Genomic DNA, 72,089 nt, shown 5'->3' with positions numbered 1-72,089 from the left:
GCTGGAGCATCCTAAGGAGCAGAGCATTCAGACAGTTCTGTAGCAGCTGACAAGGCTGTCCTGCAAGCCAAATGCAGTTGCCACCGGGCAACGAGGTGCCGCCCCCAAGGCCCTGCACAGTGACACTGCTGACACAGTCCTAGTTATGGTCCTGGCCCTGACCCCCTGAAAATCACCTCCAACTGCAGGTTTACAGTACATGTCTCCGATATGGAGTTTGAAGAATTGGGTTTGTGAACAATAAAGTATCACACAGCTGAATATGTTTAGTATATTTTTGTGTATTGAATCCACTTTAACCCTGGCATATTTAACTTATGCTGCAACTTTGAGTACATTTTAAAATAAATATGGATCCCTAAATTGATCCTATGCATGAATCTAGAGTGTTACAGCGAATCCGATATCCCTGGAAATATCAGTTATATACAGTTATCCATTTCCACTTGTTTAAATAGTCTCATACAGTAAAGTTGTTGGATCAGAGTAATGATGACGTTTCATTAAGCCAGCAGAGGAAGAAGCCATGGAATAAACTTAAGTGCTGACTTGTGGCTCTGAAATATACTCTATTTGCAACTGTAGTAATATACTTCTTATTTTATCCCTACTAAAATGGATCTTCTGTAATTGGCAACACCTGTATTTCTAGCTCGAGCTGCTGCAAAGTCGAGCGTCTCCTGCTAAATGGATAATTATTGCAGAAGTAAAGTTGAATTGCTGTAAACCCTGGAATTAGTAGTCACAGTTACCTGAATGCCTGTCACTGATACCACTTTTATACCTAAATTCCGGGTCTGACCCGGAGGTTGCAACAGGGGGCCTGATCCAGACCCGCTCGCGAGCGCTGAGCTCTCGCAAGCGGGTCGATGTTGCCCTAGTGCGCATGCGCACGATGGAGGCTGCTCCATCGTGCGCATGCGCGAGACCCGAATAACGACGGCCAAGCCGTCGTTATGGGTCTCGCACCAAAGGGAGCGTGCTGTCGATGGTGATTGACAGCACGCCCCCTTTGGTGGGCGTGCCGGGGGCATGGCTGCCCAGACGGAGGCGTTCCTGTGGGAACGCCTACCGTCTGGGGCCGGCCCCACTGACATCACTAGTGATGTCAGTGGGAGTGCTTTTGGCTCTGATAGAGCCAAAAGCACTCCTGGGCTTGCGCCAGCGAGACCCTACCAAAGGGTCTCGTTGCAAGCCCGATGGTCGCGATGGTCTTGACCATCGTGACCATCATTTTGGCTGCTCGCTATAGCTGTGGGTGGTCACCCACAGCTATGCAAGCGGCCAGGAGCCCGTTCCAAAATGAGGGAGGGACGGCCCTGATTCAGAGCGAGCACTCTGTCAGAGCGTCTAGCTCTGAATCAGGGCCAGGGTTCCAAACCGGATCAGACCTGGAATTTAGCCGGCGGCGACCCAGGATATTCCCGAGTCAGCGCCGTTCACACCGGATCTGTGTCTGCAGAGACCCGGCTTTTCCGGCATTGAAGTGGATGTTTGGAGATGACGCTCAATCGGCAGGCATCGTGACCCGGATTGCACCGTTTACACTGCAGGGTTTCACTGGTCATTCCCGTGTTAAACCCTGCAAGTTACCTGGGTTGGATTGCTGGGTCACTCGACCCGACTTTTACACCAAGGAGTTACAAGCCCTGCAATAACCCGGGTTTTAGCTCTGGTCTAAAAGGGGTATGAATTACCTCAAATAAACTTGTTACAAAGATGATAACCTGAGTGAGGGGAGGATATACTGATCAGTATATGTAATCCTCTGGCCCGGTTAATACACCTAATATGCTCCCCCCAGCTCTCCCCTCAAGCTGAAGATTTCTTAGAAGTGCTGAGTGTAATTATTATGTGTTCCGTTCACTCACTGCATGCTCTCCTATCTAGCTGACAGCTATAGTGAGAATATACAGTCAGGTGCATAAATATTGGGACATTGACAGAATTTTCATATTTTGGCCTCTATTCACCACTACAATGGCTTTGAAATGAAGCAAACAAGATGTGCTTTAACTGCAGACTTTCAGATTTAATTTGAGGGTAATTACATCCAAATCAGGTGAACGGTGTAGGAATTACAACGGTTTCTATATGTGCCTCCCACTTTTTAAGGGGCCAAAAGTAATGGGACTATCAACTCAAAAGCTATTTCATGGACAGGTGTGGACTATTCCCTCGTTATTTCATTATCAATTAAGCAGGTAAAAGGTCTGGAGTTGATTCTAGGTGTGACATTTGCATTTGGAATCAGTTGCTGTCGACTCTCAATATGAGATCCAAAGAGCTGTCACTATCAGTGAAGCAAGCCATCATTAGGCTGAAAAATCAAAACAAACCCATCAGAGAGATAGCAAAAACATTAGGTGTGGCCAAATCAACTGTTTGGAACATTCTTAAAAAGAATGAACGCACCGGAGAGCTCAGCAACACCAAAAGACCCGGAAGACCACGGAAAACAACTGTGGTGGATGACAGAATAATTATTTCCCTGTGAAGAATAACCCCTTCACAACAGTTGGCGAAATCAAGAACACTCTCCAGGAGGTAGGTGTATATGTGTCAAAGTCAACAATCAAGAGAAGACTTCACAAGAGTGAATATAGAGGGTTCACCACAAGATGTAAACCATTGGTGAGCCTCAAAAACAGGAAGACCAGATTAGAGTTTGCCAAACAACATCTAAAAAGCCATTACAGTTCTGGAACAACATCCTATGGACAGATGAGACAAAGATCAACTTGTACCAGAGTGATGGGAAGAGAAGAGTATGGAGAAGGAAAGGAACTGCTCATGATCCAAAACATACCACCTCATCAGTGAAGCATGGTGGTGGTAGTGTCATGGCGTGGGCATGTATGGCTGCCAATGGAACTGGTTCCCTTGTATTTATTGATGATGTGACTGCTGACAAAAGGCCTGATTCAGAGCCGGACGCTATTTGCGGACGGTCGTTCAGGAAAAGGGGGTGGCTATTCAAATGAACCGTTCGCTCTTTGCGGTCTGTTCACGCCTCCATGTCTGAACGAGCGAACAAATCTTGCGGTCGTTTTTTGGATAACTACGCCCCCTGGCCGTTCGCATCCTACGTCATGTCCGCTATTTATTAGATTAATCGAGTACATCGACCAGCGTATGAACTGCTCGCTATTCTTGTGGTTGGTTTTTCCTACCACAATCTTGCAAGCAGTTCTGACTATAAAATAACCCAGTGACGTGGTCAATGACGCTGCTGTATTAATTATGCACACCCATAAAACGCCCGTTTTGACCTTTAAGCACGCCTGCGCCCTGATCTCCACTCCCCGTTTTCAAGCACCTTCCCCTGTTACCACCCACATACACCTCCTCCTGTCACTCAAAATAGCAGGCATTCGCTATTTAGCGAACAAACGATTTTCGGCCGCACTGACTGGTTCGCGCATGCGTATTATGATCCGTACGCATGCGCAGTTGGGCAAACATCGCTCGGAACGAACGAGCGGCCCTGAATCAGGCCCAAAAGCAGTAGAATGAATTCTGAAGTGTTTCGGGCAATATTATATGCTCATATTCAGTCAAATGCTTCAGAACTCATTGGACGGCGCTTCACAGAGCAGATGGACAATGACCCAAAGCATACTGCAAAAGCAACCAAAGAGTTTTTTAAGGCTAAAAAGTGGAATGTTATGCAATGGCCAAGTCAATCCCCTGACCTGAATCCGATTTGAGCATGCATTTCACTTGATGAAGACAAAACTGAAGGGAAAATGCCCCAAGTACAAGCAGGAACTGAAGACATTTGCAGGAGAGGCCTGGCAGAGCATCACCAGGAATGAAACCCAGCGTCTGGTGATGTCTATGCGTTCCAGACTTCAGGCTGTAATTGCCTGCAAAGGATTTGCAACAAAGTATTAAAAAGTGAAAGTTAGATTTAGGATTGTTTAGTTTGTCCCATAACTTTTGGCCCCTTAAAAAGTGGGAGGCACATATAGAAACCGTTGTAATTCCTACACCGTTCACCTGATTTGGATGTAATTACCCTCAAATTAAATCTGAAAGTCTGCAGTTAAAGCACATCTTGTTTGTTTCATTTCAAAGCCATTGTGGTGGTGAATAGAGGCCAAAAAATTTAAATTCTGTCAATGTCCCAATATTTATGCACCTGACTGTATACAGTAAAGCTGGGTACACACTGGCCGATATATTGGCCGATCAATTGATCGGTCAATATATCGTGCCACCGTCGGCCAGTGTGTACAGACGATATGTCTGTGAACAACGCTGTGCTGTACAGCCAATGAACAGACATGTCTGCAGAGTGCAGACATATCTGTCCATCGGCGAGTGTGTATGGGCAATCAGCCAATCGTCCATACACAGAGGTGCAGAGAGGGGGAGGAGCCGTGCGCGGGTACTACTTACCCGGTCCGGTACAGCTCCCCATTCACAGCAGCCCACGCTGCTGTGTGCTGGGCTTCACTGGGAGACTGCCCGAGGCTGCTAAAGTAGCAGCCCGAGCAGTCTCCTATGCAACAGGGGGGGAGCGATCACACTGATCGCACCCCCATTGGCTGTGCGCCAGGCTGAGCGCCCCCTTCCCCAGTGCCGCAAATGGGTTGTTTTTTTCCAGATGGGGTGTGGCCACGCCTCCCACGATTAGGCCACGCCCCTTGGAAGCCGAGACCCGCTGCAGCATGCAGATGATGGTCGTTTAGTGTGTATGAACGACCATCATCTGCAGATATATCTGTCAGGTGTGTACCCACCTTAAGTGAATGATATATCTCCTTGGGAGATTAAGGACTGATATTTTGTCTACATTTTTTTTAATCAACATATGTATATTGTGGACTTGTATATTATTATGTCTATATATTTGAGTAAACTAGTGTGTATATTTACTAAAGTGCAGGTTTTTAAAAGTGGAGATGTTGCCCATAGCAACCAATCACATTCTACTTAACATTTATCTAGCACCTTTTAGAAGATAATAGCTATAATATGATTGGTTGCTATGGGCAACATCTCCACTACTAAAAACCTGCACTGCAGTAAATATACCCCTAGGTGTCCCTCTTTTTGTGTATTTCTTTGGTCTTTTTAGTCCTAGTATCTGAGGGTCAGCTCCATCTTTGGGGCAGAAATGTAGGTCATACTAACAAGTGACTATCTAGTATTGGGTCAACAGTACCGGCCATCTCGGTTTTCTGAACTCTTGGAGAATTTACCTTCATAACTTTAAATATATTAATATATATTTTTTTATCTCAATTCATTTCCAGATTTGTCAGGAGTTTTATAAACAATTGGACATGTCTGTACAGTATCTTTAACATCAGCTCATAGCCTGCAAAGCAACAGCCACAAAGTTGTAATCAAGCGATTAAGCACCGGTTTTAGTTTTCCAAGTAGTGAAATGAATGGAGTAAATTACATCACATATTTTTTCAGTTGGATGTTTTGTTTCCTTTTAAGTACATATTCAATATTCAAACTCCAAACTCATTCTCCAAATATGCAGATGTTTTGATACTGTTGTTTACACCTTCCTCCAAACTACACTTTGGACTTTCCAAAAGATTCAGGGGCCTATTCATCAACACTAAAATAACGTTTTTAAGGACATTTTCCTTAAATAACGTTATTTTGGTATCCATGAACAGACTTAGCACAGGAGATATCACAGATATCTCCTTGCTAAGTTCCCCTGCGTTAATTTCCACACTCCCCATACATTAGTATGTGGATGTGGAAATTGTGGTATTCATCAAATTCCGAAAATTATGAATTTTCGGAATTTGATGCAGTTACTACTCGCCACTGTGAGGTGGCGAATAGCAGAATCGACTTACCTGTATCCGCGTGTGCAGGTCCCCCGACGAGTCCCTCCGGCGCTCTGCTCTGTCCTCAGGCTTCGGAGGCTGGTCGGACATGTGTGCTCCCCTGCAGAGCACAAGAAAATTTAGAAAAAAAAAAAAAAGTTTTTTTTTTTTCTAATCTGTCATGTGGTCTGCTGGGAAACCACATGACAGACCAGCAGGACGGAGCCGGAGGCTGCTGCGCGGACAGGTAAGTCGGGGGGGGGGGTAGGCGAGCGGAGGGGGTCGGGGGGTCGGGGGGGGGGTACACAAACTTAATGCACCTGTAGGCAGTGCTGCGCATGTGCTGGTTTTACAGATGTAACAGCGCATGAGCAGCACTGTTTCCAGATGCGATAAGGTAGTGTAGGCAGGGAAAATTATCTATTTCCCGAAAAGCTGTCATTGCAAAAATGACAGCTTTTCGGAATAGATACTTATGGAGAGGTGGAATGATGAATTCCACCTATAATTAGCTAGAACTCCACGCGAGTTCTAAACCTAATTATCTCTAGAGAATTTTTAGGTTTAATGAATAGGCCCCTCAGTACAACGTTCTTCATGCTAAAACACAATAAAAGAACCTCACTGATTGCAAGATTATGGTGTTAGGAGACAGAGTGAAAAGTGATAAGGTGCCAGACAATCAGCTTCTGTAATTTTTCAAACATAGCCTGTGAGATGGCAGTGAGGACCTGATTGGCTGGCACCTTATCTCCTTTCACTTTGTCTCCTAACACTGTTTAGTAAATAAACCTCTATATCTCCTCCACATTTCTCTGCTGTGTGATTCGGAGACGGACGCAATGGCGATTACGGACGCAGATCGAGCTATTGTTTGCCATTGCACATGGGTATAAGCTGCACTGCACGTGTGCAGTGATCACATTGCGATTACGAGTGCACAGAGAAATCCATGGTAAAGTGAGTAACAGGTTGTCAATGTGTGGGGGTGTCATGCCTGGCACCACTGGCAATCTGGGAGCGGCACAGTTTGTGAATATGGTGCCGATGGAGTTTGTATATTCTGCCACACAGAGCCCATTCACGTTATGCCACACAGTAGTAGTGCCCCTTATAATACACTATGCCAGGCAGTGATGCTCCTTATAGATTATGCCACAAAATAGTGGCCCTTACACATTATTGCACAGTGCCCCTTACACATTATGCCACACACAATAATTCCCCTTACACATTATGCCACACACAGTAATGCTTCTTACACATTATACCACACACAGTAATGCCCCTTACATATTATGCCACACACAGTAAGGTTCCTTACACATTATGCCACACACAGTAATGCCCCTTACACATTATGCCACACACAATAATGCCCCTTACACATTATGCCACACACAGTAATGCTCCTTACACATTATGCCACACACAGTGATATTACTTACACATAATGTGAACCAGATGCTGCGCACTTGCTTTTTGGACACAAATGTTTTAGGAGTGGACCAGATACTGCGCACTTGCTATATCAACACAACACATTTTTAAGACGTGATCAGCCCCACTTGCTACCTGGACGCAGGTGCCCACACTGCCCCACTTAATATCTGGACACAGATGCAGGGCCACCATCAGGGGGGAACTGCCGGGACTGGAGTCCCGGAGTCTGGCAAAACTTGGAGGGGGGGCCCGGGGCGGGGGCCCGGGGGGGGGCTTGCCAACTCTTACCGCTGCTGCACAGCCTGCATCCCCACACTACCCCTTGAACAAAAGCAGGAGGCCCGGCCGCTGCCACCGCCCGCCGCCACCAACCCGGTTTCTGTTAAGTAAATGGAGGCTGGAGCGCTACACCAACCTACATCTACAGGACACACCATGGCCCGCTGTTATAAAGTTTGTTTTGGACTGGAGTTGGCGCGTGTGACATTATGACATCACGTCGCATGCGCCGCTGGAAGGAGAGGTCGGAGGAGCCACGACAAGTGAGGAGCAGCGTCAGCCAGGGGAGAAGAAGGGACTCGGAGCCTTCTTTAAGGAAATAAGGTAAGTTGGGAAAAAGCTGGGGAGGGCAGTCTGAGCACTGGTCTGGGCTGATCTGGTCCAGTCATATATTTATTAAATCAGAGGGGGGGGGATGAGTAAAAAGCCGGGGAGGGCGTCTGCGCAAAGGTCTGGTCTGGTCTGGTCCAATCATATATTTAATAAATCAGGGGAGGAGTGGTAAAAAGCTGGAGAGGGCAGTCTGAGCACAGGTCTGGTCTGGGCCAGTCATATATTTAATCAGGAGGGGGGGGAGAGAGAATATGGAAAAAGCTGGGGAGGCAGTCTGAGCACTGGTCTGGTCTGGGCAAGTCATATATTTAATCAGGAGGGGGGGGAGAGAGAATTTGGAAAAAGCTGGGGAGGCAGTCTGAGAACTGGTCTGGTCTGGCTTAATAATTTTTGGCCAAAATATTTGAAAATATTTGTTTATTGTGTATGAATAAGGTAGCAGGAGAAGGGGTGTTTTGGGGGTGTAGTGGTTGAGGGGTGCCTTCATATTTTGTCAGACCTGGGCCTCAGAATTTCTGATGGCAGCCCTGTACAGATGGCAGCGTTGCCCATACTGCCTCACTTGCTGGCTGGGCTGATAGCCAGCTCAGATACTGCCCCACTTCCTGGCTACACAGAAGGCCCCCCATGAACAAGCACATGGCCGCTTGTTAATGGCAGAGGTGAATGCAAGCAGTCCACTATCTTCACTGTTAACCAGTGACTGTTTCCGCTGGCAACCATGCTCCCTTCCTTTAATACTGGGAAAGGGATCTGCTCTGCCCTCCAGTCTGAGGCCGAATGGCACTGTGACGTGGCTGGCAAACAGCACTGCACCATTGTTTGTTTATGAAACGTCTGTGCAGCGTGACTTTCAACCTCATCACACTCTCAGTGGCGGGCAGCAGGGGAATTTTGCGGACGGACTGCCCGAGAAATAAATGTGGGGAGAATACTGTACATATGTTCAAGGTCTTGAAAAAAGCGTTGGTAAGCAGGAAGTGAGCCAATACACCTCCTGCTTACCTTCAATACCATCTAGAAGGACTGTCTTTGCACCTCTTTGATGTCCGGATGTCTGTAACAACCGGTGATATGTTTTATCCTTCAGCCCTGGTACGGGTAACCACTTAAGTTATTTTAAAACTGCTTTGTTGTTTTATTGGGATGGGTACAGGATCCCAGCGGTCAGAATCCCAACAGGGTTAGGATACCGACACCTGCCGGTAGGAATCCTAACCCTCCCTACCCGGTGCCTAAACCTAACCTCCCCCCCCTAGTGCTTAAACCTAATCCTCTCTCTTCTCGCAGCCTGAACCTAACCCTCCCCCCTTAGTGCCTAACCCTAACCCACCACCCTAGTGCCTAACTATAAACCCTAACGCTAACCCTCCTCTTACCCCGCTACTCTACTTACCTTCGGGATTCCGGCGGACGGGATGCAGGCGCCAGGATTCTGACAGGAGTCGAGATTCTGGCGCCGGCATTCTGAGCGCCGGAGTCCCAGCGGTCGGGATATTGACTGCATCCCATTTTATTCATTAAATATTTTTACTGTGCTGCACAATGGAGTTTTTATATGTTTTTTTGTATATGGAGTCGGTTCCACTTTTGGAATTATATTGATTTTCAATATAAAGAAACCTTCATATGCAGGAATAAAGAGTTTTGCAAGTAAGCTTTGTGTGAGCATCTTTTGAAGTATGGAACTTTTATGATTTACGAGAGGAATCACTGGGGGTGACAGTGTTGAGATATAAAAGAACCTTTATAGACCTTATCTGGTTTTATTTATGTATCCTCTGATGTGGGTATTTATCAGGGAAACACTCTTGTGGTGACAACACCACGGTTTTAAAAGATACCTTTATGGGAATACACTGCACCGGTTACATGTAAGCATACATGTGAGCTACAGTAAAAGGATATCTTTGTAATTTATGTACAGTGAAGGAGTATACTCTGTATACCACTTTGGAGCACACTCAGGGCTGCCATCAGAAATTGTGGGGCCCAGATCTAACAAAATAGGCAGCCCCCTCCTCAACCCCTCGTTTCCCTGTCCCCCCCCCCAGAAACCCCCCCTCTCCCATTACCTTACTCATACACAATAAATAAAAATTGACAAATATTTTGGCCCAAAATTATTAAGTCAGACCAGACCAGTGCTCAGACTGCCCTCCCCAGCCTTTTCTCACTCCCCCCTGGTTTATTACATATGACTGTATCAGACCAGTGCTCAGACTGCCCTCCCCAGCTTTTTTAAATTCTCACCCCCCCCTGATTAGATATATGACTGGACCAGACCAGACCAGTGCTCAGACTGCCCTCCCCAGCTTTTTCCAAATCCCCCCCCCCCCCCTGATTTAATAATGCATAACGGTGGGTTTCGTTCTGATCGAAGTTAAATAGTACACGTGACCAATATGAGTGAGTACAAATGAACACACTCTATTTACAAGTAACAAACAATTAACAAACAACATACAAAGTATACAGTATACTCAACTTTTGTCTATGTATTCAGATGACACCGGTAATTCATCATCTCCAACATAAGATGTACTTCATCTTATCTTCCGGTGAGCCCTCGTTTCACAACGCCCAGGTAGTTCAATTTACATTGCAGGCATCATATTCTGCAGTCTTAGGTCCATGCATGAGCTAAGAGCCTTTGTCTACCTCTGATTTATATACCCTAAAATGGCGTGGTTGTTTTCTGGATACTAAGCCCATATTAGTTACATACTAGGTATCCACTGATTGGTAGAACATAGCATTGACCAAACTTATCTCTCTTGCACATGCTCCGTAAGCACTAACATATTACCAGACAAAGACATACAGTAATGACGTGTCTTAATGTCTGGAGATAAACTCTATTTCAAAGCTCCTTTGTGTAGAATATGGACATCACTAACGGTTACCCACAATGCTTAGCATCTCTACACATCTTACAATGGAATGTGGCTAACTGTCTGCTGATAACACCATGTAAGCTATGAATGGCTCATTATACATCTAGTAATAGTAATGGCAGGTACAAGCTAGGCCTCTCAAATTATGGCTTGTTTGACACCAATGGTGAATCTTAGCAGTCTATGGAAAGACTACAACTGTATGAATACAATCTCTTTGCAAACCTTCAATGGGGCCTAGCAAGGGTTGTGTGTTACAAACGTATATGCCGATGTAGAAATTAATTATTTAACACACTGGTTACAAATAAATATATGACTGGACCAGACCAGACCAGTGCTCAGACTGCCCTCCCCAGCTTTTTCCTACTTACTTACCTTACTTCCTTAAAGAAGGCTCCAAGTCCCTTCTTCTCTTCTTCTCCCCCGGCAGACGCTGCTCTTCACTCGTCGTGGCTCCTCCGACCTCTCCCTCCAGCGGTGCAGCGCGGCATGATGTCATGCGCCCTGACTCCAATCCAAAACAAACTTTATTTATCAGCGGGCTGCAGCATGTCCTGTAGCTGTAAGTTGGTGGAGCAGCCGGGCCTAGTGCTTTTGTTCAAGGGGTAGTGTGGGGCTGCAGGCTGTGCAGCAGCGGTAGGAGCAGGGCAGCTATGTCCGCCGCAGCTGGATTTTATGCTTCTGAGATATAGGCCTTAGGCCAATGGAAATCGGACAGTTATAAACGTTTTATTCAGCCTGATCACTTATTTACTGGTTCTTCGTGGTTTGTTTGTCTGTACAGACTAGGGGCGGGATGTACTAAGCATCATATCCGCAATGCGGTACATCCTGCCTCTGATCGGGTACATACTGGGCTTAATTACCCCGGGATGCACTTAGAAATGGAATTAAAATCACAAAGGACAGCTCTCCCGATAAGAACTGTCCTTTGCGATAGCCTCAGATAGAGGGACTTCTGGGTTTAACACCCAGATATCTCTCTGGCATCCTTCTGCACATGCGCAGAAGGACGCCTGAGCCACGGGGGTAGCTACTGTAGGAGGGATCCAATTGGGGGCATCCCCAGCTTCTATTGGGTAACGCCACCTGAAGATGGCGTTATGTGGTAAAACCGGTTTTATTGCATTTTTCAGTTTAGTACATCCTGCTCTAGTACTGTACTTGGGGAAAGTATACCTAGTCCTGAGCAAGGACACGTGTACTGTGCTGTTTAAGGAGTGTTTTGTCTCTCCTTTCCTTGCATGCCTGCTGTTAGTTGAATCATTGGGGGTGTTTCAGTTTAGGAGCAAGCACCTTTGCATTTCCGCCCTTGCAATTATGGTAATGCAGCAGGAGGCTTCGTGCCTCAGCATGCATTAATGATCCCACCTGCGTGGACGCAGTATCGGAAAATCTGCGTACTCCCTGGCTGTCTGAGTGACCATGGGGTCATGCAGATCGACCATCACAGATAAAGGAAAGAGGCCAGGAATTTTCTGTCAGCCGACAGAGTTCCTGGCCTCTCACATCCCCCCCCCACCTCCAACGGCGGCGTCACACCTCCGTTTTGGAAAATGGAGGTCGTCACGCCCCCCCCCCTCACCCAGCTGAATAATTGATAGTTCCCATTACACATTTGATAAATCTCCCCCATAGAGAGTTGGCTCTTGGAGAATAAGTATCGTGACTAAAATTAATTTAGGTAGAAAAAAGGGAACAATCATGGGAAAGACAAGACGCATTGGTAATCCCAGTTTGGTCTAAATTGAAACCAGCCTGTTTTTTAAATTCAGCAGTTTCCAGTGCTGATGTCATGTTTGCCAGCAACATTTCAGCCTAAGCAGAACTTATTTGAAAAAACCCTAAGGGAAACTCAAATGCTCAAAAGGTTACACAAGAATATGTTGGGACTTCTGCAAAGCAAGGCTATTGATGTAAGTACTCGGGTTATCAAAAAATCACTGGGAGACTATATAATTTTAGTTCTAGATCAGATTAGATTCATGTTTAGGAAAACTAAACAATACTTTTTTGTTTGCAGAGGATTAGAAAAGAAACAAGCAAGTAACTTTGCACCTGGGCAAATCCATGCTGTAGGGCAGATTTATAGTGTGCAGAGAGATTTAGATTTGAGAGGGACATGTCTTAGCTGAATTGTAAATTACAGTGTAAAAATAAGGCTGTCCACTCATTGGTCAAAATTTACTAAGCGGCGGATTCTAACACCCAGCGGTTTGGCAGCGGTTTTGTTATCTTCAGATTTACTAAGGCCAAAACTGCAGCAAAACCACTGTCAATACACATTTTAGAATAGAATAGAACAGGGCTAGGGCTAAAATGACTAGTCAGTGATTTTGGTGTCATTTAGAAACCGCCGTAAAAACCGCCACTAAACCGCCGCTTAGTAAATTTTGCCCCTTGTGTGCTATAGCAGTCAGTATCTACCCTGCATGCTTTGGAGTATAGTTTGTTAAATTAAGTAAAGTGACAACATATGCAATCACTTTACTTCCTGCTCCTGCCCCCCGCGCCAGTACAGATGTCGTCGCATTTACATTACAAGCGATCCAGCATTGAAGCACCCTATGGGACAGACAAGGGCTTTAATGTTGCCTCAATATCCCCTTTTCTCGTGCGCACGCAGTATGCATGGAAAATGGGCACGCACATGGAAAGGTGGCATGACCACACATCATTGGGGTGTGGCCACCCATCGCAGGGGCGTGTCATGAATCACAAGTGAATAGCCTCGCGGCATGCCCTAATCTAATCATGCCGGCTGAGCAGAGCGCCGGGAGGTGGGGCGGCTCGGCCAGGTCTTCTCATGACCTGAGCGGCCCATCTGGCTATTGGCACTTTTGATATTTGCCAGATGACCAGACTGGAGGTGGATATATTCAGGGGATACATCACTTTATCTCTCTCTAAGGGGCCTATTCATGATAATTAACATTGTGACTCGCCGCTGCTACCGGAGCAATTCATAATTGCTCCGGCACGGTGAGTGCTTTTATACAGTAGCAGTCAGCTGTTTCAGAAGATCCAAAATTCACAATTAGGTGAAAATACAATTAATTAAAAAAAATTATATTCTTGGAATTTCCAGTTTTTGCTAAATCAGCAAATTAACTAGCAATCAGCACATAGGGCCTGATTCAGAGGTGTGCGCCAATCCCATTGTAGCTGCTGTGCAATAATATGCAAATGTCGCAGGCGCCAGGGAGACGCCCACCTGCGGCTTTGCAAATCTAAGCATCTGCGTACACAGATGCAGCATTGGTCGCAGTTACAGAAGCATTAGCGGACTTAAGAAGACACTCAGGGGTTTACTTACTAATCCTTGGATGGAGATGAAGTGATCGCAGACAATCAGCTCCTAACTGTCATGTCACAGGCCGTATTTTAAAAAAATGACAGTTTGGAGCTGGCTGGCTGGTACTTTATCTCCGTTCACTCTATCTCCTTCCAAGGCTTAGTAAATAGACCCCTCAGACGAGCACTGACAGAGTCTTCTACCTGCTGTTATAAAACAACAGTGCAGACGATGGCGCCCCCCCCCACACCCCCGTCTGTCTGTATGCCGGCCGAGCAGAGCACCTGAAGGCGATGGGTATGGGCAACTTTTGTCTACAGGCTCTAAAGCATGATACTCGAGGAAGCACATACAATAGTGTATGAGAAGTAATATAATTAAATCACTTTTGACAGGAGCCTTTTTTATTTTTGAAAAGTAGGTCATCAACTGGAACACATATACAAGTTCCGGATGTGTCAGGAATAACACAAACCACGAAAGGAAACAACCTCTGCGTTGCGCTCACAAGATGTCACATAAATGACTCACTAGTGTCACGTGCTAGACGTGGCATACTGTTTATAAGGGCAGAAATGAGAACGAATGATCACATGTTTCTGAATCAAAAGTCATTTCTCCGAGCTGGAAGTACAGTACAGTCTAGACTTAACTGTAACCTAAAATAGTTTATAGCAGTGACGTATGTCTCACCCGCAAATTGTTTATAGCAGATCTATTAATAGTGTAGATTCCACATTTGTATATGAAGAGCATCAAACAGTTAGGGCAAGGTAAGATGTATGTGAATACATAAAGCAGCCTATTTATTAAAGTTGTGATAAATGCCTTACATTCCTTTTCACCGCTATTCGTTGTGATTCCAGAATGCGGTCCAGGGCTATTTATCATTGTCCCCAAGCTAGGTCAGCTGCTTCAATAAGTATCTGTCTTGGTGAATCCTAAAAGTGCACTGTGGACCTTAATCAGAGTGCTGAATTGGCCGCTGAAATGCAACCAATTTTGCATAAGTAAATAGGAATACAATAGGATGCATGCAGGGGCGTAACTAGATATTTAAAGGCCCCATGGCAAAAGTTTGTAAGGGCCGCTATGTCATACTTGCCTACTTTTAAAAACGAATTTCAGGGAGATTATAGTCAGCAGTAGCATGTGCCATGCGAAGGGTTGTGTAATGCTACGCCCAAAGGGCATGTCTAGCTTCACCCACCATGTCACTATTGCCACTCAGGTTTTTTTTTTTAAAGTATATCCCACACACACACACATATTCCATGTATGCTTAAACGCTGTAAATTTATTTGAAATCAATAATAATATAGCTAACTTAGGAAAAACATCCGGAGACCTGATTTAAAAAAACAGAATTTGCAGCATGAATTATATTACATCAATATGTTACAAGAGCAGCCAGCAATTGTGAAATACAGGCTGTCATAGACTTAATAGGTCCCATGAATGGATATCATTATGTTTAGCATCTGCCTCCTACAGTGGGTACAAGCACCAGTGTAATGGGCAGGGCATCCCCTCCTGCTATCAAGACTATGGGGGAGTTCAACTAAGCAAGCATGGCACCATATGAGCACGCCTACCTACATGAGAAGGAAGTTACAGTAAGTAACCCTGCTGCTGGATACATTAATCACCACCTCATGACACAGCATGATCAGCAAAAGTCACTCACCTCTCCTATTAATGCTGCAGGGAGATTGGTCTTTCCGGAGAACCATGCACATAGGCAAACGCAGGGGAGGTTTCCGTCTGCCTGGAAACCCCCCTCCTCAGCACACACCATGACCACAATAGAAATAGTAATATAATAGAATGTTACTAGTGCTGCATGTTCTTCTCAGTATCACAAATTAAATGATTAGCACCACCTGTGGATCTTTTAAAATGTGTCATCCAGTAATATATCCACCTGTGCACCAACTAGGAGATGTGGAAAACATTTCACTGTTAGGGATGCACTGCTATAGACCATCAATAGGGTTAATTATTAATACTGTATAATAATACACTATCCAATACACTATCCAGTACATAAGGTGGAGACCGATATGTACATATATGCCAGGGCAGTGCTAAGTTCTGCAGCTCCCCCAGACTCCCGGACTTGCTCCAATGCTCTGGAATGGTGCCCACATCTGAAAGAAAACATTCTGCTCAGACAGGATGGCCCTACTGCCGCATCTAATGGCTTACTGTGATCTCTGGTCCTGTATATGCTAGGATTATGACAAACAATACACTTTGTATGACGCATATTAAAGATGGATAAGTGCTAATTATGCCCTCTTCATGGACCGGCCACTCTCACTCTAAAATCAAGCATTTGGAAACCCCCCTCTAGAAATCCTGCGTTTGCCACTGATGCACAGGCAGTGCGCTGGTGGTGGGCAGGCAGTGCGCTGGTGTGCAGAGCCGCTGACTCAGTGCTATGTACACAGAGCAGCACTCACATGAGAGGCGGCAGCAGCACCCAGCGGGCGGATCACTAGGAGCAGCGCGCACACACAGGAGGCGGCAGCAGCAGCACCTTCAGGGTTAGACATCACCAGGGCCGCCATCAGGGGGGGACTGTGGGGACTCCAGTCCCGGGCCCGGAGAGAGAGGGGGCCCGGGTAGCGGAGATGTGAAATGCAGTGATGTGCGATACCGCACATCACTGCTGGAATGCATCGGGGGCAGCCAAAGAACTAAAGAGACTTGATGGCCGCAAGCCAATCACAGCAGCGGCGGCTGCTGATTGGCCGGCTGCCGTTCAGCGAGCTGTGATTGGCTTGCGACCTGCTCCATGTATTAAATGCCACCGAGACTCTTCTTCTCTTCTCTGGCAGCTGCCGGTGCATTACACCAGTGACACGCGGTACCTCACATCACTCTGCGCTGGCTGTCCAGGTAAGTGTCCAGGTAAGTTTGGGCTCTTTTGTAGGGAGGGAGTGCCTAATGTATGTATTATATACAGTGTATATATATATATATATATATATATATATACACAGTATATATACAGAGTGTGTGTGTGTATATATATATATATATATATGTATGCATATATACAGTGTGTGTACATATACAGTATATATACAGTGTGTGTGTATGTATGTATATATATATATATATATTATATATATATATATATATATATATATTAGGGATGTGCAGGCTCGGATAGGTTCGAGTTTGCACGTGGAGTTCGGATTTTTCCCTCCAAAAAAACGGAACTCAGAACGAGGCAAAACGTCATCTTACATGGACGAACATCATCATTCCTGGACAAAAGACCAGGAATGATGATGTTCGTCCATGTAAGATGACGTTTTGCCTCGTTCTGAGTTCCGTTTTTTTGGAGGGAAAAATCCGAACTCCACGTGCAAACTCGAACCTATCCGAGCCTGCACATCCCTAATATATATATATATATATATATAATCACACACATACATGTGGGTAAGTGCTGTTATATCACTTGCTGTGCAGACACTTGCATGCTTTTAATTTAATATAGCTAAGCACCAGAGGCTTTTGTTTGTGTATGTTATATATATATGTGTATGTGTGTGTATATGTGTATATATATATATATATATATATATACACACACACCATCTTGTGCTTAGATATATTAAATTAAGAACATGCAAATAAAAATGTCAGCACAGCAAGTAATATAACAGAACTTACAAATGATTAATCTGTGCCCCCAATAGGCCCAGCCTTCCCTGTCTCTCACCCCCAAAGTAGCTCCATCCACAGCTCCGCCCACTTCTGTCCCATACCCCGGGGCGAGGGGGGCCCTGCCTAATTTGTCAGTACCGAGCCCCACCATTTCTGATGGCAGCCCTGGACATCACTAGTACTACACTGCTGCTGCTGCTGGTAACGCTAAGAAGAGCGCATTAATGAAAGCAGCATGTTGAGTGGCTGGAAGTTACTAGTACAGATTTGTATGCCTTGTTCTGATTGGTCGGGTAATCCGGGGGATTTTTTTTACTTTTCGGGGCAGCGGGAGACTCTACAGGGAATCGGGAGTCTCCCGCAGGATGCGGGAGGGTAGGCAACTATGCGCTATGTACTACTCAATGGTGACTTTGGCAAGTAAAATGCCCCCCTGCCTTTGATCTGGGCCCCATAGCTGCTGCACTCCTTGCTCCTATGGTAGTTAAGCCCATGGATGCGTCGTGGCTTGACTGTGAGTACAAAAGACGATAAATATCCCAGTACACAATGCATGCGCATTACAGTAAATGGACGTAGAGTGCAGACAATAAGCACCTAAATCTATGACCCTAAGAGGTCTATGTACTAATCCTTGGAAAGGGTTAACGTGGGCGGAGATAAAGTACCAACCAATCAGCTCCTAATGGTGCATACACACGGTCAGATTTCCCTGGTCGATTTGAACGATAGCGATATCGTTATCGTTCAAATTCACTAGTTTCTGGCCCCTTCAAATGACCAAACCATGGTCGATGCGCGGGCACAGATGATCGATATCGACCATCGCCCGTGCATACATGCCAGGCCAACCTGGTTGATATCGACCAGGTTAGCCCGTTTACTATAGGTACCCGCAATCATTTATTGCGGGTCGTTATAGACCATAAGGGTTTGATGCATGTGCTGGATGTTCGATATTGAACATCCAGCACATGCAGGACGAGCAGATAACGATCGTTATCTGATCGTCTCCGAGTCTGACCGTGTGTACCCTCCATAATTGTCACTTTACAGGCTGTGTTTGAAAAATGACAGTTAGGAACTGATTGGTTGGTACTTTACCTCCACTTTATCACTTAGGGGTAATTTACTAAGGTGACAGCTTTTAGAAGTGGAGATGTTGTCATAAAAATGACTCTGGCCTCTCAGTTTCACGCGGCTATTCTGCGCGACCGTAGGGGTAATCAGACGGTCGATCATCGAAGAATCCGCAAACTATGCTACGTCTCTGTATGCAGACGCTTGGATTTGCGAAGGCGCCAGCGGGTGTCTCAATACAAATCTAGGTGTCTGCATCACTTGCATATTTTCGCACAGCTTCCGAGCACAAATTGGCAGCTCCGTCGGCATTAGCGTACTTCTCTAAATCAGGCCCCAAGCTTTTGCAGGAGCTACAAGGCATTTGCATAGTTTATTTATAGGGGCCCCATTTACGGAACAACTAAAAGGACACAGTAGTGACAGGAAATTGCAGTCTGGCTTTAGCACTACACATTGTCACAGCTTTTATTCTGGAAAATTCCAAATTCCCCTTCCCTTGGCACCATGACTGAAATGGGGAGAATATCATAAATTGTCTCTAATTGACCAAATAGAAATCTCAGCCATCACCCTGGCATGTCCACTATGGGGTCTTGTCTCTGTTCTCAGCAAAGTTGGCATAGTGGTTAGTAATACTGAGTTCATGAGTTCCAATTCCTGACCAAGGGCCTGATTCAGACCTGCTCACTATCTACGTACGCTCGCTGGATGCGTATGCAAATTTGTCAAAGTGACGCCACAGGAAGCGAACGCTCGCCAGGGCATAAGCACGCCCACCATGACTTAGCGAGCGGCCACTTTGTCTGAGCATACGTCCAATCGCACAGGCAGAGCCGCCCACTAGCACACGTCAACTCCAGGAAGTGTATTAAAACATTGGTACATCGAGTACCATCAGATGCTAACGCAGTGCTTGCAGTTGCTTTACCCTACCGCAAGCATTGCGAGGAAATCAGTGTAAAAAAATGGCTGTTGACGTGTACTAAGACGCTGCCTGTTAATTATCCACGCCTCTAAAACGGCGTTGAAACACTCAGGCACGCCTGCGTTCGCATCTCCAACCCCCCGTTATTAGTGTCCTGCCACTGTTACTACCCACAAACGGCCTCTCCTGTCACTCATTACCCTGGGCTGCCTTTGCTGGACGAGCTAGAGGGTTGCGATCGCAGTGTAGTTTGCGCACGCGCAGAACGAAGCGTGTGCATGCGTGTACGCAGAACATCGGACCACTTGCGAATGCACAGTGCGAGCGAGCAGCTCTGAATCAGGCCCCAAGGCACTAACTACATGGGGTTTGTCTATTCAGTCACTCACATCAGTCCCTGGCCCGGTGGAGCTTAGACTATATTCCCTACCGCATGGTCACACATACACCATACTTGCCTACTTTTGATAAAGCATTTCAGGGAGATTGTGAAAGCAGCACCTATGAGCGTGTGTTACAGTGGGCGTGTACTGGTAAATCTGAGAGGCGTGTCATACATGTGATGGGCGTGTACTGATAAATCTGAGAGGCGTGTCCTAAACCTGACTTACATCCAAATGTAAACCAGCCCAAAAGCAGTTAGTAAGATCTGTTTGTTGATGAAAACACACTGATACTTTTCAGAAATTCATAGGGATCATTGTGCCTTATAATAACCAATGCAAGGAAATTACACTAATGATCCCATTTGAATGTATATATCTCTGTTTTTTAATATAACAGCTTCATAATATGGGTAAGGATGAAATGAGGGAGATTGCTAGACTCTTCAGGGAGACAGAGAGATTGCTACTATTTCAAGGAGTCTCCCTGACAAAGAGGGAGAGTTGGCAAGTATGACATACACACCAGGGTTAATTTTTTCCCTGTCAGCAGCCGTGTAACCTATAGAACCAGTGTGTTTTTGCAGTGTGAGAGGAAGACAGAGCACTCTGAGGAAACTCACACAAACACCCCTTCACTGAATTGTTCCTTAAAGTAATTTAGACTACTTCTGTATTTGTATGTGGAATGCGCCATAATGTGAACTGATCCCCTCTGTCCTTTCTGTACCTCATCACCATTTCAATAACAAAAAATAAAAATAAATGAATAAAAAAATATGCAGGCTGTCACTTCACTAGGAGCTGCACTGACAACACTAGTTTCTCCCAAATGGATGTCGCCTGCCTACACAGGGGGGATGAAGAGCTGAATGTAAGTCTACTACAAATACACTTACATTGCATGCACCAAACCTAAGGCCTGTACGCTGTGCTGATGTTTCGCAGTTGAGCGATTATCGGACGTCTGCGCATGCGTTGTGGTACATTACCGTAGTCGTTTGCAGTATGTATTTAAATTTTATTTGCAGTGTGATTGACAGTCAGGGAGCATTTAGGGGAGGTAACGGGGAGTGGCGACAAGGAACATAAGAGTGTTTAGACCTCTTTGGGGGCATGTCTCACCCTGCGACTGCGGAATATGGCTCCGTCGCCTCCATTCCCACGCCCAATCAGCCGGACCATAGGCTCTCTCAGGACTGGAGCAATCGAACGATCTGTGACCGATGCTGCATCTAATAAGCAGATGCCTGTATTTTGCAATGTCACAGGTGGGCGTCTCAGTACATCTCCTGGCAGCTGCGACATTTGCACATTTTCGCATGGCAGCAGTGTACAAGTTTGCAGTTGCGATAGCGGTAGCGTGCATCTCTGAATTAGGCCCCAACTGCGGATATTAGCCCTTATTGTGAGTCATATGCACCTATACAACAGCAATGCACCTTTCCGTATGCTCGGCTTCACAGTCGTCATCATAATCCTCCACACTTGCACCAACCCTAAACTAAGTGCTACTGATCCATCTGAAAACCGATGGATCTCTGCGTACGCACAAGTCAGTATAACCCAGTTTCGTTGAGATGCCCCTGACCACCTACACTACGGTTTCCCTACTTGCAGGTGCCCAGTTGCCAGCAAGTTACACCTGCAAGAGGAGATTCCTACAGCTCTTAGTGGTCTATTTACTAAGCCTTGGATGGAGATAAAGTGAATGGAGAAAAAGTACCAGCCAATCAGCTCCTAACTGTCATGTCATGGGCGGTGTTTGAAAAATGACAGTTAGGAGCTGATTGGTTGGTACTTTACCTCCGCCCACTTTATCTCTCGCCAAGGCTTAGTACATAGACCCCTTAGTCACCTGTAGATGCGTGCGTCTGCAGAACGGACGTTCAACTCTTCATCAGCCTGATAGTACACTATGGGGTCTATATACTAAACCTTGGAGAGAGATAAAGTGGATGGAGATAAAGTACCAACCAATCAGCTCCTAACTGTCATTTTTCAAACAGGGCCTGTAAAGTGACAGTTAGGAGCTGATTAGTTGGTACTTTATCTCCGTCCACTTTATCTATCTTCAAAGCTCAGTACATAAGCCCCTAGGTGCCAAGTAGATATAATTTTATTTTGTCATATTATATAATATTATGAAATAAAAGGTCTACAGAATAAAATTTTTATTGTCAATACATATATATATTTATATATATTTTTAAATACACACATTTTAATTTGTCAGTATGGTATATAGGAACTCATTCAGACCCGCTCGCTAGATGCGTACGCTCGCTCCCAGCATATGCAAATTCGTCGAAGTGACGGCAAGGCAAGGGATCGCACGGAAAAGAATAAGCACGCCCACTATGTCTTGGCGTGCGATCGCATTGTGTATGCAGACGCCCACCAGCCTGTCTTAAGACGCCCACTAGCGCACGTCATCTCCAGGAAGTGTATGCAAGCATCGGTACATCGGGTACCATCGGCAGCGAACGCAGCACTTATGGTTGCCTATACCCTGCCGCAAGCACTGCGATCACTTCAGAGTGAAATCCCATCAAGTGATGTGTACTATGAGACGCTGCCTTTTAATTATGCACGCCTCGGAAACGGCGTTGGAACACTCAAGCAAGCCTGCGTTCGTACCTCCACTCCCCCGTTTCCAGTGGTCAGCCCCTGTCACCACCCACAAACGGCTTTTCCTGTCACTCACTCTACTGGGCAGTCTATGCGAATGCATCCTGATCTCTCGCATTGGTTTGCGCACTTGCATTGCGATGCGTACGCATGCGCAGATAGCGACTATCGGCCTGCTACGAGCGTTTGCATCATAGCGAATGGGTCTGAATCAGCCCCATAGATCCTAGATACACTGTTTTTTTTTCCAAGTGTCAATCTTCTAAGCTAACATCTTAACATCTCTTTATTGTCTGAACACAATGGAATCCTAGATCTTTTTGTGCTCTCTGTTGATTCGCTGTTTCTTTCTTTGTTGATACAAAGCGTATCTTTTACCATTGTCCAGAAGTCATTTGAAATATAATAGTAGATAAAAGGGTCAATACAACTGTTAAATGACGTTAAAGACAGTGCCACAGTGTACCATATATAGAGTTGGTTATGGCAATCCCAGTCTGTCTCCAAGTAATGTAGGATAAGTAAAACGTTACTGGGTGTAAAGCAGAGGATGAACATGAGAAGCACCAGAATTATTATTCTTATCACGTTTCTATGAGATTCGTTTTTTTTCTTGGCCAGAGTCACCAAAATTGGCACATAACAAAACAAAATGGCAACCAAAGGAATGACAAATCCAATGATAAAAAGTACAATAAAATATTTGGTGTACCATTCATAGCCCTTGCAGAGTGGCCAGATTTCATGGCAGGTCGTAATGCCTGGGCTTATAAATGTTTTTGTCTGAGGCACAAATAGAAATATTGATACACCGGCTATTACCACCAACCAAATTCCAATGGAAATAGCCGTAGAGCTTTTCCAACTCCTGAGGCCTTTGGACAAAAAAGGATGAACCAAAGCAAAGTAACGGTCAACGCTGATGACTGTGAGGAAGAAGACCGAGCAATACATGTTTCCATAAAACACGGCAGTGACAATCCGGCACATAGCTTCACCAAAAATCCAGTTGTTCCCCCGGAAGTGGTAAGCGATCTTAAAGGGCAACGCCAACATAAATAACAAGTCAGCAGCTGCCAGGTTAATTAGCAAGAGAGTGGATGGGACCTTCTTGGCTTTGAAAATGAGCACCCACAAAGCAATACCATTTGCTGGAAAGCCCAAAATGAATATGATACTGTAGAATGATGGGACAATGGTGGTGGCCATGGTAGATGCTAGTTGTTCCTGAATGTCATCGTCTAGAAGTGAAGAGTTACAATTATCCAGGCGCCAGACTTTGCCTTTTTTTTTAGCAGCTGTAAGAAAAAAGCAACATTAATTAATTTTCATATACTTAAACATTTATTTGAAGATATGATTTTAAAATATGAGAGCTAATTTATTATTATTATTATTATTATTATTATTATCATTTAAGCAGCAGTTTTGGAATTGTTTCATATTCTACTTTTATCTAGTCTTTTCAGACAGTTGGGTAGATGTACTAAGCCTTGGCGGGAGATAAAGTGGAGAGAGATAATGTACCAACCAGTCAGCTCCTAACTCATACCTGCCAACTGTTCCTGATTTTCAGGAAGACATCCTGAAATAGTAGTGAAACCCCCCCCTTAACCAATAAAAGGAACTCCGGGTTACTTACAGTACTCCCTTGTGGTCTAATGTATCCACCTATCCTTCCAATAAGTGGGACACATACTGTTATCAATGCCTCCGCACAGTTATTAGTTGTACTGAGGGGCCTACTTGGGAAAACCCCTATTACACAATTTAGGCTTGCTGGGGTAAGGAGAGTTATATGGTGAAGAGTGTGTTGTCTTACACACTAGTTTAACACATTAAAATATTATACACAGATATTTATATTTACCAGGTTTTTTGGGATGCTTGTATACACCTCCATTTAAGAAAACACCATCACCTATGTATTTATCGTGACTTTATAGATGACATTCAAGTAACTAAGAACATATATTTATATTCCTACTTGCCACTAAAGTATTCAATCGTTACATATACAAATCTATAACTTTATCTGAGCAAAGTGTTACAATTGAACTCTACATGCGAATAAGAACTCCATGTTTTATATATATGCTGAAAGTCTATTTGCAATTCCTGTTAAAGGTAAATTGCTGGTATTATAATCCAAGTCTTTCTCGTTATCCAACCCCTCAGCACTGTAAAGGTTCCATGTTGTATAGGTAACCTGATTCAGGAAGGATGGCAGTTGCTAATACGCACGCAATCGGACGATTGTTGCATTCTGCGCATGTGTATGCATGGCATTACGCATGTGCGAACTAGCTATTGCGATCGGGACTGCGATTGCAGTGACTACGCAGACCCATCCCAGAGTGATTGACAGGAAGTGCCGTTTGTTGGTGGTGATGGGAAGGTGGTTGGGCAAATGCAGGCGTGCCAGTGCGTTTGAACGCCATTGCAGGGGCATGCATAAATTATCCACTGTGATGCCCTACGCAGCCTGAGGTCTCATAGCGTAAATGGTTGTTAGCAATTTCTGAGTAAGGTCAGGGCTTGTGCAAGTGTGCGTGAGGCTGCGATGGTACTCGTGTGTACCGATGGTTTTGCAGTCTTGCTAAACATTATGGATGTGTGCGTTCTTGTGTAGTGCTGCGTAGGGAATTGTGTAATAAAGTGGGCATCCTTGTGTAGTGCTGCGAGGGAATAGCGATTGCAATTAATTAGCATACTATCACAGTTGAACTTTGTGTGTAATCGCTATTGCATATGCTGTTGCGATCAGTAGTGTTAACCTCGTGAACCATATTGAGTTGTAAACTTGTAGCAATTCAAATATAACTAGAACCCAATTAGAGTGATTCATAGTATCTACCTCTGTTTAAATTACTTAATAAAATGACAGTCACATTGCAGCTAGTGATGACCTGTGATAGCCTCCTGCAGTTTATCTGTAGCTAGCCGACTTATCTAGCAATCCTGATACCACTGAAAGTACTTAAATTTAAACATTTGTTTCATTTCGGTGTTTCATTTCGGTGCAATCACTACAGGCAATATATGCCTTATTCCTTTGGTGATGCTCCAATTCATATATTGTATAAAATCTCTGCTATAACTGTCTAATTCAGAGTAAAAACTCTGATTCACTCCCCCGAATTCCTGCTGCAGTGCAGAATACTGTATCTAGTGGTTAGATCAGTTCCCTTTATGGAGCCGTGTCTATATAATATAATGCTTATTAAGTTATGCAGCCTAACTGGGTGCAAAGTTACTCACTGCTGCTGGTGGGCACTACTGCCACTACCAGCCTTGCATCAGCTGTAGCTTTTAGCGGTTCTCAGCCTATAAAGGACCGTTGCCGTTTTTGACAGAGCAGCTCGTGCTATGGTTTCCTCTTCAGCCAATTAGGTATACAGCAGCTGGCCCTGCCTAATTGGCCAGCAACCACTCCGCCCACTCATGTGGCTGCTGCTCCATCTAACCAGAGCCGGCGCTAACATTAGGCAGCTTTAGGCAGCTGCCTAGGGGCGCCGGCCACTAGAGGGCGCCACTGAATCAGCCTACCATAAACATGAAGGATGTCTCTGATCGAGACATCCTTCTACATCGTGCTGCCAGAAACGGTTGTTAGTAGGTGCAGTCACTGCTCTCCCCTGCTCTCTGTCTAGCTAGTCACATAGGCTCAGGCTGTGCTGTCACTCCACACAGACAGCTCAACATCAGGCAGCACAGATCCCATCCCCTGCTGTTTCTTCCCCTCCCCTCACTCCCAGCCAGGCACAGAGTAGCTCTGTCCCCTAGAAGAGACAGGCTTGGGATGGACATCGGAAGTCCACCAACAAATGATGGCTGGGCTTCCACCATTGAAACTTTCGATGTTTTGGTAGCTAACCATCACATCAAAAGAATTTCATGGCAAAAACGATTTAAATGACTGGTGGCAGGGGTCAAAGCCTCTGTACGGGGAAGAGCCTCACGGCCCCCCTGTTTACATCACTGTGGGGGTGTGCCCAGCACTCTCCGAGATGCTGGGCTGCCCCCAGACTCCCCCTATACAGAGACTAAATGCCATGAGCATGGCATCTCTTCTCTGCTATGCAGAGCAGCGGTGTGTGCTTTACCCCCGTAGCCAGCCATCGGATGGGCATCGGAAAGCTGCATCCGATGGCTGGCAACTATCGAATTACCGGTATTCGATGGAAAAAATTATTTCAATCGAATTGGAAACATTGATGGCTGCTAACCATCGGTTTCCAATGTCCATCCCTAAGACAGGCTGAATCGAGGAGCTGGCCTGTGCTGGGATGAGAGCTGCAGTTGCATACTGCACTGGTGGTAAGTGCCATGTGCCAGAAATGAAAACTGGGCTTGGGGGAAGCAGGGGCGGCATAGTGAACCTTTCACTAGGGCGCCTTAAAACCTTGCACCAGCCCTGCATCTAACAATGACAGCGGGACGTCCTCCATCATCCGCCCAGCACCTACCGACCTCTACTGGACACAGGACCGCCACCGATTCTTCCTCTCTAGCGCTTCGGTCCAGGGCAGCTGCAGGCGACTCCTCCGCCCATAGCCAAGGAGATCTGGACCCGACCTCCGAGCCCACCATCTCCCTCACTGGCTCCACCCCCCTGCGCTCAGCAGCATAGCTCATCTGCCACTCGGGACACAGGGGGTCATGCACTGGAGAGAGGGAACACCAGACTGAGCCGTCAGCGCTATTGCCATTCTATTTATACTCCTGACCAACGCTGCACACGACCCCTCTATGGCCTGCAGCATGAGCCACTGATACCTCGTGCTGCTATATACTTTAACATGGGACTCTCTCACTTATACCTACAGCTCGTGACATTTCTAGCACTTTCCAGGATGACAAGAGCTCTCCTTATATCCTGCCTTTAGCATAAGCCCCTACTACCCTGTGTGTTTACTTCTCCTGTTGTGGGTTTTGCCAAAACCGGTCCAACATATATATATATCCAGTATGTCAGTACATATACATAGCTCTTGTTACTTTACATATAAATTCATATACATTTTACCTCATAAAATAATAATTTTATATATAAAAATCATGAATTACCATACATATATATTTTTCCTAGATGCTATGTTGTAAATAAATGAATTATTGATACATCATATATATTTTTTTTATTAGTGCAACCTTTGTCTTTAACACTTTAATCTGCTTACAGCAGCAATTTCCCTGACACCCTGAAGAGTCTAACAATCTCCCTGATTGCACCTTACCCCATTATGTAGCTGTTATATATCAGAGGTGGGATGCAGTCAGGACACCTGCGGGAGCTATTCGGCCCGCCAATATCCCGACATGGGACTAAAGACAGGTGTCAAAATCCCAACGCCTATCATTAGCCCCACTACGGAATCCCGACAACCGGCATACCGAACGAGGGTATGCTGGGTGTCTTAGCTTCTAGGCGCGGGGGGGAGGGGGGGAGGGTTAGGTTTAGGGACTCCCGGGGGGACAGAGTTAGGCACCCCCCGGGAGGGTCAGGGTAGAGGAAGGGGGTTAGGCTTAGGCACCACTAGGGGGGGTAGGATGAGGCACCCCCATGGGAGGGTTAGGTTTAGGGTGCGGGGAGGGGAGATTAGGTTTTGGTACAAACGGGGGGAGGTTAGGGTTAGGCACTAGGTGGGAAGGTTAGGGTTAGGCACCCCTAAGGGAGTGTTATGGTTAGGGGGGGGAGAGGGGAGGGTTATGGTACTTACCTTCAACACTTGGGATTTTGTCCCGCTAGGCTGCCGCTGTTGGTATTTGATCTGGCGGCTAAAAAGCCGCCAGCATTACATACCAATTCCATCAGAGATATATACATTCAAATGGTATAATCAGTGCCATTTCCCTGCATTGGTTATAAGGCACAATGTTCTACAGGGCTACATGCATTTTCAAATAACGTTTCTCTTGTCCACTTATATGGAAAGCCTTGCAAAACACAATACATGAGCAAGCCCTGAGAAATATCAGTGTGTTTTCATTAACAAAGTAAAGAGATTATAGGGCGCCCTCCCAAACACACCTGAATAGTGTCTGGCAGCTTTCCTAGGGGTCCGCCAACACCCAAAAGTCTCAAAGGTAAATAGATTAATAGATGATAGTGCCAATATGCCTCTCCCGGACCCAAAAGACACACCAATGCAAGTATAAGGTCAGCAAAGTATTTATTGCAATAAAAGGACAATTACTTTATCATTTCTTTCTCATTAAATGATGTTTCAAGGTAAAAACACTATATTAGTCTTAGGCTGGTTACACACGTAAAGATTTTCTGTCCAACCATCCAACTAGTTGATTGGTTGGAATGAAAATCTGGTAACATATGGGAGTAACTGATGATCAGCAATTTGCTCCTAAATACCAGAAAACAGATGAAAATGGCCGTCAGACAAGTTTGTTAAATGTTTGTACTAAACAATTTGTTCAAACATCAGTTTTTGTTCATTTTCCGGCATTTGGGAGCAAATTGCTGATCATCAGTTACTCCCATACGTTACCAGATTTTCATTCCAACCAATCTACTAGTTGGATAGTTGGACAGAAAATCTTTACGTGTGTATGCACCATAACACTTACATAGAATTAAGGGCCTGATTCAGAGCCGGACACAAGCGGCCGTTCGCTCGTAGTCCGTACGAATGGAAATATGTAAAACAAAGCACTCGCACGTTTGTGCGCTCGTAGCTAGTCTTCCACCCCATATTCACCCAACCCCTCCTCTAGCTAGCGAGCGTTCAAAATAGCGAGCGCTCTGCTCATCTTTGGTTGATGTCTGTGCTCGCCCAAGATAATTAATGGACGGACAAAAAAACGGCTTGACACGCCTGCGTTTTCCAATCTCCACCCCCGTCACCACCCATAAACGGACCATTCTGTCAATCAAATTACATAGGTCACTTCCTGCTCGCTGTGTATATGAGCGATAGAAAACTGACCACAAAGATATGGCCGCACATGCGCAGTGACAACCGGACGAATGTGCGGTTGGAAAACATCGAATGCGTACGAGCGAACAAAGAATTGTTTCTGGGTCTGAATCAGGCCCTCAGTGCAATAACATAAATGAATTGCTCAATTCTTTATAAAAAAACCCCAATATATATAATTTAATAATAATAATAATAATAATAATAATAATAATAATTCAGTAATACAAACAGTATATTATAAATAACATGAATAGCATGTTCTGCATGCAGAAAATATCTAATAGTAAATCATAAAGCTAATTCCACAAATGTTAAAGGAGCATCAGCTGTATATTCTAAAGATCTGTGGATCAGAATCTCCAATTAGCTTTGTTGTGCCCCTCAATCTCTAGTGTGGGGTATAGATTAGAAAGTGGCAAGTGCATGTGTTATTGTTTCACTGTGGTAGACACAATGTATCCAGTCAGGGTTAATCCTTAAAAGGACTCCAGTGGTGTTTTCCTAGTCCTTAATGGGAATGGGATTGAAATGCCGGTGGCTGTCCCGACAGCAGATGCCCGACAGGATCAAGAGCCTGATAGGGGCAGGTAAATTCCTTAACCTTCCCTGTCCCCCCCTTACCCTCCCTTAGTGGTGCCTAATCCTAATCTCCCCCTTAGCGCCTAACCCTAACCTACCCCCGGGGTGCCTAACCCTAACCCCCCTTACCGCTCCCTAAACCTAACACTCCCGGAGGGTGCCTAATAGTAACCTCTCTCTAGGGGTGCCTAACCCTAACCCTCCTCCCTAGGGGTGCCTAAACCTAATCCCCCCCCCCAAACCTAACCCTAACCCCACTAGACTTCGTAATGCTAACCCTCCACCCGCGCGGCTAACCATAAGGGCGCCCTGGGCTTACCTTCATTCAGGATGGGGTCCTCAGCGTTCTGGTATCGGATTATGATAGTCGTTGGCATTTTGACGCCTATCATAAATCCCTAGCCGGCAATCCGCTTCAGTGACAGTTCCATATAAATGTGGTTTATAATTTTGTAAAGTTGACCACAATATTGATCTTGCTTCTACACACTATGGTGTGGGGAACCGGACTTAGCAATCACTTGCTATCGGTGGACGGTGTTTTCATTAATAAATAGATCTTACTAGCTGCTTTGGGGCTGGTTTACATTTGGATGTAAATTGGTATTATGACACGCCTCTCAGATGTAGCAGTACACGCCCACTTTACCGCCACGCTCATAGGTGCTGCTTTCACAATCTCCCTGAAATGCTTTTTCAAAAGTAGGCTAGCATGACTGTCATGTTACAGCTGTGTTGGAAAAATTACAGTTAGGAGCTGATTGGGTGGTACTTTATCTCCATCCACTTTATCTCTGTCCCAGGCTTAATACTAAGAGTTCCATTTACAAATGAGTTTTAGCTGTTAAAACTCGTTACTTATGACAAATAACACTTTGTCCTATTTAGTAATGCATGTTTGGGGTTTGTGTATAATAGCGTTATTTGTTAGAGTCTACAGACGGCACCCTGTATTTAATAACAAACGGTAACGATATCTTACCGTTAGCTTATGTGAAATGATTTCCCCAGGTGCTGGCATCTGTTAAATAGCGCTCACAGGCGCTGAGGTACCGGCAGTCAGCTCCACCTTCCGGAGATTTACCCAGAATTCCTAGCGGCCGCTGTGTACCATGTGATCAACCCGATGTGTAGAGGCTGGCTGTGACAAACGCGGACCTTCTGACAGGAGTTCTATTTATATGTTTCCATTGCTGCATGAAATTTAATACTGACACTGCGCATGTGCAATATATTCACTACAGTGCGCATGTGCCAGACTCAAGTTTAAAAAAAAACAAACCATATCGTCAGCACTATATACATATGAAAAATAGCGCTGACATGACCTTTAGTCATTAGCGCTCGCCCTGAAGAGGAACATTGTTAAATAATGAAAGTGAAATAAAATAAAACCACGGAGAGGGAAAATTATATTTCTCACTACAGTACGCTACAGACTCGTTTGTAAATGGAGCCCATAGACCCTAGAGACTCATAGAGATCTCATGCACTCATCTACAAAAATATACTTTACCGTGAGAAGAAAGGGAGGAGGGTTTGGTTTAAAAAAATTACCTTGTCCCTTTGTAACCATGAAATGTCAACTACCATTTTAGAAGCTTCATTCATGCAAATATTCATTAATGAAATAAAACATGTAATTATCAAACATTTCTAATTATTAAAGTTACTATAGCATCATAACCAAGTGTGAAAAGTGAATTTTGCACACAAATGATGACAATATATACAAGTCCTGCTGTACTGTATATCATAGAGGTAGGGTATTGCACTCCTGGAAATATGAGCAGTAAGTCCATAAATGAAATCACTTAATATATGCAGCCTGCAATAACAAGACTGGGGGCTTATATAATAGTTTGCAACTTCCAGCAGCTGCAGAAACTCCTGCGAGTCTTCTCGTATTTTTAAAGCAGTAATCGTTTTAAAGGCAAAACCAGCTTGGTTTTGCCTTTAAAATGAATGTCGCTTTAAAAATACAGGAAGACTCGCAGGAGTTCCCGCAGCTGCTGGAAGTTGCAAACTATTACATTACAAGTATGGGAAATGTGATCTGCTTACTAGAAATATGCAAATATATGAAAACTCCTCCAAAGCCCTTTTATACATTTACGTTAAACTAAAATAATGTAAAAAGTGAATGAAAACACCCGTTTTCCCATTAGTATAGTTAAAGAATTATTGATAAATAGGCCCCTATTGCATATATGCTTACTCTCATGGAATTAGCTGGAGGCTCCCAATTTTTCAGGTAACCCCCCACCCCCCGGAAGGGAAGGCACTTCTCCTGCATTCTGCCCACTTCCTATTGAAGTCGGCAGAATGGGGAGAATATTAGCAGGGATCCGCGGGTCTGTGCATTGGGGTGGGGCCTAAAGACGCAATTTTTTTATTTGAGAAACGCGTCATTTAGGCTTGCCCCCATTTAAAATATGCAACTTTGCGGCGCATTCCGGCGAGGGGGTCGGGATTTAATTACGTGATTTTGGCCAACCCCACCCCCAACTTCACCTACTTGCTTCTCCTCCCCGGGCTTCTCCCGGGGAGAACATTTCTAAGTCAGCAAGTATGCCCTATTGACACCTAAAATATAAGACAACTTCAAAAGATACTAACAGCACCTCTTTAAGTAAATAAATGTATTATTAATTAAGAATACACCCGCAGCATAGCAGAGTTCATGTACCACAAAAATAGACACAAAGGGGTATATTTATCAAAGTTCGATTTTGCATTCGATTTTATGTTTGATTTAGCTCACCTGAAATCGATTCAAATCGAATGTAGAAATCACTGTCAAAATCCCACATTTACAAAAATTTTATTTTGTAAGCATTTTCTAAATCAAAATCGATGTGATTCGATTTTGACTAGTGATTTCTTGTTCAATTTTGGAGGCTCATGTCCAAATCGAACACCAAATCGAACACGAGATCGAACATATAATCCCAAAAATAATAGACCTGCTTCATGCTGGAAATTTTAGCATGAGCAGGTGCTAGTTACACTGACTGAAACATGCACAGATCAGTGAGATCCGTGCATCTTTCTGTGTAAACAAACTTGTAAAAAGAGTAAAATAATAATTTTTTTTTTTTTTTTTAAAACCCACGTGGGGTCCTCCCTTAAATGCACAACCAGCACCGGGCTTTTCTGAGCCAGCCCTGGCTGTGAAAATATGGAGGACAAAGAATGTAGGGTCCCCCACATTTTGCAAAACCAGCACCGGATTCTTTCCAGTGGGGGTGTAATGCCACAGCTGGGGTACCCTTTCACCGGGTCCCCCGGGCAAAGCATTATACCTGACCACAAGTCAGCCCCAGTAAAGGGGTTCCCCCACTTCAGGGCACCCCAGGCCTAGGCTTATAGCCAGGGGCTATTTCCGGCAACCCTGGCCGGTGGGTGCTGAGTTTAATGTATTTATATAGTAGAATAAATAACATTGTCTTTTACAGGAGAACTAGAGGTCCCAGCAAGTCTCCCCTGCATGCTGGTACTTGGAGAACCACAAGTACCAGCATGTGGGGCATTAAGGGTCTGCTGGTACTTCTAGTTCACTGGTAAAAGAAATATGTAAAAAAAGAAATATAACAATAAAGACTAGATTCACACACTGTGACAGTAGAACTTTATTACACTCACACTCACACATACAGTACTCACCTACAATCCCTGCACACGTAGGCATCCACATCTTAACAAAGCAATAAAATGCAAAGACCCGAGTCCATGGGTCAATGACGGGTCCCGAATGACAACTCAGCTGCAGCATTTCACTAAGAAATGTGTGATCGTGAGTGTTAATTGGCTGAGAGGCGAGCCTCTGCCTCTCTCAGTCAATGAATGGTTCCCACCATTGACTTAAATGGTGAGAACTGCTAGGTAGCCTATAGTAACCCCTACATCTTTTGTCACCCGTATTTTCACAACCAGGACCAGCTCACAGAGCCCATGTCTTTTCCCCCCCATAAGAACCTTATGTCTTTTCCCCCCCATATTTTCACAACCAGGACCGGCTCAGTAAAGCCCGGTGCTGGTTGTGCTTTTAGGGGAGACCCCACATAATTTTTTTGGAAAAATTCAACACTTTACCATGTTTTTAAACACAGAAGCAAGCACGGATCTCACTGATCTGTGCATGCAACTGTGTAATTCACATCTGCTCATGCTAACATCGCCAGCATGAAGCAGGTCTATTATTTTGCGGATTTTATGTTCGATTTGGAGTTCATTTTCAAATCGAATATTAGTAAATCAAGGGTTTCCATGTTGGTCTAGGTAAAAGTACTTATATTTTGTCGATATTCGATTTTGAGTGGGATTTGACTGGGATTCAGTGCCTGATTCAGACCCGCTCGCGAGCACTGTGCGCTCGCAAGCGGGTCGATGGTGGCCCAGTGCCGTCATGCGCATGCGCGAGACCCGGATAGCGACGGGCAAACCGTCGCTCCGGGTCTCGTACCAAAGGGGGCGTGCTGTCGATGTTGAGTGACAGCACGTCCCCTTTGGTGGGAGGGCCGGAGGAGTGGCTGGCCAAATGGAGGTGTTCCCATGTGAATGTCAGTGGGAGAGATTTCAGCTCTGTGAGACCCGAAATCTCTCTGGAGCATGCGGCAATGAGACCCTACCACAAGGGTCTCGTCGCAAGCCCGATGGTCGCGATAGTCTTGACCATCGTGACCATCTTCCTAGCCGCTCGCTATAGCTGTGGGTGGTCACCCACAGCTATGCGAGCGGCCAGGAGGCCGCTCTAAAAAGCAAGAAGGCTGGCCCTGATTCAGAGCATCCGGCTCTGAATCAGGGCCTCAGGGCCTGATTCTGACCCGCTCGCGAGCGCTGTACGCTCGCAAGCGGGTCGATGGTGCCCAAGTGCGCATGTGCACGACGGAGGGAGCTCCGTCGTGCACATGCGCGATTCCCCGTCGCTCGGGGTCTTGCACCAAAGGGGGCGTGCTGTCGATAGTGAGTGACAGCACGCCCCCTTTGGTGGACGTGCCGGGGGCGTGGCTGCCAGACAGAGGCGTTCCCATGGGAACGCCTACCGTCTGGGTCCGGCCCCACTGACATCACTAGTGATGTCAGTGGGAGTGATTTTGGCTCTGATAGAGCCAAAATCACTCCAGGGCTTGCGGTAGCGAGACCCTACCGCAGGGTCTCGTCGCAAGCCCGATGGTCGCGATGGTCTTGACCATCGCGACCATCATCATGGACGCTCGCATAGCTGTGGGTGGTAACCCACAGCTATGTGAGCGTCCAAGAGGCCGCTCCAAGTTGAGGTAGGAGGGCCCTGATTCAGAGCGAGCGCTCTGGTCAGACCATCCAGCTCTGAATCAGGCCCTCAGTTTTATGTTCGATTTTCATTCAATTTTGTCTTTAGCAAATCTCCAAATGCAAAATAGAATGAAAATCTAATGCAAATCAAATGGAAATCACACAAAAATCAAAATTGAACTTTGATTAATATACCCCAAAATATTTATTAATTTATTAAAAATGTTGATAAATCACTAATAAAAATACATAAGTTCATACATCTTAATTAAAATACACTTAAGAAGTACAGATGTATCCTCATTCCCCTAGCAGTTTGCGCAATATTGCGTGAAATGCTTGGCACCACGTAGACACCCCACCAAGGGTAGCGATCGCACTTTTTCCTAAATTATGCATCTTGTTCGCATCATAGTCTCAGTGTGCCAGCCACACTAGATTAGCTTTTTTATTGCAAAGGAATTGGTATAAAGTTGTAGATTAAACATACCGATATATGTAATGGAGCGGTGGCACATTTTGGAAATCTGTCTTTTGTTTTTGTTACCCAGATTAGTAACCAGCTCCAGTAGTCAGGGTACCCGCGCATTGTACTTTTTGTGCATTATTGATACAAATAAGAAGATAGTCTCTGGCGGGGTGCTTGGCACGGCTTAGACGCAAAGTCCTTGGTGCGCCAAATAGGGCTCTTTGATACGATTTGGGCAAAGGTATTAGGACACATCTATAGCAGCAGTTTATGAATAATGCTATGTGCCAATAGCGTAGATTTTAACTGCAAGAACAGTGAAATCAGAACATATGTATAGTTTCCCGAAAAAGAGAAGTGGTATTAATAACAGTTTTTCGGTGAATGAAGTTCATAAAGTTACTCATCATAGCAACCATACACTTCCAATTCCTGAATTGATAATTATGGGGCTACAGCATACCACACTGGACTGATACTAGAGTGCACACTTTGATTCTAAATCATCGTCGTGTTTTGATTACAGTTCTTGTTTTGGCAAAACCACCCTCAAATGTTTTGGTTTTCTTTAAGAATCGGTTAAAAAAACAGCTAAAATAATGTAATTTGGACGTGTTTTATTAACATCAATAACAGTAATTTCCAGTAAATTGTGACCACATGCAGCAGTGATGGGAATCCTTGTGGATACCTCAGCTGCAGGGGAAAAGTATAATTTTTCCGAAAAGCTGCCTCCGCAAAAAGAGCAGCTTTTCGGAAGTGATACTTTTGGGCCTGATTCAGCAAGGATCGCTGATGTGATCGTGGCTGTAATCCCGTACGCAGGTCTGCTGCGAAAGTTTGCTAATATGTGCAATCGCAAACCACTCGCAACATGGAGATGCCCACTTCCCCTCTCGCACATCCGTAACACCTTTGCAATCCAGCCAAAACATCGGTAACATCGAAGAACATTGGAGCCACTCGCACTTTTACAGCAGGTCAGAGTGCGGGGGAGTAGGGAGCAAACAGCACTCAGCACTCGATGAGCCTGAGTTTATTCTGAAACCCTCAATTGTCTAATTACAAAAAGTAGCTCCAGCAGCTGGAACACAATGTCATGAATGTGGGGTTTCAGCTCCAAAGAGGTTCCCCCCATAGTGGTGAAATTACGGCTCAGGGAAAAGCCCAATGGTTATCGTACAACTCTGATCGCTGGAGCTCTGCACATGACCAGGATCTGTATGGCGTATGCTCAGGTCTCTTTCTGAGATGATGTTCGCAGCGCCCCTAAGCTGGAGAATGATTGACATGCTGCGGCTGTTTGGGGACAGGCAAAGTCATCTTAAAAGCAGTGTGGGCTCTGGGCAAAGCAATGCACTGGGGCCCCTACCCACCCATTCACAGGAAAAAAATTTAAATGGTCAATAAAATTAAACCCTCCTGCATGCCCATCACATCCCACATCCCACACATGTAGAGAGACTCTGGGCCTAATTCAGAGGCGGCCGTACGGTCTAGGACTGCACGGCTGCCTAGATGTTTATCCAGTGCGCATGCGTGAGACCCGCTACGACCGACAGCGCCGGTCGTAGCGGGTCTCTTTCCAAAGGGGGCGAGCTGTCGATGTTGATTGACAGCTCGCCCCGTTTGGAAGGCGGGCCGGGGGGGTGGCAGCCCAAACGGAGGCGTTCCCATGGGAACGCCTACCGTTTGGGGGAGGCCCCACTGACATCACTAGTGATGTCAGTGGAGAGCTTCCGGCTCTGACAGAGCCAGAAGCTCTCCAGGGCTTACGACAAGTGAGACCCTACCCTAGGATCTCGTCGTAAGCCCCGATGGTCGCGATGGTCTCTGACCATCGAGACCATCACTCGAGCGGTCGTTAGAGCTGTGGGTGTAAACCCACAGCCTAACGACCGAAACAGAGGTCGGCGGTAAGGATGTAAGCGGCCACCCAGTTTCTGAGCGACCGCTTGCATCCTCCGACCGCCTCTGAATGAGGCCCTCTGTCTGACTGGTCACCGGGGGGGAGGTTAGATCGGAATACAGTGCACCGGCAGCCGGCCTATAAAAATATCAGAAATTTACCAACTGGCCGCGGCTGCAGGGGGGCATGTTGGCGGGCCCCTACAAGCTTCAGGCCCAACAAGCCCAACAGAAGAGATGGCCCTGGGGGCAGGGAGTGGGTGACAAAGGCCAACATTCCCGAAAATGGTGGGGTGTCATCCCCATTTTCTGGGAGTGACGAGGCCAGTGATTGCATCTTCCAGCACAGTTTTGCTGGCCTCGGCTGCGGAGCTACAACGGCCATTCTGAGTAGCCTTAGGCTCACTCAGATGGCCGATACCACAACCGATGGTCTCAATGGTGATCGGATGCAGCACTTGGATCTGTGATGCCGTCAGGGGACGTCTTTTATCTTTAGACACCTCCTGCGGCATTAGTATATTTTAGCATCACTGCTGCGTCCAAATACATTATGGATCGCAACTGCGATTGCAATAGCAATTACGCACACAGTCTCACTGTGATAGTATGCTAATCCTCTGTGATCACTATGCCATCGCAGCACAACATAAGGACGCCCACCTTACCTTACACACATTCGTAATCCTTAGCAAGACTATGAAACCAATGGTAACATCGAGTACCATCGCAGCCTCACACACACTTGCAGTAAGGTCTGACCTTACTCAGGAATTGCTAACCTCATCGCACGCAATGAGTACACAAGCTGCGTATGGCATCGCAGTGGATAATTTATGCACGTCCAAGCAACGGCGTTCAAACGAACTGGAACGCCTGTGTTTCGCCAACCACCTCCCCTGTCACCACGCCCAAACAGTACTTCCTGTTAATCACTCTGCGATGGGTCTGCGTAATCACTGCAATCGCACTGTGATGCATACACAGTACTCAACAATTGGCTGTCTGCGTACGCGATCTCATCAGCGATCTTTGCTGAATCAGGCCTTTTGTTAGGGAGGCATGATGAATGCCTCCAAAACACTTTTTAAACTTGCAGCGAGTTTAAAACATAATTATCACTAGTGATAATTATGTAATGATGAATAGGCCCCTAAAAGTAAAAGCCTAGTAGAAAATATATTACCAAAACACTTCTCCAAACAGCAAATCACAGGTCTCAGGTCAGTACAGGTGATGGATGGTGGAGTAACGTCTAGTAAAAACTAGATCAACACCAAACTTACTCCAGTCCAAAGAGCAAATCACAGGCCTGAGGCAGGTACAGGTGATTGTAGGTGGATTATTTAGTTGAAGGTAAAGCATTTATTTACTATAAGGAAAGTAAATCAGAAACATAGGACAAATTCTAAAATTAACCAAGCTTCCAAATATCAGTTTTCAAATGCAAACTGAGCAGTGGTCATCAGAAGCTACACAAGCATTACATGCTATATTAGTAGGGGATGATGTGTCTATCACAGCTCAGGCTGTAATCGATGTTAAATACTCTGTATCTGTGGAAAAGCTGCAAGACGCAGAGCCTATATGACTGAATGAGAAGCTGGTAATGGATGGTATTGCAAGATACAGAACATCAATGCCTGTGACAAGTGGCTGTCCAGAACGAGATTTATGCTGCTGCCATGACTTCCAGAAAAGAGTTGAGATGCTGGACCTGATACTTCAACATCTACTAAGGGAGTAAAAGCTGAAATGAGCAACTCCAAAATTTTGTACTAATCATAATCAATTTGGAGGAATATAAAATAGAGTCTCATTATCAGAGGGCATCTATTAGTATTTCCAGAAATTCGGTTTGGCTGACATTTTTATTTTCCATAATAGTTTAATAGTACTGTCGCCATCACTATTCACATTCATTCTACAGGAGCATAGTGGTGATAATCATGTGTAGACTTTTAACCTTGTCTTCATGCAGTCAGCATTTTGCTTTGGTTTAATATCATTTTGATTTGGGGCCAAAACACCCAGTAAGTACAGTACTATACGCTGCCTCTCAAACACACACACAATATTCCCTTGAAATATCTAAATAGAATTAAAAGACTTGAGAATTTTTTTTTTAAACCAGAAAAAAATATATATATTTTTTAAACTTTTATTATTTTGGGGTGCAGCTGACGGGGGCAACAATACCCAGCAAGTACAGTAATATATGCTGCCTCTCAAACACACACATTCTTCCCTTGAAATATCTGAATTCAATTATAAAAATACTTGAGATTTAAAAAAAAAAGATGTCTTCTTTGGGGTGCAGCTCTTTAAGACACAGCATTGAATTTTTTGGTCTCTGCCCCTAATGCACACTATATATACAGTTGGCTGATTGTTGCGTACTGTGCATGCATCTGGCTGGCAGTGCATGTGCGCAAAGGCACCACTGCGATTGCACTGCGATCACACAGCCCACGTAGAGCCATCACTGAGTGACTGACAGGCAGTGAGCATTGGGGGTGGTGACGGGGGAGTGGTTGGAGAAAGGCAGGCGTGTCTGTCCATTTGAATGCCGTTGCATAGACGTGCATAAATTAGTCATTGCGATTGCATTATGCAGCTTGAGTACTTACTGCGTGCTACGAGGGTAGCAGTTTGTAAGTAAGGTCAGGGCTGCTGTTATTCTGCATGAGGAGCCGATGTTACCTGATGGTACCGATGTATACGCAGGACTGCAAGGTTTTACGGATGCGAGATAGCGTTAGTGGGCATTATGGAGCTGCGATCGCAATAGCGATCCTTAATGAATCAGGTTACTGTAGAGCAACTCAGACCCTCAAATAAAAGCAGGAGCCTGTGTAGATTGCTAGCTATAGTGTCTGCCCCTTTGTGTCCCCTTGACATGTACAGTTTAAAAGACTGCTTTTCTGTCCATCAAGACACAACACTCTTCTTACAGTACTGTCTCTGGCTGCCCTCATTCACAATATTGAATATATACACCAGTGTAGATAGAGATACATTTGTAAGTGCAGCTCACTTCAACAAACATACACAGGCAGGGGCTGTATTACAGATTGTTAGTGTCTGACGCTCACAGACACACGGATTAAAGATGTCGTCTTCTGCACCCTTTTTTCTCTCACTCCGACGACCTAAAACTATCTCTAAAGGCGACTATTGCAGTATTGCAGCGCAGCTATAGTCAGGGCATATCAAGAAAGGAGGGGTCTCATGTGCAGTCTCTGTCCGGGGTCCCCTCCTCTCTCTCTGGCGTCCGGCTGCGCACTGAGTGCAGTGCCGTACCGAAAGACTCTGGGCACTAGAGTGTGCCCATAGTCTTCTGCGCATGCGTGAAATGCATGCGTGGCCACGGCGGTCATTTTCCAGATGATTTTGACAGCTCTGATACCTGTACCGACATGGGACTCCAGTGGAGGAGTGGTAAGTATTAGAAAATATGGGTGCAGGGTGTGTGTTGTGGACCCCCCCTAGACCCAGGGGCCCGTGTGCCCTGCACACCCTGCACCCATTACAGAAACACCCCTGACTACAGCCCACAATCTCTCTCCATTCACTCTCCTGTGTAAAATGGCGCCTGCAATCACGAAGAAGGGACTTATGTGCAATCCAAAACATGCGAGATCTGAGATTTTCGGGAAAATTACATTTCGAGAAGCAAATTTTGTGGGGAGGCCCGAGGCGCAACTCCGTTTTACTCGGAAACCCCAAATTGGGTTCTGTCGGTTCTCTCCGAATTCATGCCATTCATATCTAGCTGATACAAGTTTGTGGCTGCTTGATGAATGAAGGTGCGTACACACTGGGCGATTTTTTGACTGATATAAAGATAAAGATATCGTTATTGTTCAATCGTTCAAAAAAACGTTAATTTTTTTCCAAAAAACGATGAACGATAACGATAAAGAGCGCTCCCGTTGGTCGTTTATCTTTGTCGTTTATCGCCCGTACATGCAGGCAGATTTAAACGATGTCGTTGAGTAATTCATTCATATCGGTCATTTTTTTGGGAAAACGATAAACAATCAATGATGTTCCGGTTATTGCCACTCCCAGGACACTCCCTTTCCTCCATCTTGTTTTCTTTGCACTATCGGTGACGATATCGTTGATCGTTTGTAAAATCGGTCATAATATCGCTCACTATATATGAACGATTTGAACGATATCGTTCACCAGAGAGGCCAGGAAACTCAAAGTAAATCATTGGTCTTTATCGTTGAATTGCTAGGTCGCCCAGTGTGTATGCACCTTAAGGGCCAGCAAATTCCCGGGTGTCACCAGGTGCAAAATGTGATGAAGTCCTATACATAAACCAATGCTACAATAAATAGTGAACTGAAAATCTCTCCCCTCAAGCAGTGTTGTACATAGTGATGGAAGACAGGGCAGCAAACACTTAATGGAAAAAACCCATCTGCTGAGCCTGTGAAGTCTCTAGTGGCCTAAATGATGGATCCTTTACTTGTACTGTAAGTAATGTATTGTAATTATTACATCTCTGGAAATAGCCTCAGGCTTAGGCATATGTCTCAGAGGACTATTGTTATAATTTATTTTTATTTATAGGGTACCACAAGGTGTCTGCAACGGCATACAGTGATAAGACACAATGACATAAATATAGCATAAATACATGGGAGGGATAACTATAAGCACAATGACAAAACTAAAGATAGTGAAGGGGTAGGGAGCGTAGAGATTATGATAGACTCACTGTGGCTTGTATGAGCAAGCAATGATGGATCGCACAAGGGTGTGGGGGAGTAGGGAGCAAACAGCACTCAGCACTCGATGAGCCTGAGTTTATTCTGAAACCGTCAATTGTCTAATTCCACCAGTAGCTCCAGCAGCTGGAACACAATGTCATGAATGTGGGGTTTCAGCTCCAAAGAGGTTTCCCCCATAGTGGTGACATTATGGCTCAGGGAATATCCCAACGGTTTGCATACAACTCTGATTGTTGGAGCTCTGCGCATGACCAATCTTTATGGCGTATGCTCAGGTCTCTTTCTGAGATGATGGTCGGAGCGCCCCTAAGCCGCAAGATGATTGACATGCTGCAGCCGTTTGGGGGCAGGGAATGGGTGACAAAGGCCAGCATTCCAGAAAATGGTGGGGTGTCATCCCCGTTTTCTGCCAGTGGCTGCATCTTCCAGCGCAGTTTTGCTGGCCTCGGCTGCGGAGCTACAACGGCCATTAGGCTCACTCAGATGGCCAATACCACGACCGATGGTCTCAATGGTGATTGGATGCAGCACTTGGATCTGCGATGCCGTCAGGGGACGTCTTTTGTCTTTAGACACCTCCTGCGGCATTAGTATATTTTAGCATCGCTGCTGCGTCAAAACACAGGGCCTGATTCATTACAGATCGCAACTACGATTGCAATAGTGATTGCGTACACACACAGTCTCACTGTGATAGTATGCTATTCTTCTGCGATCACTATACACACATCCGTAATCCTTAGCAAGACTATGAAACTATCGGTAACATCAAGTACATTCACAGCCTCACGCACACTATCACAAGGTCTGACCTTACTCAGGAATTGCTAAATTCATCGCACGCAATAAGAGTACGCAAGCTACGTACGGCTTCGCAGTGGATAATCTATGCACGTCTATGCAACGGCGTTCAAACGCACCTCACACAAATGGCACTTCCTGTCAATAACTCTGCGATGGGTCTGCATAGTCACTGGGATCGCAGTCCCTATCGCAGTGGCTGGTTCGCACACGCACACTGCGATGCATACGCATGTGCAGAAAGCAACAATCGGCCGATTGTGTGCGTAATCGCAGTTGCGATCAGTAATGAATCAGGCCCACAGAGCAGCGATGCTAAGACCATAAACTCTAAATCAGGCCCTCTATATCATGCTAAAGTTACAAAGTAAATGTTTTAGATCCTATAGGTATCATCAGGGCTGCCATCATGGGGGTAACTGAGTATGGAGAACGGTCTATCCAGGGGAACAGACTAGCCGGTTGGCCCTCTGGAAATAATCCTGGGTCCAGGCATTCCAAAGGGTCCATTAACCATTACAGCAAGTGAAGAGTGCTTCATGATTTGGAATGGGGGGTGGTCAAGTGTGAGGGAAGTGGGGGGTGAGTATGGCTCCATCAGATCTCCCGATGACAATGCAATGGGCACTAAAATCAGTTCTTGTTTAATGATGTTGTGGACTTGGTCCTCCGAGATGGCAAAGTATGAGCGTTAAAAAAAGATATTTGTGTTGTTAGGATTATGATGCAGATCAGCAAGACAGAGTAAGATGTTACCGTACATTATGTGGCCCCAATCAGTTAATCTGTAAATATGCCCTTGAAATAAAATATATTTGCACCCAGAGTAGGCTGATCTGAGAGGTGGGAAAGACACATTTTAGGGATTCACGCTTCAAATGTTCCAGACAGTTAGTTGGTAAGGGTTAATAATCAATATAATGAACAGACATCTTATATTAATACTTAAGGGTGACACTTTTGGCGTTCCGTGGAACCTAGGGCCTGATTCAGCACGGATCACACGGCTACGTTCACACACACCCGCCAGCTGCTAATGAATGCAATCGCACGGCAACCGCAGCACTATACCAAGACGCCCTCACTGTATAAAGCCTCACAAACTGCTAAACTTCCTGTCGCCATTTAGACCTCTGCCAGCACATACAATCACAGAGGCTTAATTATACACGCCTCTGTAACGGCATTGAAAAGCACAGGCACGTCTGCGTTCCGCCAATCAGCCCCTCTCCACCCCTAAATGGTCACTTCATGTCAATCACTATGCTACGGGACTGCGTGCTCACTGCGATCGATTCCGATCGCAGCGGTCGGTTCGCGCACATGCACTGTGATGCCTATGCATGCGCAGAGCACAAACATCGACCGGCTGCGTGCGAACGCAGCCATGCTATCCAACCTGAATAAGGCCCCTAGTTGGAGATAATTTCGCTTTATGTAATTTAATTAAAATTTCATGTTTCCATGACAAATGGCAAATAATGCTGCTTCTTAACCACTATTATAGTAAAGAAGTCACTCTTTAAATTTCTCTTTTGTTACAGATAAATGTGATTCAAGTGCCTATCTTGTTTCTAGAGGTGTATGTTTATATTATGGGCTTATATTGGGTATAGCTAAAATATTTTACCTCACATATTTTGAATAGACGAGATGCTGTACTAATGACCATTGTAAAAGTAAACAGTATGTGCTTTAACACCTCTGGAGATATACAGACATAACTGCAAATGAAACACTGCTTAAGATACCATAAAAAGCCATAATCTTCAGAAACAAACTGCTAAGGGTTCATAAATCAACAGTAAAAAAAGAAATGTAGTGAGTTTAGCCAGGTCTGAAGAACCTGGCAGCTCTAACACTTGGCGAGAAGGCAGAGTTGCCTGACAGCATTAATTGACAACCATCGACTCTTAAATATATATTAAAGTATTCTTGGATTATACTATAGTCACTGGGGATAATGCAAAGTTGAATGTGTTTGCGGAGCGTATGTTGCGTGTTGTGCTGCACATGCTGTAGAACTGGGCAGACATGACAATGTGTTTGCGGAGCGTATGTTGCGTGTTGTGCTGCACATGCTGTAGAACTGGGCAGACATGACAATGTGTTTGCGGAGCGTATGTTGCGTGTTGTGCTGCACATACTGTAGAACTGGGCAGACATGACAATGTGTTTGCGGAGCGTATGTTGCGTGTTGTGCTGCACATGCTTTAGAACTGGGCAGACATGACAATGTGTTTGCGGAGCGTATGTTGCGTGTTGTGCTGCACATGCTGTAGATCTGGGCAGACATGACAATGTGTTTCATTTGCATCTAAATTGACATTTAAAGAAATGTAACAGGGTTGGTTTGAGCCGTTCTCAGCCACAGAGGCAAAGTTCAGTGAGGGTTCTCTGACGCAGCTTTGGGCTATGTAGAGTTGGACGCGAGTGAAAATTTGTATGTTTAGAGGTGTATCATGCCCTTGGTATGCTCAGTATAAGGGTAGCCATCAAAATATATACATATTAGGGATAATAATCTGTCACTTTGGGTGTGTAGTGTACACAAATGTGCTGCTTTGTATCACAAGGCTGTTTGTTAGCGTTATACATGCCCCAATTTTAACTCCTTGCTTCACATTTAAAAAAACAGCTGGAATGGTTGGGTAGCACAGTGATAAGCATTAATGATTTTGGGTGCTTAGGTTCTTAGATTCTGCCTAGAGATATATTACCAAGCACTCTAAATATATGATAGCCTAGTACAGGGTAAAAGTAGAAATCTATGAACAGGCATTATAAGCACGGCCGATTGTCGCCAAGAATATCCAGTGTTTTTTTTCCATGAAAACAGGTGCTGGTACTCAGAACTAAAGCTACCGGTACTCACCAAAAGTTACAAGCTGATACAAGTACTTTCCACACTATAGATAAATGCGTAGATCCTTATGTTACTAATTTCTAAAGTAATTTCACAGATTTCTTCCTGTTTAAATTAGACTCAAAGAAAAGGTGCCTGTAGTACGTTCCCTAAGGGTGTGGTTCAATAGATTAAAAATAAAAAGGTTGACAGAGTATGAGTCGACACCAAATGGTCGACAGTCATTACGCCGACATGTACAAAAAGTCGACACACAAAAAGTGTGTATGTAAGCCGACGGGTCAAAAGGTTGACATGGGAATGGTCGATGCAAAAAATGGTTGACATATGATTTTTTTTTCTACCCCTAATCTTCACCCTAACACTAAACCTAACCCTCTCCTTGGTGCCTAAAGCTACCCATCCCTAGGGTTAGTGCCTAACCCTATCCTTCCGGATAAGTGCCTAACCCTAACCATCCCTCCTAGTGGTATACAATTGGGAAGCCGGCTGCCGGAATCACGCTCATTTCCCTGACGCTGGGAGACCGGCGCCCGGCATCCCGATCGAGCGGATGCCGGGCGCCGCGAGCGGACAGCCGCGGGGGGGGGGAGGGTTAGGTTTAGGGCACCCGGGGGGACTTAGGGTTAGGCACCCCCCCGGGAGGGTTAGGGTTAGGCTAGGGGGAGGGAGGGTTAGGGTGAAGCATCCCCGGGGGGGACTTAGGGTTAGGCACCCCCCTGGGGGACTTAGGTTTAGGCAGCGGGGAAGGGGGGGTTAGACACTTAGAGGGGGGATTAGGGTTAGGCACAGGGGGGAAGATTAGGGTTAGGCACCCCTAAGGAGGGTTAGGGTTAGGGGGGTTAGGTTAGATTAGTTGATACTTATCTTACCACGATCGGGATTTCCAGCGCTGTCGAGCTTCCGCTGCCGGGCTCTGCTGTTTTGTCGGGCTGCCGCTGCCGGGATTCGAACTCCCGGCCATGCGGCAGCCGGGATATCATACCGATTCCCTCCTAGTGCCTAAGCCTCTTTTAAGAACCTAGCCCTAACCCTAACAAAAACAAAAAAAAATGTGGCGACCATTTTTTTGTGTCGACATTCCCATGTCAACCCTTTGACCCTGTCGGCCTTTTGTTCCTGTCAACCTACATCCATGTCGACGGTTCTGGTATTGTGAAGGTAACATTTTTACAACGTACAAGTTGAAGATGCAGAAGGAAGACATTTAAAGTACAGGACACATAAACTAGTTACTTTTACCTTTTGCGCAGGCAGCCTTGGAGAGGTCCAGGAGGGTAAAGAAAATGACAATCACGCATAGCGCACGCAGAGACATTCTGATATGCTGTAGTTTAGTATCTCCCTTCCTCCAGTTCATTCCTCTCCTTCCACTCTTGCTCAATTCTTCTGTTTAACTAACGGAATACATCTATCAGCAGACCAGTAAGTGCTACAGTGTCATCTGTTGCTTGCGTAAATGGAAGTCAAAATTTTGAATACCTCCCCTCACATCCTTTTTCCTTAATGGGTTTCAGATTACAAATGCTAGTTGCCTTATTTTCTGGAAATATATCTCACTATGTTGTGTTTATGGCAATAAATTGCTCCAGATTATGTACTACAAGGTGATTTGTGCAACAATATCCCCTGCTTATAATACTGTAAACTAATAAAAGCTAAAAAGAAATAGGTTTTTCATTTATTTAATATGCTTCTCAATCTCCTAATGTTGCCAAAGGTGTATTGGGGGCCTGATTCAGCAAGGCTCGCTGATGCGATCGCAGCTCCAATCACGCACGCAGTTCTGCTGCGAAAGTATGCTAATACTTGCAGACGCCCACTTCCCCTCTCGCACACCCGTAATACTTTGCAATCCATCCAAAACATCGGTAACATCGAAGTACATCGGAGCCTCTCGTACAATTACGGCAGTTCAGAACTTATTGTCATCTTTCCTGTACGCAGTGAGCAATCAAGCTGCGTATGCCGTTGCAGGGGCTATTCACCCCCCTGTAACGGCGTTCAAACGCACTGGCACGCCTGCGTTTCTTCGACCACCCCCCAGACACACCCCCAAATGCTCTGCCTGTAAATCACTCTGCAATTGTTCTGTGTGATCTCCATGATCACAGTGAAGCATTCGCGTACGCGCACTGCGATGCATATGGACGCTCTGAAAGAGCTCTCGCTCTGAATCAGAGCGTTTTGGGGTTTTTTTGGTGCGGCCTCCGGGCTGCTTGCATAGCTGTGGGTGACCACCCACAGCTATTGTGAGCGGCCAGGTGATGGTCGCGACCATCGGGGCTTGCGACGAGACTCTTGTGGTAGGGTCTCGTTCCCGCAAACCCCAGTAAGCTTCTGGCTATTAATAGAGCCGGAAGCTCACCACTGACATCACTCGTGATATCAGTAGGGCCGCCCCCAAACGGCAGGCGTTCCGTTTGGCCAGCCACCCCCCCTGCCCACCTCCAAAATGGTGCGAGCTGTTGATCAAAATCGACAGCTGCCCCCTTTTGGTGCGAGACACGGAGCAATGGAGCGCCCATCGCTAGCCGAGTCTCGCGCACGTGCACGTCGGAGCCGGCTCTGGCGTGCACATGTGCAGTGGCCAAACATCGACCCGCTCGCGCCCACTTTTCCAACAGTTATCATTAGCATATTTATCAATTATCGGTTTGCAGACCTGATATTTGTAATTTGTTATTTCTGCTGTTTGCGGTAGTCCCCAAAAATACGTATTTTCGATGAATATCCCACAAATATTATTTGATAAATAGGCCCCTAAATATTATGTATCATGACAGAAATTGCACTACTAACACCATCTCAGACAGGGGCAGTCTTAAATCAGTTGGAGCCAAGGGTGAGAGTGCCTTCGGTGCATCCCCCCCTTCTCCACTCTCAAACACGCGCACGCACCCACCCACCCACACTCACACACACACACAAAGCACTAAAGGATGTATTCTGTTTTCTGCCACCTCCGCAGAAGTAATTATACTACGAAAATATGTCAGCACTTCTATGCACCAATAGATTAGTTTGTGTACGGAAAAAAACAAAGTATACATAATGGAGCTGAGGAAAAACTAGAGCTCTCACAGCTGCTGACTTTAATTAAACATCTGTCTAGTTTAAACAAAATTAAGACTAAACAAAAGAAAAAGTCAGTTCTTGCAATAAACCCTCAGAATATTCCTTAAATTTAAAAGGAAGACAGATAGATGGGACAGTGGTTACCAAACTGTGCGCTGCGGATCCCTGGGGTGCCGTGTCGCCCTCACCGGGGAGCTTTGGCAGCTGAGGCCGCCCAGTGTATTTTTTTTAATTTATATAATTTTATTTTCTGCACAAGGGGAGAGGGGTTGGGGCAATGAGCGGAGCAGACCGGGGGAGGGGGTAATGGGCGGTCGGAGCATGCTGGAGCTCAGTGGAAAGCAACAGGCAGGGAATCGCAAGGCTGTCTGCATGAGGTCCCACAATGCACTGCGTGTCTGATCTCAGTCACTCACTTCCTGCGTGATCTGAGGAGCGATGCTGCAGAACGGTGCTGGCAGATAAAGAACAGTAATGGGGGGGCAGTGGAATGTAATGATGGGAAACCTAGTTCATTTTGGTGATTATGGGGCCCATTTATTATTCAATATTTGAGGTAAAATCCCCGAAAACGTACGTTTTCGGGGGGTTTACCGCAAATACTAAGTATCCCCTGGATATATGAAGGAGGGACTGCAGCAGGTATATCCAATACCTGCTGCGATCCCTCCATTGCCGCTGGCAGCTGCCTCCCCCACATATGCAAATGCAGGGGGGGTTCCGGTTGCTTGGAAACCCCCCTCCTTAGCCCACATCATGATGTCCACAATTGAAATGCGAAGCATTCCCGATATTGGCACCAGCAGCTGACACCATCTGAAGATAGCATTAGCCGCTGTAGTCTATAAGCACTTACCACATATCAGCCAGTGGAGGGATCTCCCAGATCCCTCCGACGGAAATGGGCGCCGCTCATGTGCAATCCACGGGACTGCGCATGCGCAGCAGCCCCGAATGCACTCCGGCCACATCGCAGGAATGGGCTCCTTTCGGAGCCCATCACCCTGCATGTGCCGGATCATACATTCGGTCGCTATGATAGCATTTTGCAATGCGATCATGGGCGGTACTGCATGCCCTGATCGCATTGCAAAATGCGATCATTAATAAATGGGCCCCTAGGTCATTATGATCCAGTTCTCTCAAAAGAGTAGTTGGAAAGATCAGTTCATTTAGTCATTACATCACTGGCTCTGATACACTGCCAATAGAAGTGATTGGAAACAGAACTAGTCTATTACACAGTACAGCATTTCTACTGGATGATTCTTGTTCAAATGATCAGACATGTTTAATATGTCTGATCTTTTAATATTTTAAAAAAGCAATCACTTATACAGCAAAGTAGTAGTGACATGTTTAGCTCTGCAATGTTCATTATTTTTAGAAAACCCAAATTAAGAATATTGAGACGTGTCACATTTTCTTGCTTATGAAACACAGTAATTGGGAAGAAAAAACAGTCATTGGGAAAAACCCATACCTTTACAGTGTTCTCCCCAGAATTTTTTTTAGCCGGGTGGCATCAAGAAGTAGCCGGGTGGGGGCCTTCGCAATAATAAAATGTGTTATTTCAAGTTTAAATCATTATAAAGTCACCTTATAATTATTTAAACTTGAAATAACACTTTATATATTAATTCTCCTCTTCTTCTTAGAGGCCCAGTCATCTGCAGCTTTTTCATAATCAAAGTCTGTAGGATCTGGTCCCTCTTGTGAAATCAGCATCAGGTTATTTAGGGCTCTATTTATTAACATTATTTTTACTAAAATAAAGTGAAAAAGGATGTTATCACACCCTTTTCACATTATTTTAGTTTCACCTGTATTTATTACAGGGCAATTGGAGTAGAATTAGTAAAATTCTACTCCAACCCCCAGTATCACTTATTTTTAGTAAAGCAGATCGCATTTCCCATAATTGTAATGGGAAATGTGATCTGTGTGCAAGTTACTAAAAATAAATTGTAAAAAAATACCGGGGGAAGCCCTGTGATAATAGAGGTGGCGTTATCCAGGGTCTCCCCCGGTTACCGGGCTCCCACTCTGCTCTAACGGGGAGAGCAGAGCCGGGAGCTGGTACCAGTAATCAGCTATGTGGTCTAAACAGACCGCAAGCTGATTGCTGTAAAAAAAAGAAAAAAAAAATTAAACATTTTTTTTTTCACTCACCTGAATCCAGGGACCGGTGATCGGGCCTCCGGTGATGGCTCCTCTCCAGTCAGCTGGTCTCCCACAGTGCACTGGGGCCCGGTCATCAGGTGATCGGGTCCCAGTGCAGTATGGGAGATCACCTGATCGGGAAGCCCGGAGAAGACCACCGGAGGCCAGGAGGATGCAGGTAAGTGTAATGAAGGGAGGGGGGGTCGCGGGGGGGGGGAGGGGGGGGTCGCGGGGGTCTGCGATCGTGGGGGGCGGGGCTTACCGCCGGGGGGCGGGACTTAGTGTCGGTGGGGGGGTAGTAGCGGTGGTCGGTCGGCGCATGCGCGTGCTCTTAGTCGCGGTATTTTTTCCGAAAATACCGCGACTAGAGTGCGGATGGGATCCGCAGGGACAGAGCTTTATCGCAAGCTCTGTCCCTGCAAGGGATTTATAGTAAATCCCTGTGATATTACCTGAATTCGCAATGCGAATTCACTCGGTAATATCACACTACAATCTGCATTCAATATGCGGATTGTAGTAAATAGAGCCCCAAGTGTGTTCTGCTTCATGCGATTCCTTAAGCAGGTTTTAATTCTTTTTAGAGTAGAAAATCCTCTTTCACATTCAGCTGTGCTTACAGGTATGGTCAGTCCAATAGAAGCTACATTAGTTACATTTGGAAAAGATTCTTTGAGCTCAGTTGTCGTTGAAAATGTATGCATTATTTGTTTTGAATGTAGATTTTTGTAGGATTCTAGTTCAAATAATTTTGATGCAACAGCCCATTCTAGCTTACTATTTGCATAGTTTAAGATTGCAGGACTTTCATTTTTAGAATAATGCTGAAAAAGAATCTCACAAGCCTCATTTTGATCATGGTTCTCTGTATTGAAATCTCGTGAAAAACAGAATATTATTGGCATATCTGGAATTCTTGCTTCTGGGTGGTTAATAAGTGTGTCTATGTATTTTCCATAGATATTTTTCATAAAAGCAGTAACATTAGCATCAGAACAATTTACTTTAAGGTCTGACCATTCACCAGCAAGATGTAGATGGAGATTTTTAAAATGAGTAGCAGGTGTGTCTTTCAGTTCCATAATGCATATTTTTGTAGCTTTCAATATAGCGTCTATTTCTGTTAAATTAACATCTTGCCTTTGCCAAACTTTAGACAACTTAGACAATTGAGGCAGCACATCTGAAAGCATCATAACATAAGTGAAGCTACGAAATTGTATGTTCTCATATGCTTGCTTAAACCTTCAGCCATTTCTCTCAGTGGCCTCTCTCTCCAGTGCAGCAATGACACTCACCAAGGATTCTCTTAAAGGGCTCTATTTATTAACATTATTTTTACTAAAATAAAGTAAAAAAGGGTGTTTTCACACCTTTTTCACATTATTTTAGTTTCACCTACAGTTACTATGGGGCAATTGGAGTAGAATTCGTAAAATTCTACTCCAACCCCTAAGTATCACTTATTTTTAGTAAGCAGATTGCATTTCTCATAATTGTAATGGGAAATGTGATCCGACCAAAGTTACTAAAAATACCGGGGAAAGCCCTGTGATAATATAATAATCCATGGTCTCCCCCGGTTACCGGACTCCGGCTTCACTCTGACGGGGAGAGCAGAGCCCAGAGTCGGCCCCAGTGATCAGCTGTGTGGTCTAAACAAACCACACGCTGATACACTGTAAAAAAAAAAGTAAAAAAAGAAACATTACCTGACTCCAGGGACCGGTGATCGGGGCTCCCATGATGTCTCCCCTCCGGTCAGCTGGTCTCCCATGCTGCACTGCGGCCCGGTCATCAGGTGATCGGGTCCCAGTGCAGTATGGGACATCACCTGACCGGAGGACATGAAAGACATCACCGGAGCCCGGATCATGCAGGTAAGTGTAATTAAGGGAGAGAGGGGGTCACGGAGGGGAGAAGGGGGGTCGTGGGGGGTTCCGCGATTGCGGGGGTGGGGCTTAACAACAGGGGTGCGGCTTAGCACCATGGGGGGTAGCAGCGACGGTCGGTCGGCACATGCACGGGGCACTAGTCACATTATTTTATTGCGAAAATACAGTGACTAGTGTGCGGAGGGGATTCGCTGGGACAGAGCTTTCTCGCAAGCACTGTCCCTGCAAGGGATTTGTAGTAAATCCCTGTGATAGGGGGATAGGGGGAGGGATCTTTGCACTGCAGTCTGACACCTCCCCTGCAGCATCCCCTGCCCAGCATGGTCATTCACCGGACACCTCCCCCATCGCATAGCCGCAACCCTTGTCCGGTACCTCCCCCATCCCAATGCAGCATCCGCTGCCCAGCACCTGCCATAGCAGCATCCCAACTGGCACCTCCCCCTGTCCCAATACAGCCAGTGTCCCCTACCCGTCACCTCGGAGTCCAGCGTTGGCATCACATCCGGCACTTGCGTCGGCGTCACATCCGGCACCCATGTCCTTGGCAACAGGGACACATTAAGGGTGACCAGAAGACGTTGCGCATTGTGGCCGGTAGGGGGAATGCTAAGTGCCGGCGGCAGAGGTCAAGAGACGTTGCGCATTGTGGCCGGGGGGGGAAGCTAAGTGCCAGGCGGCAGAGATTTCTTGCCGGGCGCTGCACCCGGAACATAATGTGGGGAGAACACTGCTTTACCCCATCTTATTTTTTAATTGCACCCATTAATGTCACTGAATGCACACCTGGGGGTTAATTTACTAAAGTGAGAGTTTTTCTAAGTGAGTTTTAGAAGAGATGTTGCTCATAGCAACCAATCAGATTCTAGTTATTATCTTCTAGAAGGTGCTAGTTAAATGTTAAGTAGAATCTGATTGGTTGTTATGGGCAACATCTCTTTTAAAACTCACTTGTAAAAATTCTCACTTTAGCAAATTTACCCCCTGGGCTAGATTAAAAATGGGGTGGATGGGACTACAGCATTATGATACCCAGCTGCCTCACTGGCACACAGTTTGCTATCAATCATAAGTATAAGAAGTTCTATTTTCCTCTCAAAAATATACAATTTTTCTGATTTTCAGTATTTAGGGAGATAATGGGTCTGATAGTGTAGGGGTTGTGTATGCCAGCTTCTATCATTTATCCAGCACTTTCTATAAAATGATGAAGCTGATTGGTTGCTATGGGCAACTTTTCCATTTGATTACATCTCCCCCTATGTCTTATGGAATAAACAAAACTACAGTATATAACACTCAGCACTGTGTCTTGAGTTGATGGGGAATGTATCATGTGACTTATAAGCTACATGATCCACTCACTAGACTAAACAAACTACTAACCTATATGCCAGGAGAATAATTACTCATTAGCTCTACAGAATCCTCACAATGTCAGAGCATAGCAGTGCCACCTGTGGTAGTTTAGCAGTACTGACTCATGATGAATGTATGAGAGAGCTGATGGGGAAAGTATCATGTGACTTACATGAGTCACTGATCTAACTGAACTAGTGAACTAGATGCCAGTAGAATGACTCATGAATCATCATGATAATCAGTTCAATCAGATGCACATACTCCTCACAAAGTCACATAGCAGTGCCACCTGAGGTACTTTAACAGTTCTGACCCATGCCTAATGGAGCTGCTGTGCTCTCTCTGTTACTGTGTCTAACTCCTCCCACTTGTTTTAGCTCCTGATGAACTGATCTTTGCTAGAACTGTGAACTGAGGCCCTCATTCAGAGCCGCTCGTAAGCAGCCGCTCGTTCGTAGTCAGCCGATGTTGTACAACCACGCATGCGTCGGTGTAACAGTGCGCATGTGCGTACATCTGATTGCGGTAATTTTTCAGTCGATTGTAGAACAACGAACAGGAAGTGACATGTCAAATGTGATTTACAGAACTGTCCGTTTTGGGGCGGTGACGGGGGTGGAGATGGGAAAACGCAGGCGTGTCGAGGCATTTTTTGGGCGTACATAAATTATCTTATGCGAGCGCCAAATGTGAACGGACCAAGTAATACGTCACTGTCTGATCCAATTTCCTTTAAGCCTGCTCATTCAGCTTGTGGTCTGGTATAGTCTACCGCAATGACGATGGTCTCCTCGTCCTAACCTGGGCTCATCGATGGTGTTTCGATTTATCAATTGTGGCCACAAAAACAATCATCTTTTAGTTGCTAAACAGCTTGTAAGGTCTTTCTCAAATAGACCTTTTTTAGTAGCTAAAAACCGTACGCAGGTGAAGTACTCTGCTGCTAATTTCTGGGTAATACAATCAATTAGCTAACATTTTGTGGTTTATTTTGAGGGCTTTTGAAATATTTGTAAGTGTTTTTTTTTTATGGAAACAATATTGTACGCATGTTTGTATATTTTGCTATTTTTTTTTGGCCCAAGAAAACAATCATCCTTTTTTTTGTTTGATAAGTGTTAATTAAAACTCAGAAATTGTTTTTAACCCTTGTTTTTTTTTGTAAAAAAAATGTTTAGATTTCCCCTGTATTGTTTGTAATTTTGTTTGAGGGATTACCTTTTAACCAGTTTTTGAATAAATCAACAATAGAATTTTGCATATTTGCAACATAATTTTATTAAATGTACTTTTTTTTTTTTTTTTTTAATAAAATAATGTTTTGAAAGGAATATACCACAAACTGATTTGGGCCACAAAAACAAAATAAGTGGCACTTGCAAACAAAATAATATACAAAATTAAAAACAATTCACAAGAAAGGAGAGGGAGGTTTTGGGCATTAAGGAATATGGGGCAAACACAGGGATGGATTGTGGGGAAATTAGCCAGTGCTGTCATCGCCTTTTCGTCCGTTTGGCCGGGGGTTGGAGTGAGCCTGAACGGGTCCGCGATGGCCGTCGGCTGGCCTGTCCAGAGGCAGATGTTGCGGCCTCTGGACTAGGCACAGGGCTAGGCACATTTGGAGGGATGGCTGTTGTTGTGCCAGAGATGGAGGGTCCTGATGTTCCGGCAGGAAGGGAGGCCGGCTCCAACATGTGCTGGCGAACGAGCTGCTCCAGGGCATTTGCAATTCTTACGTTGGCCGCAGCATTTTCCTCCAGGGCGTCCGCCACCCGTAGCAGATTGGCGTCCATCCTCTGCAGAATCTCGGTGTGCTGAACCGTTTTAACATTGAGATCAGTGAGGAGGGCCACTGCCTGCGAGGGGGAAGGCCTTGGACTGTCTTCCACAGGGTCCCCAGCCGGATCTACTGCTTCCTCCCCTGCAGAGCCAGAAGAAATTCTGCGGCCAAAGCTCACCTCTGGAGCAGACACATCCGCCTGTGTCTCTGTGAGAAAAAACAGAAAAAAGCAAAATTAAAATCTAGATATTTTCCATAACACATTTCCGAGTTGTTAACATTACAACATTTACCTGGGTCAACATGAGGAGCCGCAAAGTCTGGCATGTCGGTATCCATGTTCGACACGCCAAACACCTCCTCATCCTGCACACACCCCTGTGCCAGCTCCTCCAAATCAGTGAGCTCAAGTGACACAGGGGTGGGACCCCCACCTGTCCCCCTTGCATGCCTAGCCCTATCAGCAAGTTTTTGTTTCAGCCGATATTTGAAATCGCTCCATCTGTTGGTTAAAAAGTTGGCATTATTCCAGCAGTATTTTGACTTGTAAACACTTTTTAGTCAAATGTAGTTTTTATGTACCGGCGTTTGACCTCCCGGGTTGAACGTTCAAACTCACCCACCCCATTGACAGCACTGGCTATGTCATCCCACATTTTCCATCTCTGGCTTGCACCCATATTCCTTGGTGCCTGTGGTAGGTTGTCATTGCACATTTGCACCAAAACCTCCATCTCCTTCCTTGTGAATTGTGGCTGCCTTTTTTGGGGGGCTTTGTTGGCCTACTAGGCCCAGCAGCCTCTTCCATGGCATCCTCAACACCTTTTTTTAAAATGATAATAAAATTTATAATGTAAAATGTTTCCAAAATTATTGTTAAACATAATCATTTTCCACAAAAAAGACAAATACTTACCTGGCGCCTCTTGGCCAGTGCTTTGCTGCTCTGTAGTCATTTTTGACCTTCAGTTCTCACTACAGCAGACCAATTTGGGATTTCAGTGACGTTTTTATACATGCGTCAGCACTATTCGGCCACATCATTGATTGTGCGCTCCTATTGTCCGTCCTTAATTTGAGCGGGAAAATAAAGACTATTTATGGCTTGGTCTGACTCCATTCGAGGTGGCATTTTTGGATTGTTGGAGGTATTTCGGTGTAGTGGTTTGTTCTTTGGTTGGTGGATCGTGAAGGAGTTGTTTGTATATTTTTGAAGGAGCATTTTTTTAGTACTTTCTTTGTTTAAGTTTGCATTTTTGCGGTTTTTTTCCCCTATTTTGATTTATATTTTTGAGTAAGTAGTTCAAAAATTCTCATAAACATTTATTATGAAATTTTTAAAAAATTATTTAAAATATTTTTATTTGTTTATCAAACAGTTATTTTGTCTGGAACCCAAGTGACCTTTTCAAACTTTGGGATATTTGTCTGTTTTTGGTAAGTGTTTTTGGTTTTATTAATTAACAAATTAGATGTGCTTGGTCTTAGCATATGTTTCTCGAAGTAATATGTGCTTCTTCTGTGTAAAATCATGTGTTAACTCTAAATGTAGCGTACTATTTTGCGAAGTAATATGTGCTTCTTCTGTGTAAAATCATGTGTTAACTCTAAATGTAGCGTACTATTTTGCGATGTAATATGTGCTTCTTCTGTGTAAAATCATGTGTTAACTCTAAATGTAGCATACTATTTTGCTCCCTTCTCTAAATTTTGCGCAAACTATATTTTGCTTAATTCCTATTTTATTAAATTAATCTTCTAAATATTTTCTACTTTTGCAATGTAGGTGGAATTTCACATGACACGACCCAGGGCTGTAAGAATTTTTGAATATCTTGGAAAAGATAAGTATATTTGTCTATTTGTCTTAACACATTTTTCTAAAACAATAACTACCTGGCTTAACATTTCAGGTTGATGTTGGTCGTATTATATTGGCCATGGTTCCAGAACCCGACCAACCTCAACATCGTCCCAGGCGTAGGCCTCGTAGGCGTGCAAGGCCCCAGATATATAGAACACGTGTCACCCTTTTTGGAATGCCAGATGATGAGGTGTTAAGGCGATACCATCTTCCGCCACAAATCATCATAGACACTCTCTCATTAATAGAGAGTGATCTTGAACGGCAAATTGACAGTCCTACAGCAATACCACCACTTACGCAATTAATGTCGGTGTTACATTTTTGTGCCTCAGGATCCTTTCAAACCACCGTGGGAATAGTGGCAGGAATATCCCAATCCTCCTTTTCAAGGATCCTGAGGGCAGTGATGGAGGCACTTTTTAAACACCTCCATCATTTTATTAAAATGCCATTGGATATGGGTTCCCTTAATGTGGCGAAGGCTAATTTTTACCAAATTGCTGGCTTCCCACACATCATAGGGGTTGTGGATGGCACTCACATATCACTTCAGCCTCCAGCAAGGCTGGAGGCTATATATAGGAACCGAAAGCACTTTCACTCGATGAATGTAATGGTGGTATGTGATGCCTCCCTCCAGATCCTGTCCCTGAATGCCAAATTCCCAGGCAGTGCACATGATTCCTTCGTCATCCGGCAATCAGGGATTTGCCACAAATTAAACAACCTACAAGCTGGTGATGCGTGGCTTCTGGGTAAGTTGACACCTTCTGTTGAAACCAATGCAAAGCTTGTTACACAATGGTCCTGATGTTGTTTTTTATATTTACACAGGAGACAGTGGTTACCCTTGCACGCCCTGGCTGCTCACTCCTTATTTGGTTCCCACACCAGGGCCACAAAGTCAGTATAATTCCGCACTTACAGCCACCAGGCAGGTGATGGAGTGCTGTATCGGCCTTTTAAAAGGCCTTCAGATGCCTCCACCGCTCTGGTGGCGACCTCATGTATTTGCCGGCTATGGTTTCGAAAATTGTGGTCCTGTGTGGGATATTTCACAACATCGCCATAAGGAGTGCTGTCCCAAAGCAGCCAGAGGATGCCTTGCCTGAGGACGGCCCCCCCGAGGTTGGTCGGAGGTCAGTATGTGGGGGGCCATACGCGATGCAGTTGTTGCAAGATTTTTTAGGTAATTATTTCCACAAATTTATTTAATTGCCACAATGTAGACATGTAATAATTTAATGTACACTTTTAACTTTTTTTTTTTTTTTAATCCCTAAAATGACCATAAAAATCCATGCCTACTACCTGATCAACACAAATGACTTTATGTGGACACATTGGATCTAACTTCGGGAACAATGATTTCTTCTCCTCATTTGTGGATTCATGTTGGCATGCTACTTCTTCAAACAGTTCATGATTTTGTTTTTTGGGGGGTTTTGGTGTTGTTTTGACTTGTGTGTGTGTTTTCAATGTTTGAATTTATTGTGTCAATTCACTTGGTGTTTATTATTTGGGTGCATTAAATTTTTATTTTACGTTAACCAACCATTTCCATCGTAAATTACAACCAAGTGTAACCTGTTTCCAAAAATGCAAAGTGGCTTAATGTCTAATACTGTAATTTCTTAATTTGTAAAGTTTAGTACCCTGCTTTGTTGCTAAAAACAAACACCAAAGGTATTATGGTGAATCAGTATGTTTTCAATTCTAGGCCTAAGCAGGTAGCTTTTATTTTTACATTACACTAAAATTATACTATTTTTGAGGCTAATTCTCCAAAACTATTGGTATTGTTATGTGTTTAATGTGCAAGCTTACATACTTACTTGAGCTTTCTACAAACAAATTGACATTACTTTAAAACTCAGGGACAAATAGTAGACTTATGTAAGGTTCAACAATCTAAGATTTACACACAAGGAATGAGACTTAAATAAATACAAATAAACTTTATATTTTTTTTTATTTCTTTTAACAAACTCAAAAAATTAGTGGCGCAGACTCGCCAAAAGATGGTCCAATGAGACCAGCATTGCAATGACATGGCCCCGTAGCTCCATTAATCCAGCAGCCTCTGGTCCTCTGTGGGTTAAAAAAATGTGCGGATTAATAAAATGACATTTAGATTTTAATAAACAACCAAAAATTCAGACTATCCCCAAAAAAACATCAGGTACCAAAACATGTCCAGAACAAAAGGAATGCAAAACGAACAGATTCAAAACAAATAAGGGCACAAAAAAAAGAAAATTCCCAAAAAAAAATAAAAAAAAGGTGCAAAAATCAGACATATGTGGGTACCGTTAACAAGACAGACACAAGTGTGAGTGTTTGGACATGTGTCATATGTGTAAGGGGAAAACATCCTTGACATTGTTTCCCAAAGATATATATAAAAAACATTGGAACTACTTTACTATTTTGAACTGCACAGGCAAAAGGACAACATCAACCCAAATTTTACTTTCCTAAAAAATTCCATAGTTTAAAATGTAAACATACCGGTCAAAATGCTGCCTGGGCCTGGAGCACCCAATTCCTCCTCTTCGGAGGTTGGCCAGTGGCTCTGGGAAGGAGGAGGGGTAATTTGGGAAGAAGTGGAGGGGGGGTTTGAGGGGAGGGGGAAGTTGGAGGGATGGTAAGGTGAGGAGAGGGAGGGGACTGACGGGCGGCAAGGTCTGGGGTGCAGGGGGAATTTGGGGAAAAGTGGGCAGAGGATGTTTGGGTGGGAGTGGGGGATAGGGGTCGAGACACCATCTGCGCCGTCTCATGATCCGCTCGGCCCCTAAATGATGGAGAGAAACATTTTTAATTACAATGGTTTTTTTATTTAATTTTTTTAAACCAAAATAGCAAAAAACTAGAAAAAAAATGCCTATACTGTAAACATGCCCACGCAGGTAGGCCAAAATAAACAAACAGGGCTATACTGTAAACATGCCCATGCAGATAGGCCAAAATAAACAAACAGGGCTATACTGTAAACATGCACACGCAGGTAGGCCTAAATAAACAAACAGGACTATACTGTAAACATGCACATGCAGGTAGGCCAAAAAAAAATAAATATATATATATACAAACACATAAACACTTACTTTCCACTATCTGGAGACGCAAAAGTACAAGCAGGCGTGGGGAACGGCATCTCAAATCCGACCACCGGCATTCCAGTTGGCCGATATTTCGGCGATAGCCGATGGAACGCAGGCGGCGGCGAACCTCCGCGTACGCCATCCGCTTGCGGAGGTTGGTGATGGGGGGCGGATGATGGGTAATTCTCTGGTCCATCACCTCAGTGAGGACCAGGAGCTCCCTCCTACAAAACGTGGAGGCTCTCATGATGGCAATGATTTTTTTTACACTAAACAGTTTTAATAAAGGTCCTAGAAAAAATTTGATTGGCTAATGTACTTTGTAAATTAACAGGAACCATTCTATTGGTTATTGTATGAGTCATGTGACCTACACCCTCACAAATATAATGTGAGTTATGATAGGCTTGATGCAGTGACATGCGTAAGATAATTTAAATAAAAAAAATAAAGTATTATAATCTGCCTAGAAAAAACAATGCAAAACAATAGTAGCATTCCAAAAAACTTTTAATTTCGAAAAGCAATCCCATTGGTCAAACCGTACGGATTCTGCGGTACAAATGACACACACTGACAAGAATAAAGTTTATTGACATTGAAAAAAAAACAGGATTGAAAACATGTGAATAACAATTAAGGTAATTAATCTAGTGATTGCCAGTAATCGATTCAAGTATGTTTGCAGAATGAAAGAGCAGGCAATCGAAAACTGACAGGCCCACTTCCGGATTTGACTTGTGCGAGCGTTCCCTGCAACCAAAGAGGAGACGGATGGTCGCTATTTTGAATGTTCGTTAGCTAGAGGAGGGGTTGGGAGACTATGGGGTGGAAGATTAGCTACGAGCGAACATACGAGCGAGCGCTTGAATTTAAATATTTCCGCTCGTACTGCAGACGAGCGAACGGCCACTTGCGTCCGGGTCTGAATCAGGGCCTGAGTGAACTAGTTAATTTTGAAGATCAGTTCAGTTTAACTGATCATTCATGAACTACCCATCACTAGTGGAGTGGGAGAGACATGGAGGAGAGCAAAGGGAGAGACATGGGGAGGTGCAAAAGGAGAAACATGGAGGGGGCAAAGGGAGAGTCATGGAGGGAGCTGCAATGAGAGACATGGGGAGGGGCAAAGGGAGAAACATGGAGTTAGGTAAATGGAGAGACATGGAGGGGGCTGCAATGAGCGATTTGGAGATTGGCAAAGGGAGAAACATGGAGAGGGGCAAATGGAGAAACATGGAGAGGGGCTAATGCAGAGAAATGGAGGTGGATGCAATGAGAGACATGGAGAGGGGCAAATGGAGAAACATGGAGAGGGGCAAATGGAGAAACATGGAGAGGGGCTAATGCAGAGAAATGGAGGTGGATGCAATGAGAGACATGGAGAGGAGCTAAGGGAGAGACATGGAGGGGGCTGCAATGAGAGACATGGGGGTATATTTACTAAAGTGAGAGTTTTTAGAAGAGGAAATGTTGCCCATAACAACCAATCAGATTCTACTTAACATTTATCTAGCACCTTCTAGAAGATAATAGCTAGAATCTGATTGGTCGCTATGGGCAACATCTCTACTTCTAAAAACCCGCACTTTAGTAAATATACCCGATGGAGAGAGACAAAGGGAGATACTTGGAGAGTGGCAAATGGAGAGGTCTGCAATGAGAGAATGCTTATCCATGGATCTTATTACACATCATTAAAAGCTGACCACATACATTTACATATAAACTGCAGCACAGACTAATGTCCACTTATCCTTAGTAATGATAAACAGAATATATAGTTCTGCCCCGTAATATTACCACACCAAAGGGGATAATAGAGGCCAGTATCTGAGCTTGGGCAATGTCCCAGAATCACGCCCCTATTCCTGGTCCATGATACCAAATTAGTAGCACAAAAATAAACAAAATTCCCTAAAAGTTTATTTGAATAGAACTTTACACAAACTCTTCTTCTTCACCACTTTAGTAGAATTATTAGTTTATTTATTACCTCAGTCTCCATTCCCCTGCTTCACCCCATCCTGCCCTTCACTCTGCCCAGTCCCTCCCCCCTCTCTGCTGTCCTGATTTCCTACCTCCCCATTCCATCATGGTTCATCCTTGATGCTCCATCCTGAGCCGTCCACCCCCTCGACACTCTGAACCCCCTCCCACCCAGGGCTGGATTTCCCGCTAGGCATCCTAGGCGCTCGTCTAGGGCTCGGCAGGACCCAAGGGGCCTGTGGACGGGCCCCTTTGCCTGAAGAAATTACATGGTCACAGCGCTCCCAGAGGAGCACTGCGCGAGTACCATGTGATGTCATGATGTCACACAGTTCAGCCACCACTCCCAGAGAACCTCTGGGAAGACTGTATCACTGTGAGACCTGTCCCCCGCCGCCAGTCTTCTGCTGCTGCTGTTGGAGCCATCAGGACCAGGTAAGTCTAAGTGGGGGACTGTGATGGAGGGGGCTATGAGGAGGGGCTGTGATGGAGGGGGCTATGAGGAGAGGCTGTGATGGAGGGGGCTATGAGGAGAGGCTGTGATGGAAGGGGGCTATGAGGAGAGGCTTTGATGGAGGGGCTGTGATGGAGGGGGCTATGAGGAGAGACTGTGATGGAGGGGCTGTGATGGAGGGGGCTATGAGGAGAGGCTGTGATGGAGGGGTCTATGAGGAGAGGCTGTGATGGAGGGGCTGTGATGGAGGGGGCTATGAGGAGAGGCTGTGATGGAGGGGGCTATGGGGAGGGGCTGTGATGGAGGGGGCTATGGGGAGGGGTTGTGATGGATGTAGCTATGAGGAAGGGCTGTGATGGAGGGGGCTATGAGGAGGGGCTGTGATGTAGGGGGCTATGAGGAGGAGCTGTGATGGAGGGGGCTATGAGGAGAGACTGTGATGGAGGGGGCTGTGAGGAGAGACTGTGATGGAGGGGCTGTGATGGAGGGGGCTATGAGGAGAGGCTGTGATGGAAGGGGGCTATGAGGAGAGGCTGTGATGGAGGGGGCTATGAGGAGAAGCTGTGATGGAGGGGCTGTGATGGAGGGGGCTATGAGGAGAGGCTGTGATGGAGGGGGCTATGAGGAGAGGCTGTGATGGAGGGGCTATGAGGACAGGCTGTGATGGAGGGGGCTATGAGGAGAGGCTGTGATGGAGGGGGCTATGGGGAGGGGCTGTGATGGAGGGGGCTGTGATGAGGGGGAGTGAGAGGAGCTGTGATGGAGGGGGCTGTAATGGAGTGGCTGTGATGAGGAGGACTGAGATGTGATGGAGGGGCTGTGATGAGGGGAATATGGGGGCTGTGATAAGTGGAGTGAGGGGGGCTGTGATGACTGGGGCTGTGATAAGGGGAGTGAGGGGGGCTGTGATGACTGGGGCTGTGGTAAGGGGTGCTGTGATGGGCTGTGATGAGGGGTGCTGGGCTTTGAGGGGCTCCATGGGGGTGGGGGAGGGGGTGAGTGAGCTAGGATGAAGGTCCGCTGTGAAGAGGGGATATGAGGAGCTGTGATGGAGGTAACTGTAATGAGGGGGATTGAGAGGAGCTGTGATGGAGAGGATATAAGGGGCTGTGATGAGGGTAGTTTGAGGGAGTGGGGCCCCAAACTGGTATCCTGCCTAGGTCCCCATGAGATCTAAATCCGGCTCTGCTCCCACTCCCTGCTCCCAGATATTATACTTACACCATTCCCGATGAACAGTCTTCTAGGTCTGTCCCATCTCCCCCCGCAGTGGGAGCCTTTAGGGCATGCACCAGGTTTCCACTGCGCATGCATTGTGGAGTTTAAACAGACCGTACACAATTATTATATAGACTATTTTGTCTTTTGTTGTTGTTCTGTCCAGTGGAAACTAGAGATGCGCGCAGATACCTGTGTTTTGGTACTGGAAAAATTACCCTCAAATGTTATGATTTTGGTTTTGACAAAACCACCCTCAAGTGATTTGATTTGGTTTCTGTAACATGGACTTGTTTATGTTCCTATAGTATTATAGAAACAAATTATTAACATAACAAAAAAAAACACAAACTCGGCATTCACCTACTTACATTCCAAACTGCAATTGTTAAAATAAGGGAATGTTAGTACCAAAGTATTGCAATAGTTTTTCAAGCTGACCAGCCACGTCATGGTCTCCCCTTCTGGTGAGTCCCTACACTGACTCTCAAAAATATGAGCATTGCTCTGCCAGGGCGTTCTAGAGGTGCACGTGCACCGGATTTGAGGGGGTGCTGAAGAGCTGACGAAGGCTTGTAGGGCATGGTGGCTTGAGGGCTGCTAGTCCCCAAGCCACAAGCATAGAACACCTGGCAACAAGCATGAAACCCAGAGCATGAGACCCCTGGCAACGAGCATGAAACCCCTGACGATGAGCATGAAACCCCTGGCAATGAGCATGGAACACCTGACAACAGTCATGAAACCCCTGGCAACGGGCATATAACCCCTGGCAATGAGCATGAAACCCCTGGCAATAAGCATGAAACCCAGAGCATGAGACCCCTGGCAACAAGCATGAAATCCCTGGCAACTAGCATGAAACCCCTGGCAACAAGCATGAAACCCCTGGTAATAAGCATAAAACCCCTGACAACGAGCAGGTAATTTAAAAGTAATTAGAAGCCTTACTGTGGGGCATAAAATGGTGTCAGGGGCAAATATGTAAGTGGCACTTTGGTAATAGGCATTACAGTGTGTGTAAGTCACTATACCAGGGACATCTGACTAGTGCACTGCCTTATGGAGGAGCAAGGACAAAATCCAGGTAAGGGAAGGGAGGAGGCGCAAAATTACTGCCTTGCCCCAAGTGACCGATATCCCAGTTTTGGCCCTGGCTCAGCCTCATTTGGCTCCAGCTATCACACAGATTTTAAATACAAATTATGCTTCTACCATGGGTTCAGGTTAGTATTATTAACATCAATAACATTAATTTGCAGTAATTTCCAGTACATTTTGACCAATTTTGGCACCTGACTTAGAGGAAAATCGAGCTGGGACTTGGTTCTACTTGAAACCCCAAAATAATCCAAGCTGGTATTCATTTCAACTCGGAACCCTAAAGTTCAGGTGTGTTCAGTTTTCAGCAAAACCACACCACTTATAAATTCTTACAAAGAACAGGACAAATTTGCGTGTTGTTTGTTGTATTTTTGTTGTTCATTATGTTCCAGGATGTGCAGACAGCCTTCGACTGGAAAGGCATGATGGTGATTATTGAACTATAAGCACCAGCATGCCTTCCTTCAATGATTGTCAGTATAGTTTCACAGTAAGCGTCAGCAGTGAAATCAGTGCTGCTAGATGTGGAACCAAACCTTTTGGTTTCTCCTACAACATTCCTTCTTTTCAAACCCTGAGGTCCAGCAAGAAAGTGCTTTAATTGAATTGGGTGAAACTTTGGGCGAATTAGTGAACCTTTGGGTGTGAAAGGCACACTAAGGGGATCATGTACATTAGAAGAAGGTATTAGTTGAAGTGAAGACTATTAGAAATCTGGTAAGGGACACTTTGTACTAAGGGCCTGATTCAGAGCCGGACGCAATTAGCGCTCGCTCGTCCTGAAAATAGGGCAGGCTATTCAAATGAACCGTTCGCTATTTGCGGTCTGTTCACGCCTCTAGGTCTGAACGAGCGAACAAAACTTGCGGTCGTTTTTTTGAGAAACTACGCCCCCTGGCGCTCGCATCCTACGTCATGTCCGCTATTTATTAGATTAATCGAGTACATCGAACAGGGTATGAACTGCTCGCTATTCTTGTGGTTGGTTTTTGCTACCACAATTTTGCAAGCAGTTCTGCCTTAAAAAAACCCCAGTGACGTGGTCAATGACGCTGCTGTTTTAAATATGCACACCCATAAAACGCCCGTTTTGACCTTTAAGCACGCCTGCGATCGGATCTCCACTCCCCGTTTTCAAGCACCTTCCCTTGTTACCACCCACATACGCCTTATTCTGTCACTCAAATTAGCAGGCATTCGCTATTTTGCGAGCACATGAATTTCGGCCACACTGACTGGTTCGCGCATGCGTATAACGATCCGTACGCATGGGCAGTTGACCAAACATCGCTCAGAGCGAACGAGCTGCCGCTTATGAGTGGCTTTGAATCAGGCCCTAAGCACGCAGTCAGTTATCAAGAAATATTAGGTACAGCCGGATAAAGATTCACAAATATTTTATCTATGAGACAATATACTGTGTACACAGCATTTCAGATCTCAAAAGAAAAAAGGACTTTAAAGCTGGGTACACACTAGGCGATATGTCGTCTGATCCCGCAGATCAGAGCGACATATTGGGTACATTGTGTAGTCTGTACCCATGATAAGCGCTCTCCTGCTGGTAGTTAGTGACATCCCCTGTTGGCCCTCCCGCAGGGCCGATGGTAGATGTCGCTAAAGATTCAGGATACAGCATAGCGCGTCCCTCCCCCCATCGGACCCGGCATCGGAAGTGTGTATGTATGCACTTGCCGCATGCTGGGTCCCGGCGCCCGCAACGTCGGGCTGGTTACACATCGCCTGATGTGTACTCAGCTTTGAATATTTGAATATACTATCTGTTGCATCTGCCATTGTCTGGGTTAGTCTGTTTTTGTGTGGTATTCTTTTGTATTTATTTTGCATTTGTGTTCTCTCTCTAATGTCTTCCAGGAGCATGGCAAATCAACAAGCAGTGATAAGATAGAAATGTGATCCAAAGACAAGTCCAATATTTGGGACAAGCAGACAAAGTAATTACAAAGTAGGATCAATAAACAAAACTGCTCGGTACACAGTAATCCGATATGGGAGCAGACAGAAGAGTAGTTACAATGAAAGTTGGAGGTCCCTGTCTCACTCAAATGTTCAGGAGGAGTGCACAGGACCAGGTTCACAGAACAATCACCTAGCATTGACCGCTGGGTGATTGTTTTGTGAACTTGCAACTACTGACAGACATGTGCAGATTAGGGGTGAGCGGGTTCGGATTTCTGAAATCCGAACCCCTCCGTTCCGAGGCCGATCCGAGTCAGGCTCGACTTTTCCCGCCTGACTCGGATCTGAAATCGAGGCAAAACGTCATCATCCCGCCTTCCGGGTCTCGCGGGTTTTGGATCCTATATAAGGTACCCACGTCGGCGCCATTTTCTCACTCGGCTGTGGACAGTGAAGAGGGAGGGTGGGAGTTAGGGCTGGCGGGGCTGTGTAGTGTAGTGTAGTGCAGTGTAGTGCTGTGCTGCGCTGTGCTGCGCTGTGCTGCTGTTGTCCATAGGGGCTGTGTCCACTACTTCAAAGTCCATAGGGGCTGGCTGGACTGTGTTGTGCAGTCAGTTTTCCATAGGGGCTGTGTCCACTCCAAAGTCCTGTGCAGTGTCCCAGTCCTAAAGGGGTGCTGTAGTGTTGTCCAGGGGGTGCTCTGTCTGTCAGGGGTGCTCCCCCCAAGTGCAAAAAATAAATAAATTTTTTCTGTGTTTGTGAATTGTGTGCACTGTGGCTGCACGTGCATCAATAAAGGAGCAGCGCCAAGCGTGCGCCTGTGTCCCATAAGTAAAAGGCCGGCTGGCTTGTCCATTAAAGGGTGCTGTAACCCCCAAAGGGCACTCCAAACAAAATAAAAAAATATATTTTTTTGTGTTTGTGAATTGTGTGCGCAGTAGCCGCACGTGCATCAACAAAGTAGTGGCAAGCGTGCGCCTGTGTCCCATAAATAAAGGGCTGGCTGGATTGACTGCTAAAGGGTGCTGTAACCCAAAAAAGGGCACTCCAAACAAAATAAAAAAATATATTTTTTTGTGTTTGTGAATTGTGTGCGCAGTAGCCGCACGTGCATCAACAAAGTAGTGCCAAGCGTGCGCCTGTGTCCCATAAATAAAGGGCCGGCTGGATTGACAACTAAAGGGTGCTGTAACCCCCAAAGGGCACTCCAAACAAAATAAAAATATATATTTTTTTGTGTTTGTGAAGTGTGTGCGCAGTAGCCGCACGTGCATCAACAAAGTAGTGGCAAGCGTGCGCCTGTGTCCCATAAATAAAGGGCCGGCTGGATTGACCGCTAAATGGTGCTGTAACCCCCCAAAGGGCACTCCAAACAAAATAAAAAAAAATATTTTTTTGTGTTTGTGAATTGTGTGCGCAGTAGCCGCACGTGCATCAACAAAGTAGTGCCAAGCGTGCGCCTGTGTCCCATAAATAAAGGGCCGGCTGGATTGACCGCTAAAGGGTGCTGTAACACCCAAAGGGCACTCCAAACAAAATAAAAAAATATATTTTTTTGTGTTTGTGAATTGTGTGCGCAGTAGCCGCACGTGCATCAACAAAGTAGTGCCAAGCGTGCGCCTGTGTCCCATAAATAAAGGGCCGGCTGGATTGACCACTAAAGGGTGCTGTAACCCCCAAAGGGCACTCCAAACAAAATAAAAAAATATATTTTTTTGTGTTTGTGAATTGTGTGCGCAGTAGCCGCACGTGCATCAACAAAGTAGTGCCAAGCGTGCGCCTGTGTCCCATAAATAAAGGGCCGGCTGGATTGACCGCTAAAGGGTGCTGTAACCCCCAAAGGGCACTCCAAACAAAATAAAAAAATATATTTTTTTGTGTTTGTGAATTGTGTGCGCAGTAGCCGCACGTGCATCAACAAAGTAGTGCCAAGCGTGCGCCTGTGTCCCATAAATAAAGGGCCGGCTGGATTGACCGCTAAAGGGTGCTGTAACTCCCAAAGGGTACTCCAAACAAAATAAAAAAATATATTTTTTTGTGTTTGCGAATTGTGTGCGCAGTAGCCGCATGTGCATCAATAAAGTAGTGCCAAGCGTGCGCCTGTGTCCCATAAATAAAGGGCCAGCTGGATTGACCACTAAAGGGTGCTGTAACCCCCAAAGGGCACTCCAAACAAATTAAAAATATATATTTTTTTGTGTTTGTGAATTGTGTGCGCAGTAGCCGCACGTGCATCAACAAAGTAGTGCCAAGCGTGCGCCTGTGTCCCATAAATAAAGGGCCGGCTGGATTGACCGCTAAAGGGTGCTGTAACCCCCAAAGGCCACTCCAAACAAAATGAATTTTTTTTTCTGTGTTTGTGAATTGTGTGCACTGTGGCTGCATGTGCATCAACAAAGGAGCAGCTCCAAGCGTGCGCCTGTGTCCCATTAGTAAAGGGCCGGCTGGCTTGTCCATTAAAGGGTGCTGTAACCCCCAAAAAACACTCCAAACAAAAAAAAAATATTTTTTGTGTTTGTGAATTGTGTGCACTGTAGCCGCACGTGCATCAACAAAGGAGCAGCGCCAAGCGTGTGCCTGTGTCCCATAAGTAAAGGGCCAGCTGGCTTGTCCATTAAAGGGTGCTGTAACCCCCAAAGTACACTCCAAACAAAATAAAAAAATATTTTCTGTGTTTGTGAATTGTGTGCACGTGCATCAACAAAGGAGCAACGCCAAGCGTGCGCCTGTGTCCCATAAGTAAAGAGCCGGCTGGCTCATTTCTTAAAGGGTGGTGTAACCCACAAAGTGCACTACTCTCTAGCAAAAATAAAAAAATATTTTCTGTGTTTGTGTGCGCCTTAGCCGCACGTATATATCAATATAACATAAATGGAGAACCAAACTTTCTCCGATAAAAATAAAATAGGGAAAGATCAAGAACCACTTCCTCCTAGTGCTGTTGCTGCTGGGAGTTGTTCATCATCCCAGAGAGGAAGTAGGAACACCACTACTTTTACTAAACAATTGACCCTCCAACAGTCCCTAGCGAGGAGGATGAAGTACGACAGCAGTCATCCTGAAGCAAAACGTATAACTGAGGCCTTGACTGCTATGTTGGTGTTAGACGTGCGTCCGGTATCCGCCATTAGTGCAGTGGGATTTAGACAATTGATGGAGGTAGTGTATCCCCGGTTCCAAATCCCGTCTAGATTCCACCTGCATCCTCAAAGCAGCAGCGACAAGCGTGCGTCTGTCTGTTAAAGGTTGATGTAACCCTCAAAGTGCGCTCCTCAAACAATAAAAAAATTATTCTTTTTTTCTGTCTTTGTGAAATGTGTGGGCTGTAGCCGCACCTGCATCCTTAAAGCAGCAGCGACAAGCGTGTGTCTGTCTGTTAAAGGGTGGTGTAACCCTCAAAGTGTGCTCCACAAACAATAAAAAAATTCTTCTTTTTTTTCTGTCTTTGTGAAATGTGTGGGCTGTAGCCGCACCTGCATCCTTAAAGCAGCAGCGACAAGCGTGCGTCTGTCTGTTAAAGGGTGGTGACACCCTCAAAGTGTGCTCCACAAACAATAAAAAAATTCTTCTTTTTTTTTCTCTTTGTGAAATGTGTGGGCTGTAGCCGCACCTGCATCCTTAAAGCAGCAGCGACAAGTGTGCGTCTGTCTGTTAAAGGGTGGTGTAACCCTCAAAGTGCGCTCCACAAACAATAAAAAAATTATTCTTTTTTTTCTGTCTTTGTGAAATGTGTGGGCTGTAGCCGCACCTGCATCCTTAAAGCAGCAGCGACAAGCGTGTGTCTGTCTGTTAAAGGGTGGTGTAAC

The 72,089-nt window shown here is 45.2% G+C and overlaps 1 protein-coding gene across 1 annotated transcript; it reads right to left on the bottom strand.

The window, feature by feature from the left end:
- Positions 1-22,353: 22,353 nt before the first annotated feature.
- LOC148506034 (proteinase-activated receptor 3-like) lies at positions 22,354-47,714 on the bottom strand. Its single transcript, XM_088447381.1, has 2 exons — positions 47,589-47,714; positions 22,354-24,058 (listed from the first exon to the last, which is right to left on the bottom strand). Exons 1-2 carry the CDS (start codon positions 47,704-47,706, stop codon positions 23,028-23,030), a joined length of 1,149 nt encoding a protein of 382 aa, XP_088303507.1. The 5' UTR covers positions 47,707-47,714; the 3' UTR covers positions 22,354-23,027.
- Positions 47,715-72,089: the final 24,375 nt, after the last annotated feature.

The sequence above is a fragment of the Taudactylus pleione genome, unplaced genomic scaffold (genome assembly GCF_031769625.1).
Source record: "Taudactylus pleione unplaced genomic scaffold, aTauple2 ptg000431l, whole genome shotgun sequence".
NCBI lineage: Eukaryota > Metazoa > Chordata > Amphibia > Anura > Myobatrachidae > Taudactylus > Taudactylus pleione.
Note: the sequence above shows the minus strand (reverse complement) of the source record. Positions and strands in the feature narration are given on the sequence as shown.

Bases quoted from the DNA above. Each gene is read 5' to 3' on its own strand.
- LOC148506034 (XM_088447381.1), bottom strand. From the start codon at position 47,706: ATGAACTGGAGGAAGGGAGATACTAAACTACAGCATATCAGAATGTCT. The intron at 24,059-47,588 runs GTAAAAGTAACT...TTTTTCTTACAG, and splicing joins CAAGGCTGCCTGCGCAAAAG to CTGCTAAAAAAAAAGGCAAA.